This window comes from Sus scrofa, chromosome 8 (assembly GCF_000003025.6).
Source record: "Sus scrofa isolate TJ Tabasco breed Duroc chromosome 8, Sscrofa11.1, whole genome shotgun sequence".
NCBI classification, from domain to species: Eukaryota; Metazoa; Chordata; class Mammalia; order Artiodactyla; family Suidae; genus Sus; species Sus scrofa.
The window spans coordinates 11,010,626-11,073,673 of NC_010450.4; the positions used below are offsets into that span (position 1 = coordinate 11,010,626).

Sequence of the window (63,048 nt, forward strand, 5' to 3'; positions counted from 1 at the left end):
GCTGTGCCATGATGGGAACTCCAAGAAAAAAACAACCCCCCCAAAACTGTTAAAATCATTAAAAACAAAACAAAAACCTGTTAAAATCAAGTCCACTTTTCTGGAAAGTGGACTTGAGTTAGGGTGGGGCTGGACGGGAAAATGTGGGTTTGGGTTATAAACTTTAGAAAAAAAAAGGGGGGGGAGTTCCCTTGTGGCCCAGCAGGTTATGGATCCCGCACTGTCACTGCACCTGTTTGGGTGGATGCCTTGGGAACAGTCCAGTCCCTGGCCAAGGAATTTTCATGTGCAGCCAAAATGAAAAAAGGAAAAAGAGATTAAAATAACACGCTGTAGAACTCTCCCACCCTGCCTCGCATGAGCCTCCTCCTGTGTTTGTCAGATGTTTGCCAGGCACTCAGTTCAAGGGATAATGACTGCAGGAGTTGAGAACTTGGCCCTCCACGTGGAGGTGTTAATCTTCGCTCTTTACACTGATTGTCTCCAGGATCTCGGGTCCTCCGGGAGGGAGACTGTGACCTCCGGCAAGTTGCTTAACTTCCCTGAACTTACTCACCTGTAAATGGGAGTGATAAACCTAGCTCCGAGGAATGCTGTGGAAAGGAAATGAAAATTCTGCTTGCAGAGCGCTTGCCACTGCCGCAGCTCAATAATCATTAGCTCTTGGGGTTATTTTCCTGAAAACAAACACCATCCACTCGACATAGGCTAGAGAGAGAGAGGGCATCTGCGAAATCTGTCATAATTTGAAGCCTGAAAAATCTGCCTTTGGGGACCGGACTGGCCTCACCCCTTCATCCTCGCTGCTTCTTTGGGGCTCCCTTTTCGTGGACTCCGGCCATGACTGGCCAAGGGCGATAGTCCTGCCCCCGGTGAGGTCCCAACTCGGTCCCGGGGCTGAGGTAGAAAGGAGGACAGGAAGTGAGCGCGGGGGGCGGGAGGGCAAGCGGTGAGCCCAGCGTCCTCACTGGAGCCACCTTAGTGCGAGGGGAGGAAGCGGGGCCGGGAGTCGCTCCAAAAGTGGCCGCGATGGCTGCCGGGGGGTGCGCGCGATCCGGGCTGCGGCTGCCCGCGCTGCTGCTGCTGCAGATTCTGCTGCAGCCCCAGACAGGGGGCGCGGCGGGCCCTGCGGCTGCGCGGTGGAGCGGGCCGGGCACCGTCCCGCACCTGCAGAGCATCTTCCTGGGCCGCTGCGCCGAGTTCGTCGCGCTGCTGCACCCTGAGCTGCGGTGAGCGCCTCTCGGGAGCTGGGGGGGAGAGGGAGGAGGAAGGGGGGGGAACTACTGGGGAAACTGCTGGGGAGGGGTGCCCTTTGTGGGTCTGGAAATGAGGCGTGTGGGGGAGGGGAGGGAGGTGTGTTGCGAGTTTGGATGACAGCCAGCATAAGTTTAACCAAACTCTTCAGACCCAGGAACCTTATCTACAGCTGGAATTCCCGAAGCTCTCTCACGCGCTCTCTCTCACCTGCGGCATGCGGAAGTTTCCAGGCCAGGGACCCGAACCCGCATCATACCAGAGAGCCCCGCCACAGCAATGACAACTGCCGGATCCTTAACCCCCTGTGCCATCAGGGAGTGAGTCTTTCTTGCCAGCACTGTGCTGCTTCTTACTTTTTCTTCTGTTTTTACATCTTAATTTTATTTTTTATTTTGGCCATACTCTCTGCATGCTGTGGAAATTCCCACGTCAGGGGTCCAACCTGTGCCACAGCAGCTACCGGAGTCACAGCAGAGACAACACTGGATCCTTATCCTACTGCACCACAGAACTTCTGTTCCTTCTTTGGATATACTTTTTCTGTTTGCATAAAGCCCCTTTCTTGTGCTGGTTGTTTTAAGTGGACATTTTAGGCAAATAAAAAAGAGCAGAGAACACTCACGTTACTCACCACCTAGCATGAGAAATAACTCGCAAATGGGTGGGAAATGTTTGGAAAGCTAGATTGGAAATCAAGATTTGGGCTGGCTCTGAAGCACATACTTTCCACCTTAGCAGGAGGTGGAACCGCCTTTTCCACACCTGGTGCTCACTCCTGATGTTACAAGGTCCTGCCTGTCTGCCTGACCCCAGCCAGTCCCCAGCCCCGAAACGGACCTGGGTCTAAACAAAGGGGCATCAGAACTGAGTGCGTGGGGTTTACTGGAATTGTCACCTTCTAGCTCCATGCATATTCTGCTATCTTTGTGAGCATGTTCTAAGTTCTAAGATACGTGTGTAACATTTCTTTTCTTTTCTTTTCTTTTTTTTTTTTTGGTGCGGTATATGGAAGTCCCCAGGGGGTCAAAGTGGCACTGGTCACAGCAATGCCAGATCTGAGCCGAATTTTCGACCTACACTGCAGCTCAAGGCAGTGCTGGATCCTTAGCCCAATGAATGAGGCCAGGGATGGAACCCGCATTCTCAAGGATACTAGTTGGGCTCTTAACCCGCTGAGCCATAATGGGAACTCCTATGTAGCGCTTTCTGACAGACACGCCCAATATCAAACTTCTAAATCCATCAACAAAAGTATTTTTCTTCCTCTTCTGAATTGGGCTTAATGCATGAGTCAAGACAGTTTCCTGTCTTTTGTGTGTGCCTAGATCTGCAGCATTGATATTTGACAAAATCGCTCCTAAAAACCTTTGGAGGGAGAAACGGAAATGTGTCACAGTGGAATGTAGTCTTTTTTTTTTTTTTTTTTTTTTCTTTCCTTCTTTTTTAAACTTGTGCTTTTCTGCAGGGACAAGAACTGCACAGCCATCTGGGAAGCCTTTAAAGTGGTGCTGGATAAGGATCCCTGTTCTGTGCTTCCCTCAGACTATGACCTTTTTATTAACCTCTCCAGGCACTCCATTCCCAGAGACAAGGTAACTCTACCTGCCCCTCGGGTAAAACGTTGCTCCATCTCTATAGAGACGGACAGTGTTCCCGCCAAGCAACGGTCCAGCAATGAATGCACAGTGCACTCCCCCCTCCCCCCGCCCCGCCCCTGAGCTCCCTGGTGGGAAGGAGGCCCTGTCTTCAGTGGTGCCCCTGGGTCTCCTGCTAGTCTTGGGCAGAAGGAACTTTCCAAAGTTAAGAAGGCAGTGCAGGAACCACAAGAACATGGAGACATCACTACACCTTTCCCACGAGGCCTCCAAGGCCTCTGCACCTGGCCCCTTCGGAATAACCTCCATCCTAACCCACCCCAAAGGCCGGAACCTCTCTTTCCTATCCTCCCTAGAGACCAGTCTCCACTCATTGAGGGCCATTAAGGCCCCTAAAATATCTCCATTCAGGACCAGTTTTACTGGTTTACATGTCAACATGTGGTTCACATGTCTGTATTCTGTCTACACTCTGCGTCCTAATACAGTGAAGGTAAATGAGAATATCTAAGTAAATTGCTTGTTTAGAACAGTGCCTTGAGTTTAAAGAAAGTTAACTACCATTTTAATTTCTCTGACTAGTTTTTTTTTTCCCTTAAATGAAGGACATATTTGGGCTTTTTTGTTTGCCCATTTTTTGTTTTTTGCTTTTTAGGACCGCACCTGCGGCATATGGAGGTTCCCAGGCTAGGGATCGAATTAGAGCTGTAGCTGCCAGCCTACACCACAGCCAAAGCAATGTGGGGTCTTTAACCCTCTGAGCAAAGCCAGGGATTGAACGCACAGGCTCGTGGATACTAGCGGGGTTCGTAACCCACTGAGCTACAACGGGAACTCGCAGATTTGTTTTTGACATAAATTCTTGATTTTTTTTTTTTCATTGCAGTCAGGTAACATTGATGTTTACAAATGAAAACATCTCTCCTTTTTTGTAATTTTTCTTGACCACGCCCATGGCCTGAGGAAGCTCCTGGGCCAGGGACCAAACCTTTGCCACAGCAGCAATGCCAGATCCTTACCCTGCTTTGCCGCTTTCTTTCTTTCTTTCTTTCTTTCTTTCTTTCTTTCTTTCTTTCTTTCTTTCTTTCTTTCTTTCTTTCTTTCTTTCTTTCTTTCTTTCTTTCTTTCTTCCTTCCTTCCTTCCTTCCTTCCTTCCTTCCCTCCTTCCTTCCTTTCTTTCTTTCTTTCTTTCATGGTTGCTCCTGGGGTGAGGGGTCGAACCGGAGCTGCAGCTGCCCACCTACACCACAGCCACAGCAACTCAGGATCCGAGCTGTCTGCAACCTACACCATAGCTTGTGGCAGTGCTGCTTCCTTAACCACTGAGCAAAGCCAGGGATCCCCCTGAATCCTCATGATACTAGTCAGATTCTTAACTCGCTGAGCCACAACAGGAACTCCAGTGAAAACATCTCAACATTGACTTTTTTGTTTTCATTTGTCAAGGCAGGAAAATGTATCTGAGAGGTTCAAACATAAAATAGACTGAAAACATGATTTTTGCCTTTTGAACCCTGCAGCCTCTCTGTCACCAAAAAGGGGAGCCGTTAGTTTTGTTCTCCTTTCTCAGGAAATACTGAGCTACTTCCACGTACCAGGTGCTGCTTTCGGGGTTCCAGATGCAACAGGGAACAAAACAGCCTCAGCCCTCGGGGAGTGTCCAGTCTGGACAGAGACCCCTGGTGGGGATACCAAGGATCTGATGGCACAGTGGGGGGGATGTTGTTACTTGCACTATTGTTATGTGAAAAACACTATAGCGTGGAAACTCTAAGGTGTAATAAAAAGTCATGTGCTTTTGAAGCCCTTTACCCTTTAGGATTTCTTTTTGTGGTTGCATATCATCCTAACCACAGCTGCAGGAGAAGAGGGAGGGTTCATACTCCCCCTTTTGCACCTGTGGAGACTGAGCCACAGGAAGATCACATGGCTTGTTCAAGAATACAGGAGTTCCCCTCGTGGCGCAGCCAAAACGAATCCAACTAGGAACCATGAGGTTGTGGGTTCTATCCCTGGCCTCGCTCAGTGGGTTAAGGATCCGGGATTGCCATGAAGCTGTGGTGTAGGTTGCAGACACAGCTCAGATGTGGTGTTGCTGTGGCTGTGGCGTAGGCCGGCAGCTACTGCTCTGATTTGACTCCTAGCCTGGGAACCTCCATATGCCGTGGGTGTGGCCCTAAAAGGACAAAAGACAAAAAAAAAAAAAAAAAAAAAAAAAAGCACACACATTTAGTGTATGATTCGGTTCAAACCCAAGTTCCTTGATTTAAAAAAAAAAATCTATCCATAATTTTTTAAATGACTAGAACAAAATATGTATGTATCTATCTATATCTCAATGGGTGGGGGTGCTGTGCCTGTGGCATGCGGAAGTCCCCAGGCCTGGGATCGAACCCGTGCCACAGCAGTAACCCACGGAGCCACCAGGGAACTTCTCTCTCTTTGTTTTTTTACCACTGGGAAAATATTTCATTAACACCTGCATGACACCCTTAGAATAAAGGGAAGAAGTGTGCTAGCCCTCTCCAAGTGAGTAAACCAAGACACAGAAAAAGGAAGTTCAGTCCCCTTTGAGTGAGAAATGGTTTGCCTGACTTGTCTCCATGATAGTGTGCCTGAAGAAATCTGTTTTGTTTTGTTTTGTTTTCTGTCTTTTTTGAGGTCTACACCTGCGGCCTATGGAGGTTCCCAGGCTAGGGATTGAATCAGAGCTGCAGCCGCCGGCCTACACCACAGCCACAGCAACGCCAGATCCAAGCCACGTCTGTGGTCTACACCACAGCTCACAGCCACGAACCCACTGAGCGAGGCCAGGGATCGAATCTGCGTCCTCCATGGATATTAGTCCGGTTCGTTGCCGCTGAGCCACCACAGGAACTCCTGAAGAAATCTGTTTGGATTTTATTTTATGTTTTCATTTTGTGTTGGTTTTTCCTCAGTCCCTGTTCTGGGAAAACAACCACCTCCTTGTTACCAGCTACACAGAGAACGGCCGTCGCTTTGTGTCCCTGTGCGACGTTCTCTATGGCAAGGTTGGGGATTTCTTGACCTGGTGTCGACAGAAAAATGACTCTGGTAAGACTTCTGCACGAATCACAAGAAAAGTCAGAGTTCCTGTTTGCTGTGTATTTGGTGCTAAATGCTTTCATACACACTTATCTTGGTTTATCTCATCTGATCCGCCCGCCCCCGGCCCCCAAGCCTCTCAGGCCAGCCTCTGGGGCGAGTGGTCATAATTCATAATTAATAATAGCAATAACGGACAGCGAGCCTCTTTTGCTCGGTTCTGTTTGGAGCACTTTCGGTCTATTAACTCATTTAATCCCTGCAGCAGCCCCAGGGGATAGATTCAATCCTAATTCATGTTTTGACACATTTGGAAACCGAGGCACAGCAAGGTTGAGAAACTTGCTCAAGAGTGCACAGCTCTTCAGCAGCAACACTGGACAGTCTGGCTGCTGAGCCCTCGCTCCCAGCCCTGCACGCCTCTGTTCCCAAGGGTGGAAACTGAGGCTTTGGGAGGTCCAATGACTTGAAGAACCAGGGCCAGCATTCGCCCCTCTTCTGACTGATTCTGAAACCCCTCTAGGCCGCCAGCTAATATTTTGCAATTCATAGCACCGTGAAAGTTCCAGTCCCAGGGGTTGGCCTGATGGCAATGAAAACTCTCCTTACTCCTTCAGACCCCCCACTCAGGGATCATGCCTTGTTCCCTTCGTGAAGACTGGAGAAATTAAAAAAAAAAATTTTTTTTAATTATAGTTGATTTACAATGTTCTGTCAATTTCTGCTGTACAGCAAAGTGACCCAGTTTACACATATATTCATTCTTTTTTTCACATTATCCTCCCTCATGTTCCATCACAAGTGATCAGGTGAGTTGCTTGGGCTATACAGCGGAACCTCATGGCTTATCCGTTCCAAATGCAATAGTTTCCTCCCTGGGTACTGGAGTCACTTTAAAAGTTAACCTACGTTCGGAGTTCCCATCGTGGTGCTGCGGAAATGAATCCGACTAGGAACCATGAGGTTGTGGGTTTGCTCCCTGGCCTTGATCAGCGGGTTGAGGATCCGGCGTTGCTGTGAGCTGTGGTGTAGGTCGCAGACGCGGCTGGGATCTGGTGTTGCTGTGGCTCTGGCGTGGGCCGGTATCAACAGCTCTGATTAGGCCCCTGGCCTGGGAACCTCTATATGCTGCGGGTGCAGCCCTAAAAAGACAAAAGACAAAAAAAAATTAACCTACTCTCAGTTCCGTTTCCTTCCCCTTCATTCATTCATCCCTCCAGCTGAAGTTCATAGACTGCCTGCTGAGGCCAGTCCTCCGTCTGCTAGGCCCTGGGAACACGGGGAAGCATAAAACAGGAAAATAATACTTGATTCTGATATTCTAGGGGCAGAGAAAGGAGATAAGACAACAAACAGGCGAGTAACGTATACAGTCCACCGTAAGATTACAAAGGCTACAGAGAAAAATGCAAGAGAGGAAAGAGGGTAGGACATGCCAGAATGGTTTCAAGGGGAGAGGAAAGCATGGCAGTTTTACACTGGCCCGGGGAAGCCCTCCCTGAGACGCTCCTATCTGAGTGAGGACCTGAAGGTGACGAGCATCTCTTCCGTTAGAAGAGTGTTTCCTGGCAGTTCCCATTGTGGCGCAGTGGTTAACGAATCCAACTAGGAACCATGAGGTTGCGGGTTCGATCCCTGGCCTTCCTCAGTGGGTTAAGAATTGGCATTGCTGTGAGCTGTGATGTAAGTCTCAGACACGGCCGGAATCGGGTGTTGCTGTGGCTCTGGCCTAGGCTGGCAGTTGTAGCTCCAATTCAATCCCTAGCCTGGAAGCCTCCATGTGCTGTGGGTGTGGCCCTAAAAAGCAAAAAAAACCCAAAAAACACCAAGAGTGTTTCCTGACAGAGGAAACATCACGTGCAAAGGCCCTGAGGTCAGAGTGTGTGTGGCATCTTAAGGGAAGAGAAAGGCAGGCAGTAAGGGAAGAGGCGAGCAGCAGGCTGAGAAGCTGGAGGAATAAAGGAGGGCCAGATGGCACAGAACACTGAGGATGCTGGCTTTTACTCTGTGTGAGGTGGGAAGCACAGCAGGGTACGGATCCTTTGACACGACCATTCTTCCAATGGACTGTGACCATTATCCTGCAGAGGGTGGGGGAGGATGGAGGAGGGGTGTGATGGCTGGTCACCAGAAAGACGGAGGCATCACTAGGGACTTGGAACTTTCAGCCCCATCCTCTGTCCTCTGGGAAGGGGAGAGGGCCTGGAGATTGAGTTAATCACCACTAGCCAATGATTTAATCAATCATGCCTATAGTATGAAAGATCCATAAAAAGCCGTCTACGATGGGGTTCCGGGAGCCTCTGTGTTGGTGAGCACACTGAGCTGCTGGGAGGGTGGTACACCCAGATGGGGCGAGGAAGCCCCCGCCTTTCCCTTCAGGAAGTTCACATTATGCCTGCTCCATTCTCCCTGGAATGACTTGTAATGAGCACTTTCTCCTTCTTTTATAGTCAGTAGGAAGCAAATCCCATTTGTATATCTGCTGATTTTGTCCTTATAATTTTTTTTTTCTCTTTTGGGTGCCCTGCAGCATATGGAGTTTGCAGGCCAGGGATCAGATCCAAACCACAGTTTGCACTTTCGCTGTAGCTGTGGCAGTGAGGGATCCTTTAACTAATTGTGCTGGGCTGGGGATCCAACCTGTATCCTGGCACTGCAGAGCCATCCCCCCAAACCTCCCAATTGCGCCACAGCAGGAACTCCTGTTCTTACAATTTTAAAATGGAAGACATTTTAACATCTTGTGCATTTTACACGTTATAAAATTTCTCTTTGGCATTCCTTGGTGGCTAAGCAGATTAAGGATCCGGCATTGCCACCGCTATGGCTCAGGTTGCTGTCAGTGTGATCCCGGCCCAAGAACTTCTGTGTGTGGCTGGCACCACCAAAAAAATTCTCTTTTCTGGTTAAGAACTGATGCTTTGTTGTTTTGTTATTCTGTATTCATTTTTTGTTTTTTGTCTTTTTATGGCTGCACCCGAGGCATATGGAGGTTCCCAGGCTAGGGATCTAATCGGAGCTACAGCTGCTGGCCTATGCCACAGCCACAGCAACACCAGATCCAATCCGAGTCTGCAACCTACACCACAGCTCACGGCAACGCCAGATCCTTAACCCACTGAGCGAGGCCAGGGATCGAACCTGCATCCTCATGGATACTAGTCTCGTTTACCACTGAGCTACAGTGGGAACGCGTGTTCTTTTTTTTTGTATTTACTTCCAAACCTGGGCTAAGTGGTGAAGGCATTTCTCCCAATAAATCCAAAAAATTTATATACTTTTATTTGAAAATATTTCTTTCTCTACAGGAGCCCTTGGTAGAGCTGGGCTAAGCGGTGAAGGCATTTCTCCCAATAAATCCAAAAAATTTATATACTTTTACTTGAAAATATTTCTTTCTCTACAGGAGCCCTTGATAGCGCTCCTGTAGAGAAATAACTCAGCTGTTTAGTGTTCTGCCTTCCTACATTTGTACCGAGCAAAATGACAGATGTCTTTGTATTGGAGATGAGTGTTCCCGGGCCAGGCTCCTTGTGGATTCGGTGGGCCGAAGGGGAACGTTAAGCCCATGCACATTATGCTGAATGAGGTTCAATATATTTTGTGAAGCCAGCAAATATCCATCCCTGATGGAATCTTGAAACAAAACGCATTTGTTTTCCCCGTAGGACTCGACTACCAGTCCTGCCCCACATCCAACGACTGCGAAAACAATCCTGTGGATTCTTACTGGAAAAGTGCCTCCATCCAGGTAATTGTAGGACAGATGGCGGGGTGGCTGAGCTGGTGCGGGGCCTTGTGACCATGGCACAGAGGGGTTCAGAGGCTGGACCATCGGGTCATAGCTTCTTGAGTCTCACTTGCTCCTTTGCAACATTCTGATTCCCCCTCTCTGCTCCATAAAGAGGTGAGGAGCTTAATGCAATGCCTGGCACAAAGGAGACTTCCTGAATATCAGCTCCAGATGAGGCTATGAAACAGTCATTATTACGATCGCATCGTGGTGGCTGTTAGTATTTCAAATCAAGGTGATGTTGATTTGCTATGTAAAGGGGGGTGACCCCTGCTTTAATAGGAGACCTTGCAACACCTGAGATCTAGGTGCTGGGGTCAGAAAGGTCCATGAGGCTGATGTAGGTGGGAGAGGAGGTGAGAGGAGACGGGGGATAAAGTGGAGACACAGAAATGGTCCCTCAACGTAGGTCTGTTTCTCAGAGAGGATGAGAGCCATCAGTAGCTACAGAATGCCAGGGATCCCAGCCTACGTTTTCTGTCACCTGCATTAGACCAAAGATTTCGAATAAAGAGGGTGAAGTTTTCAGTTCAGTGTCTGACACAGAGCCGCCTATTAACTGGTAGCTCTATCAACGAGGAGGCGGGTGGACCTCAGAACTCCACTCACTGCCACCAAGCCCCGTTCAGGGCTATCTGTGTCTCTTTTGGTCCCCTTTCCTGCTCTGGATCCCCAGGTGTCCACTGCTAATCTGAGGAGAGGGACTTTGTCAAACCCTCCACCGCAGCTGCAGTTTGGAACTAAACAGAGCGCCCGTCTCAGAGGCAGCCCTTATTCCTGCGCCCTCCTGCCAGTCAGTGGGAGCCCCCCATCAGCACCTGCTTCTCATAGGTTCCTTTTGGGGTCCAGGCTTCCAGCCGTCAGCCGGGGAGCTGCCTGAGCCCCTCACTGAGAAGTGGGAGGCTGTGCATCTGTCATCAACTGAGCATGGGATCACAACAACAGCTCAGGGGGGATATCAACCTTCTCCATACAAAGCCCGTATCTACCCAGCAGATCTGCCTGACTTCAAAGTGTGTGCTCCAAGCCCCATGTTACACTTGCCCCAGCTCTAGCATGGGCATCTAATAATCGTGCCCACATTTTTGAGCCCTTAGAATATGTTGGGTATCTGAACCTGCGGAGATACAGTTCAGGATAGTGAGGAGGAGAGGGTCGGAGCGGCAGCAGAGGCGTGTTCAGTGAGTGGTAAGTATCACCTTACAACAATCCTATGGGGTAGGGACTCAATACCCTTGTTTGACAAATAGGAAAAATGAGGCACGGAGAGACCAAGCAACTTAGACGTGTTACAGAGCTAAGGCGTGCAGCAGGCAGAGACCAAATTTTCAACCATGACTTCATTCAGCCTCACTGGAGCGGCATACTTTTTTTTTTTTTTTTAATGAAAAAAAAAAACATTTTCAGCATCAGTGTAAAAGCTTCCCAAGATAGAGACAGGCAACTTGTAGAAAGTCTAAATAAGAAAACTAATCATCCTTATTCCGGCCACCTAAGGGCAAATCCTTTGGCACAGCAATCGTCAGACCTTGGCATTTGCAGATTTAACCGTGACTGTTTGTGTATTTGGAAGGAATCTGAGACGTGTCTGACGTGGAGCAGATGGTTGACTTTGTGGCGGCTGGTACGGGGTGTTGCTCTGCTAGAGCACAAGCCCAGCCATGTGGATCTCTGTGCTGTGTGGTCGCTCTGGCCCCAAGCTGGCCTTCACTCTAGAATGAACATTTCATCAGGGAAATTACATGCTCTAGTGGTGTCCTGAACTGGAGATTTGGGAGTTTCTCTGGACCTGTCTCTCCCTTGGAAATTCCAGGGGTTGCCTAATATTCTCAGACTTCTGCCCATTCATTTCTTTTTCTTTTTTTGCTACATCCAGGCATGTGGAAATTCCTGGGCTAGGAATCGAACCCCTGCCACAGCCAGAGACCTGAGCCACTGCGGTGATAACTCAGGATCTTTAACCCACTGCACCGCAAGGGACATCTCTGCCCCAAATTGTTAGCCCAGTAGAGGTCATGCCCCACCCACCTGGTCTCACATAGGCTTTGGCTGGAAGCACTTCCTATGCTCTTGCAAATCTTTTGTAGACTTTTTTTTTTTAAGGCCACACCTGTGGTATATGGAGGTTCCCAGGCTAGGGGCGTAATCAGAACTGTAGCTGGCGGCCTACGCCACAGCCACAGCAATGCTGGATCCAAGCCACATCTGCGACCTACACCACAGCTCATGGCAATGCCAGATCCTTAACCCACTGAGCGAGGCCAGGGATTGAACCTGAAACCTCATGGTTCCTAGTCGGATTTGTTTCCCCGCTGCACCACGGTTGGAGCTCCTTTTAGTAAAGGCTGGCTAAGATTTCAGACATGTCTGTGCCATGTTTCCTTACCCTTCCCTGCGGTTGACTGTCGTCGATTGGTTTCAGACTGTGCTGCTCTGTATGGTTCTGTGCGCATCTCCGTGCACCGGCTGATGCTTTGTGCTGTTTACCAAGTATTTCTGGCTCATCTTCTGAGCATGTGTTTTGCACTCTCATTGTCTCTCGAGGTTACTTCTGTGTGACTGACACTGGCCCATAAGATGTGAGTAGGGGTGACCGTGTGACTTCCGGGTGGAAGCCTTTAAGAACTGCTCTGTGGATTTGCCCCTTTCTTCTCCCTTCACTTGATAACCAGTGAGTCTGCAGACGTGGACACTTTGTCGGCTGGGAGGACAAAATGGAGCAAACCCTTACGCCCCAAAGACAAAACCCTATGACGAATATGTAGTGTGTGCATGAAATACATCTTTCTTGTTAAAACCACTGTGCGCTTTTTTTTTTGACATGGACGTTCCCAGGCTAGGGGTCCAATGGGACCTGCAGCTGCTGGCCTATGCCACAGCCACAGCAATGCAGGATCCGAGCCATGTCTGCAACCCACACCACAGCCCAAGGCAACGCCAGCTCCCCAACCCACTGAGCAAGGCCAGGGAACGAACCTGTACCCTCGTGGGTACCAGTTGGGTTTGTTACTACTGAGCCACAGGGAACTCCAAAGCCACTGTGCTTTTGAGGTGGTTTGTCATGGCAGCTTATGTCAGTGTGTACCAGCTGATACAGCGTATTTTGGGGTAGTAGATTCCCAGACATAGAATTACGGAGTCGATGAGTTTGTGACATTTCAAAGCAATTTCCTTTTCGAGATATACTCATTTGCATCCCTTCAACTCTATGAGATGCTAAATTTATCACATCCTTGCCAGTACTGAGAGTTAAGAAAAAAAAAAAAAAAAAGACCATTTCATAGCCGAAAAATTGTCTTAGATTACTCAAAAGACCTGTTTGTTTTTGCAGTATGCAAAAGAGAGTTCTGGGGTGATCTACGTCATGCTGAACGGTTCAGAGCCCACAGGAGCGTATCCCGTAAAAGGGTAAGAATGTAAACAGCAACATAAACGACAAAGAGGCCAAAATGTGGTTTTTGTTGTTTTGCATGGAGGCTTCAGAGAATCCTCCTAAGGCTCGCTTTTGTACGTTTGTTCAGCTGGAGCAAAACAATTGAATCACCTGAGATCAGAGCCCGTCTATGTCTTTATACCTCTAACTGCAGATGAGTGCATGAAAGAAATAAGCAACCTAAATATTAAAGCTAAAAAGCAACCCCCTGAAGTTTTAAAACAAAAGTGATATGTAAATCAACTAAAAATGATAGGGGAACAGTATCGTATGGCTTTTGGACTTTAAGAAATGTCTTTCCTGTTTCTCAGGTTTTTTGCAGATTTTGAAGTTCCCAACTTACAGAAGGATAAAGTCACACGAATCGAGATCTGGGTTATGCATGAAATCGGGGGACCCAAATTGTAAGTTACGGTGCTACTGGTGATGCTCATGGCACAACACGCTTTTCTTGGCTGCAATATGATCCAGTCTGATTTACGTACATTTTCATTTCTGGGGAAACAGGGGTCTTCTGGGTTTCCTTTTTTTTTTCCTTTTAAGGGCCACACCTGTGGCATATGGAAGTTCCTAGGCTGGGGGTCAAATCGGAGCTGCAGCTGCCAGCCTTACACCACAGCCAGAGCCACATGGGATCTGAGCTCCATCTGTGACCTACACCACAGCTTGTGGCAATGCCGGATACTTAACACACTGAGCGAGGCCAGGGTTCGAACCCACATTCTCATGGATACTAGTCGGGTTTTTAACCTGCTGAGCCACAACGGGAACTCTAAGTCTTCTGTCTTTCTAGTGGAGTCAGCAGAGAAAGGCAAAGGTTTAACTTGCTGGAAATGCCCCTAGCCAGTTCTGAGCCCATCTCCGTCTTTCTGAGTGATGGGGGCAGCTCTGGATGGGGTAGGCTGATGCATTTGTGTGGGTCAAAGCTAGTTCCTCTCTCTGGTCCCCTGAAACCCAAAACCTCACCAGGAGTTCTCAGAATGGAGCCATGGACATGTAACGAAGAGGTTCTTCTCAGAGAACAACCATTTTCACAATTGGGTCTCAGATAACTGGCCAAGAAACTTTCAAGATCCATATTTTTCTGGGAAACCACTAACTCATAGCTGGTTATATCAGCTCCAGATATAAATTCAGACTTGAGCTTATCCTTCTCATCAACAAAGGGCATCGTGGGCAATACTAAATATAAAAGACCTAAACGCAGGAGTTCCCGCTGTGGTGCAAGGGATCGGCAGCGTCTTGGGAGTGCTGGGACGCGGGTTCGATCCCCTCCCCGGCACAGTGGGTTAAGGATCTGCCGTTGCTGCAGCTGCGGCTTAGGTCAGGACTGCAGCTCAGGTCTTGATCCCTGGCCCGGTAACTCCATATGACATGGGGGTGGTAAAAATGAAAAGCGAAACAAAACAAAACCTTAACCCAGCTGGTCAGAGACAAGGCTAAGCCTGGTTAAAGCCAGGAGCTGTGATGGTGCTTCAGAAGCAGCTGGAGCTCCTTCCTTCCAAGCACTGAAGCCACATGGGGGAAAGCAGTGAGTGGACATGTTATCGAAAGTATATTCTGGGAGAATCTTAGCAGATTCCCCATTTCAGGCCCCCAGGCCCCCTTCAGACTCATCATATAATGAGTGATATTTTTGGAGGTCCCGTTGTGGTGCAGCAGAAACAAATCTGACTAGGAACCATGAGGTTTGGGTTCAATCCCTGGCCTCACTTAGTGGGTTAAGGATCTGGTGTTGCCAGGAGCGTGGTGTAGGTCGCAGACGTGGCTCTGATCTGGCGTGCTGTGGCTCTGGCGTAGGTGGCAGCTGTAGCTCCAATTAGACCCCTAGTCTGGGAACCTCCATGTGCTGCAGGTGTGGCTCTAAAAAGACAAAGACAGGAAAAAAAAAGTGATTTTTTTTTCCCTGTCTCTTGGGCAGTAGATTAAATGTTCCAATGACTTACTACATAAGTCATGCCATAATCTGCTTTTCTCTTCCCAGAAGACAAATTATACTTATTATTGCATGAAAAATAATGTGTATTGTTTTTCTTTTTCTGTGAGAAGTTGCTTTCTGTCTAGAAATAATGCTTGTTGTTTTAATGTGTCTGTCAGAGAAAGCTTGTCCATTGAATCTATTTTTAATGAGATAAGGAAATTGCAATTCATTGTCATTTCAGCCTATCATTTCTGCTGCAGGAGACATGATAAAGGAGTCGAAACACACACTTGTGTGTATTTGTGGCCAGAATGGAGGAGCGAAGAAAGTGGGGATCCCAAATTGCTTAGATTTTAGGGGGAAAATCAGAGAGGGCTAAAAACACCACAGCTGATAACCGATTGTGTTCAGTACCTCTTTGGTTGCCTTTATTTAAAAAAAAAAAGTATCAGGATGTAGTCTTTAAGGCATTAGCCTGCTTTGACCCCCTTTGCCTGGCAAAGCAATGAAGCTTTTTCTCCTTTACCCACCCCCCTCCCAAAAATAAGTATGGAGGTCTTTTTGTGGCTCAGCAGGTTAAGAACACACATAGTGTCCATGAGGATGTGGGTTCGATCCCTGGCCTCACTCAGTGGGTTAAAGATCTGGCATTGCCACAAGCTGCAGCATAGGTTACTGATGTGGCTCAGATCCCGAGTTGCTGTGGCTGTGGTGTAGGCCGGCAGCTGCAGCTCGGATTCGACCCCTAGCCTGGGAACTTCCATATGCCACAGGTGCCACCTTAAAAAGAAAAAAAATGTATGGAGTTTCCTGGTGGCACCCAGGTTAAGGATCCAGCATTGTCAAGGCTATATGGTTCAGGTTGCTGTTGTGGCGTGGGTTCAAGCCCTGGCCTGGGAACTTCTGCATGCCATGGTCACAGCCCCTTCCCCTCCAACAAAGTAAAATAACCCATTGACTTAGCTCTGTGTCTAGGTATACATGTCATTGCTTACCAAAAAATTCTAAGTGGTGAGTTTGGCCCAGAGAAGGGCATCATCCCAGATTTTGGCAAGGTTCTAAAACAAGATGTGGATTCCCTTCATGGCTCAGTGGTTAACAAACCTGACTAGGATCCATGAGGATGTGGGTTTGATCCCTGGCCTTGCTCAGTGCCTTAAGGATCTGGGGTTGCTGTGAGCTGCGGTGTAGGTCGCAGATGAGGCTCGGATCCAGCGTTGCTGTGTCTGTGGCGTAGGGCAGCAGCTATAGCTCTGATTAGACCCCTAGCCTGGGAACCTCCATATGCCGCAGGTGCAGCCCTAAAAAGCAAAAAATTCAATGTAATAAAAAATAATAAAATATGATGACACTCATTTCCGTAGTGCCTGGCATTCCACTTCTGTGCAAACTTCCTCCAGCGGCTCATTTCTTCCCTGTACACTCCCGCTCTGTTAATTTTATGGTGGGGATGTTGTTTACCTTTCCATTCCAGCTAAGCTGAGGCTGAGCCCTGTCTGAAATATGAATACCAGGCCTACTCACCGCAGCTGGCAGTGTTGTACCAGCCCTGTTTGCCTTTATAAATTCCCCTGCTTGACGACTGTTGCTGAAACTCAGCCTCTGTACACTGGCACTGAATTGAATCATGGAGTCAGAATTTGGGATGAAATAGAAAAAAATAGCTTTACCGCTTTGCCAAGCAAAGGCTGCCACAGCAGGCTAGTGCCCTCAGAACTGCATCCCGCTCTAGAGGGGGGGTGAGGAGTCTTACTGGGAGTGTTTGAGGAGCAGGGCGTGGTCAGCTCGTGAACAGTCTTCTGATTGGTTGGTGGTGAGGTAATTGGGAGGCAGCAGCATCAACCTTCTGGTTCCAACCAGTCTGGGGTCTACCTGCTTGTGGGCAGCAGACAGTTAACTTCTTCCACGGGTGGGGGTTTCAGTATCTGCAAAACAGCTCAGAGACAGGGCTCAGAATATTATCTATAGTCCTTGAGGAAGAACGAAAGACCCTGGACTTTTTTGAACCGCTGAAGTTTTATTATTTTGTCTTAACTGTTGTCCTATCTTTCTTCATTTTCTTACTTCTCTGATTAAATTTATTCATTTGCGTCTGTGTGTGCGTGTTGTTCATTTGTTTCCCTGCCCCCCCCCCAGGATCTTAACCAATACATGAAAAATTTATTCTTTGGCCAAAGTTTTTCTCCAGACAAAAGGCAGACGGAGGACAAGGGTGGGAGTCTGTTCGGGAAAGCCCCATGGGTCTTTTTTTTTTTCTTTTTAGGGCCGCACCAGCAGCATATGGGGGTTCCCAGGTTGAACTGGAGCTGTAGCTGCTGCCCGAAGCCACAGCAACGCGGGATCTGAGCCATACCTACCACCTACACCACAGCTCACACCACCTCTCTCAGCTTAACCCACTGACGAGGTCAGGTATTGAACTGTGTCCTCATGGATGTTAGATTCGTTTCCGCTGAGCCAAGATGGGAACTCTCCCATAGGGTCTTGTTCTGTTACACCATGACCTTCTGGAGGGCAAGGATCCTTATTGCTGAGAATGTGGGGAGATGGATGTCTTATGCTCTGTAGGGGTGGTCAGCATGGGGTTCAAGGTTGCTGGTACCTCTCAAGAGTCTTAAAATGCCCTCAAAACCTTGGTGCCAGAAAACCTACTTTCAGGAATTTATGCTAAGGAAACAAATAAGCATATATATGAAAATGAAGCTTCAACAAAATTTGCTTTAGTATCACTGAGATTGAAATACAGGAGTGAACCTTACCTTAGTCTTTAGCAAGAGGGGACTGCTTTTATGAATTATGTTCTGATTTATTTGTAAGAGAGACCAAGCAGGAAGTAAAAATAAAGCAGAGAGGTGTACACACACACACACACACACACACACACACACAGATGTGGGGCAAACACAGATTACAAAATGTATCCGGCAGTAGAATTGCATTGTTATAATTTAAAAGACTCTAGGGAATCAATATATTGAAAAAGTCTAGAATGATGCACACCAAAATATTAGCAGCAGTTATCTCTAGTGATTTGAGATTTGAGGTCCCCTCCTTATTTATTTGCATTTTCTAATAGATTTTGATTTGCAGCTTTGTTTCCACTTACAGCGTCACTTAACACACAGCGGGTTGAACACACTGACAGTCAGTTTGGGACAGCCCACGTGCCCAGCCCAGGGTTGGGTTGATGGGCAGGGTGGCACGCCTCCTGTGGCACAGTGCGCTTGGCTCGCAGACTTCATCAGGTGAAGGCTCAGAGCATCCCTTCCTGGAGAGCGGGGAGTTAACTGCTGGCAGCGATTTGGGGTCCCGAGAATTTCCCTCATATTTCTCCAAAGAGGAGACTGTCTTGGGAGCCCACGGTCAAAGCGATTTTTAAATGACACAGAAAGTTTCTTCCATCCTTTTCTCCTCTTATTTTTATATGTCTTTATGTTTCAGGGAATCCTGTGGAGAAGGCAGTGTGAAAATCCTGGAAGAGAGACTGGAGAAAATGGGTTTTCAGTACAGCTGTATTGATGATTACCAGTAGGTGGCTTTCTGTAATCAGTGCAGATGATCGAAGAAGGAGCCTTGATTTTGGAGGGCAGGGGGCTGTTGAAAGTGTTTTTCAGAGATCAGCTCTAAAGGCCGTGGAGCTGTCCCTTCAGGGTCGTCACTGTGTGTGGGGACAGGGAGTGACTTCTGGCTGGAGTTCTGCCTGGCCCTCACCCACTTCTGTCCAGTGTCCTTTTTGATGGGCAGACAGCAGCCCTTCATCATTTGCATGTGTCTAGTATCCTTCTCTCTTGCTAATCACATGGGGGGTGACCTGAGAAAAGGGACTGTGGTCCCTGCATCTCTGGATGCCACACTGCCCATGATGCACGCTAAGGTGGAGTTTTGAGATGCTTAGACACAGATGCATGGTGACTCTGGACCACGAGGAAAATAGTCAAAGCTATCATTTATTGAGCGCATCATGGGCCAGGCACTTTATGTACTTATTATAAGAGAGCACTTGAAGGCGTTTCTGATTCTTGGAAATGTGAATAAGTTTGGCTTGAACCCTGGGACAGTTGGAAGCCCTTCCCTGGACTGGGAATTCCTCACTTTGCTGCTTCCTGCTTCTCTGTGTGTCTGTACCTGAGTCTGCAGGCTGCTTGTCTCTGGAGGGACTGGAGTGCAATGCTCCAAGGACTTAGTGACTTTCCCCAATGTTTGTGAGTCTGGCAGGGTGCAAATTACATCTGCAGTCTTTGCCAGCACCCGTGACCATCCAGTGGCTCTGCCTTCTCAGAAGTGCCCTGGACCTGACAACCTTCCTACTTGAGCACAGCCCCTGAAGTAGGACCCCAGCTCCTCCCTCGCCAGGAGAACAAGCCCCTCAAAACTTTGCCCACGGCTTGAAGCTGTGCCATTTAACTCATCTATTATTGCTAATGCTCTCAGGAAACTTGAAAGTTAGATGTTGTTATCACCCTCTTTTAAAAACAAAGCAAAGAGTTCCCGTAGCGGCTCAGTGGTTAACGAATCTGACTAGGAACCATGAGGTTGCGGGTTTGATCCCTGGCCTTGCTCAGTGGGTTAAGGATCCAGCATTGCCATGAGCTGTGGTGTAGGTTACAGACACAGCTCGGATCCCGCATTGCTATGGCTCTGGTGTAGGCCAGTGGCTACAGCTCCTATTAGACCCCTAGCCTGGGAACCTCCATATGCTGCAGGAGCGGCCCAAGAAATGGCAAAAAGACAAAAAAAAAAAAAAAACAAAGCAAACAAAAAACAAAGCACATACTCTTTCTTTTTAGAAATATAACCTAATACACAAAAATGCAGAAACTGGAGTTTCCGTTGTGGCTCAGTGGGTTCGGACCCAAGTTGTCTCTGTGAGGATTCAGGTTCAAACTCTGGCCTCACTCAGTAGGTTAACGATCTGGCGTTGTCACAAGCCACGGTGTAGGTTGTAGACATGGCTCGGATCCTGTGTTGCCATGACTGTGACATAGGCTGCAGCTGTAGCTCTGATTCGACCTCTAGCCTGGGAACTTCCATATGCTGCAGGTGTGGCCATAAAAGGAAAAAAAAAATGCAGAAACCTTAAGTGTGCTCTGGCGTGAGTTTCCACATGTTCCACATACATATGTACCCAGCAAGCAGATCAAGAAACAGAGCATAACCAGCATCCCCGCCTCCCCTTGGCCTCCCTTTTTCAGGCTCCCTGTCTGCCCACAGTAGTGACCACTCTGTAGGCTGGTAAGATCATAGATTAGTTTGTCTGTTTTTAAGCTTTATTTATTTATTTATTGAAAAAATTTTTTTGTATGTCTAACGCATACAAAATTTCCTGGGCTAAGGATTGAACCCAAGCCCCGACAGTGATAATGTGGGAGCCTTAACTGCTAGGCCACCAGGAAACTCCTGCTATTTATTTATTTATTTATTATGGCCACACCAGAGGCATATGGAGGTTCCTGGGCCAGGGACTGAATCCAAGCTGCAGCTGGGGTCTACACTGCAGCTGCAGCAATGCCGGATCCTTTAACCCACTGCGCCCCCCTGAGGATGGAACCTGCACCTCCTCGGTGACTCGAGCTGCTGCAGCTTGATCCTGAACCCACTGAGCTACAGCAGAAACTCTGGAACTCCTGTTTTTAAGCTTTATGTGACTAGCCCTTTTTAGGGATGGGTAAATTAAGTGTCCCAGAGGTTAAACAAGTGTCGCTAGGTCACCGTTCAGTGACAGAGCTGAGCTTTGAAGCCAGTGCTGTGTGGTTCTGAAGCTCACTCTTTTCTTTCTACTTTGGGACTCTCCTTTCTTAGTCAAAGCGCCAGATTTCAGCAAATCAAATAAAAGCTAAGTCTTGTCTAAGAGAACTCAATGGTAGAGAAAATCGTGGCTAAGAGTTATGATCCTAGTTATGAACAGCATGTTTGGGTCCAGGAACCCCCTGATTCTTTTTGTAAGTCATCAGGCTGAATGTGGGGCCCAGCCAGAGCCCAGGGTCTCCCTCCCAGCTCACAGCGGTGAGTCTCAGGTCTTGGCCAGCTTTTACTGGTTCATGTTGCCCCCACCTAAGTCGGCGTCATGGGTCCTCCCTTGCATGCCTGGCTCAGCCCCCTGGGCTCCCATTTCTATACCGCTCATGGGCTCTCTGTGTTCAGGTGGGGTTTCGTTTGGGTCCTTTTTTTCTTTTGTCTTTTTCGGGCTGTACCCACAGCATATGGAGGTTCCCAGGCTAGGGGTTGAATCCGAATCGAAGCTGCCGGCCTATACCACAGCCACAGCAACGCCAGATCTGAGCCATGTCTGCAACCTATACCACAGCTCATGGCAATGTCAGATCCCCAACCCACTGAGTGAGGCCAGGGATCAAACCCGAATCCTCATGGATACTAGCCAGGTTGCTTACCACAGAGCCACAGTGGGAACTCCCAGAGTTTTGTATTGCTCCCGGGAGCCCAGAGGAACTTAACATGGGAGAGAAACAAAGGGTTATAAATTAAACAACAAGGCAGATGTAAGTGAAAACCCCCTGCCTGTCAAAAATTCAGGTGACACTGACCTCGGTCCCATGGTAGCTGAAAGCTCTCCGCCAAGATTCTTCCAACTTTTGGCGAGGTCTTTTTCATAGCCTTTTGCTTCTGAGTTGTTTTCTGCTTAGTGCTGTTTTCACCCAGACTCAGTGAAACTCAGTGTGTCTTTTGGGGAGCATCACACAGCAATAACAAACTACTCTTGTAAAAAATGTCTGAGTGGTGGGAGTTCCCATTGTGGCAGGTTACCAACACGACTAGTATCCATGAGGATGCAGTTCGATCCCTGGCCTCACTCAGTGGATTAAGGATAGGGTGTTGCTAGCTGTGGTGTAGGTCAAGGACATGGCTTGGATCCTGCGTTGCTGTGGCTGTGGCATAGGCTGGCAGTGGCAGCTCCAATTCAACTCCTAGCCTGGGAACTTCCATATGCCAAGGGTGAGGCCCTAAAAAAGCAGAAAAAAAAAAAAGAAAGAAAGAAAAAGAAGATGTCTGAGCAGTGTAGACTGAAAGGTGTAGACTGGGGAGTTCCCTGGTGGTCTAGTGGTTAGGATTCTGCACTTCCACTGCTGCAGACTAGGTTCCATCCCTGGTCTGGGACCTGACATCCCACATTAAGCGACTGCATGCTGCAACAGCAACAACAACAACGAAATAGTGTAGACTGAAAAGTATGTGAGTCCTAGGGAGGGGTCGCTTAGCATGCCGTAGACCGAACAGCCTGTTTTCTGTTCTCCCCAAGTCCCCTTGGTCACCCTGCCTCCAGAGATCCTCCTTGGCCTGCCTCCCGCTGTTACCTGGCTGTCCTCTTCACTCTGCTTTCCTTTCGGTCCTGTCTTGGCTGAGCTGGAAACCCCCCCCCCCAAGCAATTCAGCTTTCTTCACTGAGGTCTGGGCATCAGCCGTCACCGTGTGCTTTGAGCCCAACCCGCTGCCCAAAGTTCTTGTCAAGAGGTTTTTCCAAACAAAATCCTACATCTGTAAGAAGTAGTTCCACCGCTTAGGCTCTGGAGCAGAGGTTCAAGTTCAGCTCCATGACTCACCACTGTGAAAACTTGGGCAAGTTCCTTTGGGCAGCTTCCTCAACTGCAAATTGGAGATGATAATAGTACCTGCTTTGTTTGGCTGTTGTGAGGATGGAATAACATAATCTACATAAAGTATGTAATCATACTGCTTAGGACATACTCAATAATGTTAGCTAGTATTTTAAAAAAGAAACAGTTCTTCGAGGTCAGAGACTTTGTATCCACAGTACCTTGTGGGCACCCCATAACTGTCTATTAAATGAAAGTCATTTCGATAATCCCTTAAATAGTTCTTCTTTTCATTTTATAGACCCGTGAAGCTCTTAAATGCGTGGAACACAGCAGCCATCCTGACTGTGCCTTAAATTCGTAAGTAAACGTCTTAACCCAACTTCCTTGCTTCCAGGAGATAACCAGTCCCTACTATTTACAGAACCCTGGTGAATTGCAACATCATTTTCCACCCACCCCCTAAAATGCCCGGCTGCAGAGTAAGGCTGGTACATCTGCACTCCACTTCTCTCCATCTCTGAGTTGCTGGGTGCAGATTTGAACATCTGCACAGCTGAGTAAAACCCCTGCCACGCACCTTAGCACAGAGGCTGCCTGGATGCAGCCCTCCGCTCCGGCTGCAGCAGCTTTAGCACAAAGTGTGTGAGTTGCGTGGCAGGAGGACCCTTTAACATTTATTTCTACTGACCTTAGAAAGTTATCTTAGCAGCAAAAAATGAGTTTATTTGGGAATAGCAGAGGAACTGTGGTTCGGGACAAGCAAGCTATAGCAAAAGCCATAGGCGAGTCCAACACAGGAGAAGAACATTATTTTATAGAGAAAAAGGAGGAAGTTGGGAAGGGGTGTTTTGCGGGTTTTTTTTTTTTTTTTTTTTTTTTGTCTTTTAGGGCCGCAACCCGTGGCATATGGAGGTTCCTGGGCTAGGGGTCCAATTGGAGCTGTCACCGCCTTCCAAGGCCACAGCCAAAGCAACGCCATATACGAGCCATGTTTGTGACCTACAGCACAGCTCATGGCAACGCCGGATCCTTAACCCACTGAGCAAGGCCAGGAACCAAACCCGTGTCCTCATGGATGCCAGTCAGGTTTGCTAACCACTGAGCCACGACAGGAACTCCAGGGAAGGGGTATTTTGAATGCAAGGCCATCAGAGAAAAGTGGGAGTTCTGGGTGATGATGGCTTCTCATTAGCCGAGTTGCTGGGTCGCTAGTTTCTGATGGAATGCATGTGCATCTTTCCTCTTGTGGCCTGTGATTGGTGACCTGTGATTGGTGACTCCTTCCTGTTGATAACTCTTCTGTTGGGGTCTGTGATGACAATTCTTCCTGCAGCTGACATGCGTGGCCCTGCAGGAGAGCTCCCTCTTCTGGCCTCCTGACTCCATTTCAGTAGGGAGGTTTCCCCTCACTGAGGTTCACATTTCTCGATCCTAGTGTATTTTTAAATCATATTACAATTTTGGAAAAGATTATACATGTGCATGGGATGAAACTCAGAGTTATAAAAGGGTAGAGAAAATGATTTTTTTTTTCTTCCTCTTTCTAGTGACTCAATTTTCTTATCCAGGGGCGTCTACTGTTTCTAGTTCTTGTGTATCCTTCTAGAATATTCTGTGTCTGTTACCCACCCACCCCCCCCACACACACACACAGAGGCATATTTTTCTGATGCCATTCATACAAATGATAATATACATAGGATTCTGCAGCTGGCTTTTTTCACATAATAGTGTCCTGGTGCTGTTTCACTGTCTGTAATATTCTGTTGTATGGACATATCATGATTTATTTAACCCATTGCCCACAGGTGGACACTTAGATTGTCTCCGATATTTAGCTGTTATCCACAGTAAGATGATTTCTTTTCCCTCTACTCCCATTTCTTCAAAGTAACTTATTCCAACATTTTGGTCTATCTCCTCCCATACATCCCGGGACACACGCATGTGCATATATTCCCAGACACAGAGGCAAGTTTGTTCACTGTTTGCCTTTGGTTTGGTCTTATTTTCATCTATTTATTTCACTTCGTTTTTGTACAAAAATCGGCCATGCCAAACAGCCTGTTCTGCTGTGGGCTTTTCTTTCTTTTTTTTTTTTTTTCCTGTCTTTTTAGGGCCGCACCTGTTGCACATGGAGGTTCCCAGGCTAGGCGTCTAATCGGAGCTGCAGCTGCTGGCCTACACCACAGCCACAGCAATGTGGGATCTGAGCTGCATCTGCGACCCACACCACAGCTCACGGCAACGCCACCATCCTTAACCCACTGAGCGAGTCCAGGGATCAAATCCACAACCTCGTGGTTACTAGTCAGGTTTGTTAACTGAGCCACGATGGGAACTGGAGGTCATTCTTTTCAGTCGGTTCATAGCTTTTTGGCTCAGTCTTTTCGTGGCTGCAGAATACTTTGTGGGATGGCCACTCACCATTCATTTAACCATTTTCCAGTCTTAGGTTGACTTAGTTGTAGGCTGTGGTCATAGGTGTTTTGTTTTTATAAACAACGCTGAAATTTAATCCTTGATTCCATACCTTGAGCTCTTGTGCAGGGGTCTGTGTAGAAGAGATTACCAGAAAGGGAGCTGCTGGGTCACAGGATGTGGGTAGTTTGACTTTTGATGTTTTAAAAAAGCTGCTGCAGGAGTTCCCATAGTGGCTCAGTGAATTAAGAACCTGGTATAGTATCCGTGAGAATTCAGGTTTGATCCCTGGCCTTGCTCATTGGGTTAAGGATCCAGTGTTGCCAAAAGCTTCAGCACAGGTCACAGATGCGGCTTGGATCCAGTGTTGCTGTGGCTGTGGTGTAAGGCCGGCAGCTGCAGTTCTGATTAGACCCCTAGCCTGGGAACTTCCCTATGCAATGGGTGAGGCTGTAAAAAGAAAAAAAAAAGCTGCCCCAGTGTGAGCTTCCACCAGGGTGGGTGCTGGCTGCCCCTTCTTCCCTGCATCACCAACCCTGGGTATTACCTGCATCTGTGTCTGAACCTGTATCAGTTTCTGTCCTTGAGCCTACATCTGTATCTAATTTCACTCAGTCTGGTGGGTAAACCACGACGCTTTATTGTTGCTTTGATTTGTGTTGGCAGGAAGATTTCCGATGCTGCCTGAGTTCCCTTCCCTTCCTTTCTATCTGCTAAAAGCCTATGTCCCCTCGAGGACCCAGCTCCTGATGTCTCTTGGTCTGTAAGACTTTCCTGATTCTGCGGAGGCCATGAGGACCCCTCCTCTGTGCTCCACGGACTCTGTGCACAACCTACTTCCCCTCCCGGCCAGGGGGTGACTGCCTCACCACTGGTCTCCCTCACGCACTTGGAGATTTGCATCAGCGTCCTCTTGGAGGGGCTCATCCCAGTTGCACATAGGAGGTGCTCCCTAGGTGTCGGTAGGGCCCGCTCTTCCATCTAGAAGGAGCAGAGGACTCATCAGGGCTGGAATCATCTGTATGCAGACACTGCACTGTGTGTTACATACAAGATTTTGTTTCTCTTTCTCACTAGCTCATTAGACAGATGGGAGGGTGAGGAGGAGAGAGGGAGAAAGGGAGGCTGCTCATCCTCTCCTGCAGCTCTTCTTCCCTTCATTTTTTTTTTTCTTTAGGGCTGCACCTGCAGCGTATGGAAGTTCCCAGGCTAGGGGTCAAATCAGAGCTGCAGCTGCTGGCCTATGGCACAGCCATAGCAATGCAGGATCCGAGCTATGACTTACACTGCTTGTGGCAAAGGTGGATCCTTAAGCCACTGAGCGAGGAGGTCAGGGAACGAACCTGCATCCTCGCAGAGGCAGTGTCAGGTTCTTAACCCCCTGAGCCACACGGGAACTCCTTCTTCCCCTCTTCATTTGGTAATAGAACCCCTGAGTGTCAGTTGGGGTCAGGGCTTCCAGGAATACCAAGTGTACTTCCAGCTTCCCTTTCCTCGGTGGCTGAGGCTGGGAGCACTCAGGGGCATCTGCCATTTTAATCCACTGTGCTCACTGCTGTACCCGGATGTGGTACATCCGGTTGGCAGAGCTTTGGTTACATTTATGCTCTGAACAGCCCAGGAGGTTGGGAAATCAAATCTATGCTTTGAAGCCAGTCTCACAGTTTCAAATCTCTATCTGCTGGCTGACTCCAAAATGAGTATTTCTGGTCCAGGCTCTCTACTGAATGCCACACTTGGGTATCCAGCAGTTTACTCTAATGACTGATAGATATTTCAAAGGCAGCACATCCCAAACCAGCCTCCTGAATTTACCTTCTGTGGTAGGCTGAGTCATGGCATCCGGAGATATGCAGTTCCTGGGAGTTCCCGGTGTGGCTTAGTGAGTTAAGAACCTGACTAGTATCCATGAGGATGTGGGTTTGATCCCTGGCCCCTCTCAGTGGGTTAAGGATCCAGTGTTGCCGTGAGCTGTGGTGTAGGTTGCAGATGCAGCTTGGATCTGCCGTGGCTGTGGCTGTGCTGTAGGCCAGCAGCTGCAGGTCTGATTCAACCCCGAGCTGGGAACCTCCATGTGCCGTGGGTGTGGCCCTAAAAAAAAGACAAAAAAAAAAAAAAAAAAAAAAAAAAGAAAGAAACAGAATCCAACCATGGCTCACATAGGTGGGGAAAGGGGCAATAAAGTGGTTGGGAGACTTTAAAATGAGACTCTCATGAGTGGGGGTGGGGGATGCTCATAAGGCCCAGAGAGATGCGTGTCTTTAGTGTTACTATGTAACTTACGTCTTTCTGGTTTTACTTTTTATCTCCTTAGACTGTGAACTTTATGCAGATAGAGATGGTGTAAAATTCCATCCTGTAAAGCCCGTTGCGCCCCCCACTGCCTTTCCTGAAACAAGCACTCTTGCCTCGGCTGACCTCCCTCCCGCAGGCTGCCTAAGGTCAATGAGGGCAGCTCTCCTCCCCTGTCTTCAGGCCTTTCTGAGCACTTTGCATGGTCAGGCTGCCAGCCTGACACGCTGGCGTCATCATCTCATTTCATTCGGACCACCTTCCTGGGAGGGGGCAGTTCGATCGCCGTCAGTGATGCTGAGGTTCAGAGAGGTCAAGCAACCCCTTAAAGTCACTCAGGACTGGCTGGAGGCAGAAGTGGTACCCAGGTCTGTCCATGTGTCAGATCCTTGTTCCTCCCACTGAATCACACTGCCTGAAAATGCACCGGGGTTCACACCGCAGCAGAGAAACAGGGGCTTTATAGTTCCTGACCTGTTCTTTCCTTTCTTTGCCAGTCTTTCAGCGATTGTTGAATGGATTTATTTATGACCGTTCTTTCCTGTCCACTGAATGTCAAAAGTAAAACCCTCTTTCACCCTTTGCCAAGTTTTTCTCACTTTCTTTGCCCTGGAAGAAATTTTACCAATCTCTTTTTAAAACAATCTAGCGAAGAATACTGGTAGATAATTTACAAAAGAGAAACCACCAGTGCCAAATATGAAACATGATTTCATAGCTCTAATAATAATGAAATACACATTTAAAACAGGGCAATTTCCATCTCAACTTCTTTGACATCCCCCCAAAAAAAGAGCTGAAACCTATTTTAAAGGTGTTATTCAATGCTTGATGGCATTGTAAATTGGTAAATGCTTTGAGAGAACAATTTAACAATATGTTTCAAGAATTATGACAATATTCATAATCTTTGACCCAAGTGAGACCTTAGGGCACTTCTGGTACCTACCTATTCTGAAGGCATGGTTCAAAATATAACTCACAGATGGAGTTCCCGTTATGGCTCAGTGGGTTAAGAATGTGACTAGTATCCATGAGGATTTGGGTTCAGTCCCTGGCCAGTTCAGTAGGTTAAGGATCCGGCACTGATGCAAGCTATGGTGTAGGTTGCAGATGCAGCTTAGATCCCATGTTGCTGTGGCTGTGGCTGTTGCTGGCAGCTGTGGCTCTGACTTGCCCCCTAGCCTGGGAACTTCCATAAGCCCCAGGTGTGGCCGTAAAAAGCAAAAAAAAAATACATGTTGCAGATGTTCACCAAAGCATCTTTTTAAAAATGCAGAATGAGGAGTGCAAACATTGGGAGCTGGACCTAAATAGTCAATGATAAGGGGATGGTTACATCAAGAGGTTGCACTTGCTCCATGAATGTAACCATTAAGAACAATGGTAGAGGCTATATGTCAATTACATCTCCATAAAGCTGGGGGAGGGGTGGGAGGAAACAATAGATAATCATGCAGCATCATGGAAAAGTTCTCACCAACAATTAAAGTGAAAACTCTGTAGAAAACCACCCTATATGCTTGTAAGTTTAATATTGACCAAAAATTCAGATGGAGAATCTATAGGATTGAGGAGGATGCGAGGAAATAGACATACTCGTGTTCCTGAAATAAGGGCTTGCTGGTCAGTTAAGGTCAAGGGAAAACATCAGATTTCTCATCTTGGCCTGAATTCTCTGTCCGAAATGTGTTCTTTGACTCTTCCTGGCCCTACTACAGCAATGGAGTGCCAGATTTCCCTTGCTTAGGAATAGTGGACTAAAGAACTTTGAATCTGCAAAGGTTTAGAATCCAGTGAGCAGTCGTTGATATAATTCCAGCTCACTTTATTAATAGTTTTGTAGTAAGTTTAGGAACAATGCGTATTTTGTTTTTTTTGGTATTTAATTTATTTGCAACATTTTAGAGAATTTAGCAGGTAAAAATAGCTTTTGGAAGAGTTTCCTTGTGGTGCAGCAGATTAAGGACCCGGTGTTGTCACTGCAACAGCTCAGGTCACTGCTGTAGTGCGGCTTTGATCCCTGGCTCAGGGAATTTCCACATACTTCAGACGTATAAAAATAAATAAATAAATAAGTAAGTAAGAGTTCCTGTCGTGGCACAGCAGAAACGAATCTGATTAGGAACCACGAGTTTCCTAGAGTAATAGTTTCCTGTAATAATTTGAATATTCAGTTATTCAAATTCTCTCATTATTTTAAACCCAAGTTATTTTAGGTTAAATTGGTTTTGAAGTTGTTTTAAAATATTGCATTTTACTATTAGAATAACAATAATAGAATAACTGTGAAGCCCCCTTAAAAGTCATTATCAGAGTTCATTAGGCCTTTAAATTAGAACAATACTCTTCATAAATTAAATGGAAAAGTGTATGGGAGAGTCAAGCCTTTGAATGTATAAACTTAAGAGCTAGAATTAATTTTTAAAACTAAAGTAAATGCAAATAATGTTTTTTTCTCTGCATAAAATCTGCCCTCAGACTTCACGTTATGGCTCAGGGCAAACAAATCAGACTAGTATCCATGAGGACGCAGGTTCAATCCCTGGCCTCACTTAGTGGGTCAAGGATCTGGTCTTGCTTTGAGCTGTGGTATAGGTCGCAGATGCAGCTCAGATCCCACGTTGCTGTGGCTGTGGTGTAGGCCAGCGGCTGCAGCTCTGATTCAGCCCCTAGCCTGGGGACCTTTACATGCCCCAGGCACGGGCCTTAAAAAGAAAAAAAAAAATCTGCTAAGACAATATCACATCTACATGAAAACCTTAAGCTAAAATGTGACAAACCAATGCACAGAATGTGGACCCAGGCACCTAAAGCCAACGAAAACGGAACTGTGTTTCTATTTGTGCATGATATTGGATGTAAGTAACATCAACTGCAAGTTGCTAACTTCTAGGAAAGGGAGTGAGAACTGGGAAAAGATGAAGTGAGACTCCTAATTACTGTGTTTAGTTCTGTATTTTCTTTCTTTCTTTTTTTTTTTTTGTCTTTTTAGGGCTACACTCATTGCATATGGAGGTTCCCAGGCTAGGGGTCTAATAGAGCTGTTACTGCCTGCCTGTGCCACAGCCACAGGCAATGCCAGATCCGAGCCGCGTCTGCGACCTACACCACAGCTCACAGCAATGCCGGATCCTTAATCCACTGAGCGAGGCCAGGAATTGAACCCACAACCTCATGGTTCCTAGTCGGATTCGTTTCCACTGTACCAAGACAGGAACTCCTAGTTCTGTATTTTCTTAAAAAATGAAAGTAGGAGTTCCCGGGTGGCACAGTGGTTTAAGGATCTGGCATTGTCACCAATGTGGCTTCCGTCACTGCTCAGGTGAGGCCAAAAAAAAATGTAAAATAAAAAAGCAAAAAAAGAGGAAGTGTGTCCTTGGATTAATTAATTATTTAAAAATGAAAATGAGAAATTAATTTTGAATGAACTAGGTCTGTTAAGTCTGGAACATTAACTGAATCAGAAGTGCAGTTGTAGAATATGTCCAGCAGGCGGAGCCCTAGTACAAATTTGTGGGCTGCTGGAGATTCCTTTCTCAAAAAAGGGATGGCCAGCAACTGGCGTTACTCAATTGGAATAAGCAACTTTCAAACCCCAGTCAAGGGTTGGGACCAGGGGATAAAAACTTCAGATGGTTTCATAATTTCAATTTTTATCACAATTTAAAATGTATCTTTTGTTTCGAAGAATTCAGTAATTTCTGTTTTTAAAAATCTGGTGGTCTGGAGTTCCTATTGCAGCACAGCAGAATCAAATCCAGCTAGTATACATGAGGTTGGGGGTTCGATCCCTGGCCTCACTTAGTGGGTTAAGGATCCGGCGTTGCCGTGAGCTGTGATGTAGGTCACAGACTCAGCTTGGATCCTGCGTTGATGTGGCTGTGGCATAGGCTGGCAGCTGTAGTTCTGATAAGAACCCTAGCCTAGGAACCTCCATGTGCTGCAGGCCCTGAAAAGCAAAAACAAAAACAAAATAATCTGGTCAGATTCTGTTTGTTATGACCAGAGGCCCTGTTTTGGCCTGATCCTCTCTTGGTGTCTTTATGTCACAACGGTTTTTCCCTCACCAATTAGACTCTGGTGATGTAACGTCCATCAGTAGGGAGCCTGGCTACCCATTTGGTACCTCCATACAATCAGAATTCATCCATGAAGGAGAATGTGTAAACTCCATATGTACCAGTATGGAACATGTCCAAGATGCAGTGTTGAGTGAAAAACAAGTTGTAGATTCCATTTGTGGTTAGATAAAAGTGTACGTGAGCACGTGTGTGCACGTGCACTTGCTTTGGGGGAACGTGTATCCCATTCCTGGGAGGACGACGAAAACTAACAAGGATGATTCTCTATGGACAGGTGGAATGGGGCAGCCAAGGAGCTTTTACTCTGTCACTTTCTGTAGTATTTGCTTTTTCTGCAAGGCTCATGTTTGTTTTCGAAAGTAGGTACTGGAGCTCCTGTCGTGGCTCAGTGGTTAACAAACCTGACTAGTATCCATGAGGACGCAGGTTGGATCCCTGGCCTCGCTCAGTGGGTTAAGCATCTGACATTGCTCTAAGCTTTGGTGTGGGTTGCAGATGCAGCTTGGATCTGATGTTGCTGTGGCTGTGGTGTAGGCTGGCAGCCTTAGCTCTGATTCAACCCCCTATTCTGGAAACTTCCATATGCCGTGGGTGCAGCCGTAAGGAAAAAAAGAAAAGAAAGTAGGTGCTCTCCATCGATACTGACATTTTTTCCTCTTTCCTTTTAATTTGCAGGGCGGTGGCATCTGTGCAAAGAGAAGTCCTGTCCCTTTACACAGAACAAAGTATCAGCTTTATCTTTCCTCTCTTAGTGGCTTTGGCTTCAGTTGCTCAGATGTAACGAGAAACTCAGCTATGCTGCCCTAAGCAGCCTGCAGACCTCAGACCCGCTTTTGCAGGTCATCTGTCTGTTTCTGTGTACACCACGTGACTCCCGTGTCTAAGGAAGCTCCCTGCTGGAAAAAAATAGTGTCCTGAAATGGGTTTTTAATGATATACACACTTAGGATTTCAGAAGTTAATCTAGTTCTATTTCACCAGTTAAAACTACTGCATTAGAATTAAAGCTAGTTACTATTTTCTTATTTTCATAATGATACAATACACTGAGACCTATACTGTTTGTTATATAATCAGACATTTTAAGAAAATTCTAGAACTCTCTCTCTATATATATTTTATATTTCCTTATACCACCAGCAGGACACACTGCATGTTTGTGGATAGCTTCAAACATATGTGTCCAATATCAGTGCATATATACATGTTTGGTAGGTGAGTTATGTATAAAGATATTCTAGGAGTTTCCATTTGGCTCAGTGAGTGGGTTAAGAATCCAGTGATGTCTCTGCAGTGGCTCAGGTTGCTGCTGTGGAACAGGTTCGATCCTGGATTCAGTTCACGTGCTGCAGGTATGGCCAAAAAAAAGTTCTGAGGGGGAACTAAAAATTTTAATACTAGGGAACTCTGTGCATATGGCTTGGTATATCTGTAGGTTGGAGTATCATTCAAATAGGAAAAGTCACATTTACCAACGCAAATGTCCTTCAACTGGTGAATGGATGAAGTAATTTGTAAGCTTATACAGTGGAATACAACTCAGCAATAAAAAATACCCAGCTATGGATAAATTCAGCAGCATGGATGAGACTCAAAGGTGTTGTGCCAAGTGAAAGAAGCCAGACCAAAAGTCTACATATGACTGGATGATTCTGTTTACAGGACATTCTGGAAAAGGCAACACTGTAGGAATGGAGAACTGCCCCATCTCTGGGCTGAGACCAGTGGGAGGGAGTTCCTGCTGCGGTGCAGAGGAAACGAATCTGACTAGTAACCATGAGGTTGCCGGTTCGATCCTGGCCTTGTTCGGGGGTTAAGGATCTGGCGTTGCCGTGAGCTGTGGTGTAGGTCGAAGACTCGGCTCAGATCCCGAGTTGCTGTGGCTCTGGCGTAGACCGGCAGCTGTATCTCTGATGAGACCCCTAGCCTGGGAACTTCCATATGCCACAGATGTGGCTGTTGAAAAAAACAGCAACAACATTGCATATGAAACATATTACAGTTCAACCCCCTGTGTGCGGCCATCACCTCAGATGCTGCCCTGGGTAGACTCAGTCTCGCACTGGAAGTGAGGCACAGGTGTCCTAACCAGCTCCCTGGACCCCCCACCCCACCCCCGATCCTTTCTCTCCTGGCTCCCACTCACCTCCCACCACGACCCCTCTCTGTGGGATCTACATGCCCATCGGTCGCCTCCACCTCGTGGTGTTAGTTCCAGGGCTAAGGAGAGACCAGGTCCTTGACCTGTGATGAGTTGGGAGTTGTGACATGTCCTGCTTCCTCACTCCTTGGGCTCTGATTTCCCTTCCTGTCCTGCCATCCATTTGTCACATCTTTTTTTTTTTTTTTTCTTTTTAGGGTCACACCTGCAGCATGTGGAAGTTCCCAGGCTAAAGGTCAAAATGGAGCTGCAGCTGCCAGCCTCCACCACAGCCACAGCATCGCAGGATCGGAGCTGCGTCTGTGACCTACACCACAGTTCATGGTAACGCCAGATCCTTAAGCCACTAAGCAAGGCCAGGGATGGAACCTGCGTCCCCAAGTCCTCAAGGATACTATTTGGATTCTTAACCCACTGAGCCACAACAGGAACTCCCATTCGTCAGGTTTTTAAGGCCCACTTTAAGCATCACCCAGCAGGAGAGCAAAATATTCAACCCAACTATCTCTTTGGCATGTGGATTATTTCAAACCCCAAACAATCAAGGACCAGAAGATTCAGCCAGAAACTTTGACCTTCTTCTTAACTGCCTGAAAGAATTTAGCTAGAGGGCCTGTTGCTAGGATAGAGCGGTCACCGGAGACAGCTACTAAGGCTGTGCAGTCCGTGTAGGGGCCGAGATCAGATCCACTCTGTCCTGCTGTTTCTGCCTGGCCCAGCAAACATTTATTTACCAAACATTTGCTTTTCCTTTTTTTCCTTTTGCTGTTTTCTTAGGACTGCACCTGCCCATATAGAAGTTCCCAGGGTAGGGATGGAATCAGGGCTGCAGCTGCCCTTCTAAACCACAGCCCCAGCAATACAGGATCTGAGCTTCATCTGTGACCTACACCACAGCTCAGGGCAACACAAGATCCTTAACCCACTGAGTGGGGCCAGGGATTGAACCCTTGTCCTCATGGATACTAGTTGGGTTCATTACTGCTGAGCCACAACGGGAACTCCTAGCTTTTCTATCTTCATATGAATTGCACCCCCCCAGACCCCCACCAAGTCCTCAGCCACTACCCCAACCCTCTTTCATCTTTAGCTGAAGATGGTATTTATCGTGAAGACTTCAGCATGTTGGTGAATTAGTCCATTTATCCGGTTTCTCCCATGTACATGTTATTAAACATCTGCTTGGTTTTCTCCTGTTAATCACGCTGATGCCAGTTTAATTCGCAGACCAGGCAGAAGCACCTAGAAGGGTAGAGGGGAATTTCCTCCTCCCTGAGGACGGACGACCTCCCGAGCCCTCTGGTACCTCCTCTGCCAGAACCCTGGTGGTTCTTTGCTCATTGCTGCCCCAGCCCCTGTGAATTCCCCTAACACGGTCCGTCTCCACAGTCTTGTTGTTGGGACTGTGGCTTTTTTCTTTCTCTTTTTGGCCTTTTGTCTTTTACCCGTGGCGTATGGAGGTTCCCAGGCTAGGGGTTCAATCAGAGCTGTAGCTGCATTCCTAAGCCAGAGCTCATGGCAACACCAGATCTTTAACCCACTAAGTGAAGCCAGGGATCAAACCTGCAACCTCATGGTTCTTAATCGGATCCGTTTCTGCTGCGCTGCGCCGTGACAGGAACTCCCAGGCCTTGTTTTTTCTCCATTCTAGAGATAATCACTTGGGACTGGCTTCTTTGAAGACGTACCCCTTGTGGCCTCCCTGGTCCAGCCTTGCCTGGAGAAAGGACTTTCCCTGGGTGGCTTTGATGAGAGAATGGCCATGTGAATAAACTGGGTTTCAAAGAGGAAAACACAGGGTGGGTGTCTCTTGAATTTTCTTTAATATAAGTTTTGTCAGAGGAGCTCAGGGATGGTACGAGGGATGATTAAAATCATCGTGAGTCGCCCTTTTCTGTACTGATGCTGTACATGAAATGCGGGATATATGCTAGCGTGGGTGCGGGGCGCGGGGAAGCAGGATGGCAAGTGGCATCGGAGCCTGGGCTTCCTGGAAAAGAGAAGGGCCCCTACTGACTTCCAATGCACAGTGTGTCTCAGGGCCAGCAGCTCCTCAGACGGATCCCACGGAAGCCCCAGCCAAGGGCACCTCTTAGGCCAGTCTTGGAGAACACAGTGTCCCCTGCCTTTGCGTTGCCTGGGTTACTGATGGATTTACACAGTCACTCACAGCACCCCGGGCTGTGACTTAATTAGATGCTGTCGTTTAGAGCGCCAGGGAAAAGAAAGGGTTTTATTTACCTATTTAGGCCATCCCCTTGACATATGGAATTCCCGGGCCAGGAATCAAACCCATGGCACAGCAGGGACCCAAGCTGCTGTAGGGACAATCCCGGATCCTTAACCCACTGCACCACAGGAGAAATGCTTTCTTATTATTTTTAAAAATAATTTTACTTTTTTTCTGACTCTAAAAGCAATGACATGTGCTCGCTTGAAAAACTTAAAACCATACAGAAAAATTAGGAGAAAGGCAATGACTCCCCTCAGTCACTGTATATGCACCATAGCAAACCTTTCTCCATGTGTATTCACACGCTTCCTGCTGTTGTTGAAGCCAAGGGGCTCTGTCTGACATGAGAATACAACTGAGAGCAGAATCATTCAACTGCATGTTCTAGGTGTTTTACATGTTTAGGGTCTTTTTTAAAATTTTGTTTGGTTTTTGTTTGGTTTTTGCTTTTTAGGGCCACACCCACGGCACATGGAAGTTCCCAGGTGAGGGGCCAAATCAGAGCTACAGCTGCCGGCCTACCCCGCAGCCACAGCAACGCGGGATCCGAGCCACATCTACAGGCTACACCACAGCTCACGGAAACACCAGATCGTTAACCCACTGAGCGAGGCCAGGGATCGAACCCGCAACCTCATGATTACTAGTCAGATTTGTTTTGGCTGCGCCACATCCGGAACTCCAAGGCTTTTTACATGTTAAAATGCCAATTTCTGATCCATTTCCTGTCCAGCCTCTCCTGCAACACCCCAGAGCAAGCATCCCAATCGAGGGTCCTGATTGCACAATCCCCTCTTTCAAATTCCTTGGCACAACTTAAAATCCATTTGTAAAAATCCAGCATTCAGGATCTTTCCACTCTGCCCCCAAACTGCCTTTCTCACCTCCTGTCCCCAGAGACCCTCTGAAGCTGCCTTCTCTCAGTTCCCCCTTCTCGATGGAAGCCTCTCTATTCAGTCCCTTTGTTTGCCTTCTCCTTGAAGCGTCACCTTGTCCCACTTTCAGATGCATTTGTTTTTATGTCTCTCGGGAGGACAGTGAGGGTTTCTCAGGGCTACCTGAGATGCTGTCTCCCGGTAGGTCTTCATTTGGCCCCAAATAAACTTTAACTCTCAAGTTGCAGGCTGTGCATTTTTTTAAAGTGGACAAGCTATAGATCAGAGGTTCCCACAACCTCAGCTCTGCGTTCCATTAATTTGCTAAAGTGGCTCACAGAACTCAGGAAACCCATTTGCTCACTAGATTCCCACTTGATACCCAGGATATAACTTAGGAAAAGCCAGATAGAAGAGATCCGGAGGACAAGGTATGGAGAAGGGGCCCAAAGCCTCCTTACCTTCCCAAGCAAGCATCACTTCTCCCACACCTCCAAGGGTTCACCAACCTGGACAGCATGAGTGATGAAATCACTGGCCATTCACCAATGAACTCAAACTCCAGCCCCTCCCCCACCCCCAGAAGTCAGGGGGGCTGAAAGTTTCAATCCTCTAATCAAGTGATATTTCCTCTGGCAACCAGCCACCTTTCTTACGGGGCGGGACGGGGGGGGGGGGAGCTGGTGGTCCAAAAATCACTCATTAACATAACAGAAGACAAGTTTACTGCTCATCTCACTTAGGAAATTTCAAGGGTCTTAGGGGCTCTGTACCAGGAACAAGAACGAAGAGCAAATACATATCTCTCATTATAAATCACAATATGAATCTTTGGGCTTCAAGGCCACTTCATGGAGATTGAAGTCAAAGCCTCCCGCCAAGACAAGAACTACCAGACCCTTATCATCCCGCAACATGGTAATGCCCCCTCTTCTACCCTGAGCAACTTGACCTACTCCTTCCCACCCCTACTAGGGAAGGCATGTGGCCCCTTTCTCAACCACCCCTATAGGGGCCTTGTATGACCCCAACGAACCAGTAAGTGTATCATAAGACCCCTCTTTCCCCAACCAATCATCAGGTCAGCAGGTGTATTGTGAGACCTCTTCTCTCCCTGGGTTATAAAAACAGACATGAAGGAATTCCCATCATGGCTCAGTGGTAATGAACGCAACTAGCATCCATGAGGATGCAGGTTCAATCCCTGGCCTTGCTCAGTGGCTTAAGGATTCAGCGTTGCCGTGAACTATGGCGTAGGTTGCAGATGTATCTCAGATTCTTCGTTGCTGTGCCAGTGGCAAAGGCTGGCAGCTGCAGCTCTGATTTGACCCCTAGCCTGGGAACGTCCATATGCTGCAAGTGCAGCCCTAAAAAGACAAAAAAAAAAAAAAAAAGCCAGACATGATCACATGCTCACTATCAGCTCTCCCTGATTATTAGGAAGTCACCCTGCTGTGCCAGCAGCATTTCTTTTTTTTTTTTTTTTTCTGTCTTTTGTCTTTTTGTTGTTGTTATTGTTGTTGTTGCTATTTCTTGGGCCGCTCCCGCGGCATATGGAGGTTCCCAGGCTAGGGGTTGAATCGGAGCTGTAGCCACCGGCCTACACCAGAGCCACAGCAACGCGGGATCCGAGCCGCGTCTGCAACCTGCACCACAGCTCACGGCAACGCCGGATCCTTAACCCACTGAGCAAGGGCAGGGACCGAACCCGCAACCTCATGGTTCCTAGTAGGATTCGTTAACCACTGTGCCACGACGGGAACTCCCGCCAGCAGCATTTCTATTACCAATAAATTCTTCTTGCTTTTCACCCCAATGCGAGTCCAGAAATTCTTCTTCTGATCCGCGTGCACAGACCTCGCACGACAGAAACCAAGTGGGGTTGCAGCCCAACATTGTGGCTAACAGCAGATTCTGTTAGATGTGAATGAATGACATTTCTGCCGCATCAGTTAACAAAGGACATTGCAGCCATCAAGCCATCACATTACTGCCACCAAAAGTGATCCCTGAAGGAACAGAAGATGGACAAAGGATGTCCACCATCTAGCAGTCAGCCACTGCAACACACACACACACACACACCCACACCTGCCTCAAAGATGCACCTTGGGGTGGGTCAGAATGAGAAAGCACAGGATGCTGGCCCCAGAGAGCTGAGGTGCTTATCATGGGAAAGATTTCAGTGAGTCTAGGCTCTTGCATCTACGCATACATAGAAAAGCGCTAAATTCCCTAATTTGAGATGTCTAGTTTCCTTTAATTAATAGTCATCTTTGGATGTTCCAACTCTTTGGTCTTTTTTGCAGAAACTCCTACAGATCCTGGCTCCTCCGTCACCTCTTCAGGTTAGTCCCTCAGAGCCACCCGAGAGGCTGTGTCCTGGCTTACATCCCCAGGAAGTCCTCTAGATAAAACAGAACTCTCAACTTTTAGGGTGTGCATTTCCTTCAGTTGACAGACATCCGGCCCCTTCTGCCTCTATCCCTTGCTGCAGGGCCCTGGGCAGATCACACAGGTTTCTGAGTTGCACTGCTTTGTTGTAAGTAGGGATTACAAGTACGCAGAATAAGTAAATCCATGTACATAAAGAACCAGAACAATGCCTGGTATGTGGTGAGTAAGTGCTAGTTGCTAGTATTGTTATTACTGCTGGAGGTGTTTGATAATTATCTAGACACCAGTATAGTACTTTCTAGTGCAGGTCCAGAGATTACTGTGCAGCAGGCACTGTGCCCAGTACTTTCACAGACTTCCTTTTCCAGCCTCACCCACCCCATCAGGTCAGTTCTACTACATCCTGTTCTGCAGAGAAGTCATAGACGTAGAGAGCTTTTGTTACATGGGTAAGATCACACAACTGCAGCATCTCTGAGAGTTCCTCCTGTCTGGGCAGGGTGGCAGAAAGCCTTAGCAAAAGCAGCGACACACCAACTCTACTTCTTCATGAACTGACATATCCAGCGCCAGCACCATGCCTGGCACTCAGTGGGTACCTTATGCATATGCACTGAGTGAGTGAATGAGTGATAGGAATTTGACCCCAAGGGGAATGCTCATGAGAGGCCCCAGAGCACAAGAGAGGGAACCGGACCAGCACCTGGAGGAATTGAGTTCCAGTCTTTCCTGTTCTGTTCTCAGTCTCCACGATAACCACCCTAAAATTTGGTCATTTGCCCCCTAGCACAGCACACTTGATAGCCAGGGCGTTTTGGAACCTGAGGAGGGAATGGGAGAACCGTGACGGTGAAGACAGTTGACTTAACCCAGTAAAACACCTCGTTATTTTCCCAGCAAAATGGGTTTATTTAGGAGCAGCACAGAATTGGAATTCGGGACATGCAACAATGGCAACAACACACAAGTTGGGTAAAACAAAGGAGTGGAAACTCTTTTTTAGAGGAGAAGGGGCAATTGGGAGGGACTGTGATAAACAGAATGTCCATTGGAGGAAACTGGGAGTTCGAAGTATAGCAGCTTTCCATTGGCTGAGTGGGGATTGTCTTTCATTGGCTGAAGTGTTGCCAGGCAAGGAGAAAATTTTTCTTCCTCCTGCTGGAGGTAGTAAAGCAGTGTCATTTCCTGTGGGAGATGTGCGGTTCACCTCTTCCTGTTGGCATCTCTATGGACCTACAGGGGTACCTGTGTGAGAAGTCCCACTTCAGGCATCCGGACTCCATTTGAGTGGAGTTTCCCTTTATTAATTTTTGCAAGACACAGACACTCGGCAAGTCTGAAGGCACACACGCTTTTGATACTTCAAAGGAAGCTAGCATCTTCAGGGGCCCCGGTTGAGTCTGATTCATGCCAGTCTTCCTCCCCCCCGATCCCCAAATTTTCAGAAAAAACAAGACAAAATAGAAGCGCCATTTGAAGAGGAATTTCAGACCTTTGAGAAAAAGCATAATGTCCTTCCTTGCTCAGATGCTAGAGACATCTGTGTGGTGGACACGCTAACGCAGTGGAGGACAAAAAAATAGATCAGAGAATGAGAAGTTAAAAGGAAGGACCTGGAATGATGCTGGTAAATAAAAAAGGAGAAAAAGAATGAGAAAAAAAAATCTTTAAAACATTCTGAATATTGGTTGATTCAACAAATATATTGGGGGAGATCCTGTCGTGGCTCAGTGGTCAACGAATCTGACTAGTATCCATGAGGACACGGCTTTGATCCCGGGCCTTGTCAGTGGGTTAAGGATCCAGTGTTGCCGTGAGCTGTGGTGTAGGACACAGATGCAGTTCAGATACCGAGTTGCTGTGGCTCCAGTGTAGGCCAGCGGCTACAGCTCCGGTTGGACCCCTAGCCTGGGAACCTCCATATGCCACAGGAGCGGCCCTAAAAAGACAAAAGACCAAAAAAACAAACAAACAAATATTGGGAAGCACCAGACTTTGATAAAACAACATGGTGACCCTCTTCTGATGATGCTCAAAGACATGGAGCGGGCGGGATCACATCTCGGCCGGCTGATGGGTTGCATGTCTGAACTTCCCCTTGGCCATAAATGTTACGGACTAAATTGGGTTCCTCCCCAATTCATGGTTTGTTACGGCAACCCCAGCAAAACCACACAACAACGAGCATTTCATCAGCAAGGTGTGGCGTGGAGGCAGACACGTGCTGAAGTGAAAACCAGTTTTCTCCATTCCTTCCTCCCTGGGGTGTGGAGGTCCTGCTGTAGCCCAGTGGGATCGGTGGCATCTCTGCAGAGCTGGCACACAGGTTTGATCCCTGGCCTGGCACAGTGGGTTAAGGATCTAGCATTGCTGCAGCTGTAGCGTAGGTTGCAAGTGTAGCTCGGATCGGATCCCTGGCCCGGGGACCTCTGTGTGCCTTGGGGCAGCCAAAAAAAAAAAAAAAAAAGTGAGGTTTGCAAGGAGGCTAAATGGACATGGGTGAATAGAGTGTCAGAGGGTCTCCTAGAGACGTATTCACAGATTTCCCGTCATGGCGTAGTGGTTACTGAATCCGACTAGGAACCATGAGGTTGTCACTCGGATCCCGAGTTGCTGTGGCTCTGGCATAGACCGGTGGCTACAGCTCCGATCGGCCCCCTAGCCTGGGAACCTCCATATGCCGCGGGAAGCAAAAAAGACTAAAAATAAAAAAATAATAAAATTAAAAAAAAAAAAAAAAGAGAGAGAGAAATATTCACGTCCCCATTGCTGTTCTTCCACTGATTTAGTCTTTCCAAAATGCCTCAGTGCTCGCAAGTGGGACTCATGAAAATGAAATGTCACTGAAGAACTTGCTGTTGCTGGAACTTAATGAACAGGCTTTTGAAACACAGAGCTCGAGGCTTTACACTTCATAGGAGGGTTCTGGCACCAAAGAAAAGGACAAACTCCAACTGTACTGGCGAGCAGAGCTCAGCTCTTGGGAAGACGGGGAAGCTGCCTTTTCAGGACCTGGCCAGGGTTCTGAATATCCACTTTAATAACCAAGGAAGCAGGGGGCAGAATCTGCACTGTGCGAATTTCAGCACAACTCTTCATTACTGACAGCCGTTTATTGTTGTGGGGTTTTTTTGGGTAGCGTCTATCTCAAAATACATCGCAATAATAAAAAATTGGGTATGGAGTTCCCGTTGTAACTCAGTGGTTAACGAGCCCAACTAGTATCCATGAGGATGCACCTTTGATCCCTGGCCTTGCTCAGTGGGTTGAGGATCCCGTGTTGCCATGGCTGTGGTGTAGGCCAGCAGCTGTAGCTCCAACTGGACCCTAGTCTGGGAACCTCCATATGCTGTGGATATGGCCCTAAAAAGACAATAAAAATAAAAATAATGAAAAATTGTGTATGTATTAAATCACTTTACTTAGCATTTTAGGAATGTGGGTCCCCCCTCCATCGCCCAGGATGTGGATTGAAGACAGGTTCTCAAAAGCGCATTTATTCATGGTTAGCTTACTTTGGTCCTCTCATACTCCCGTTGTCATGCAGCTGCTAAAGGGTAGCTGTCAAAATTACCCAAACACTTCACCGAAATGACTTATTTACGAGAGGAGAATATACACTGAAAAGCCAGTCCAAGTGGTGTTTCTGCCCTGGGAAAAAATAGAAAGGGCCTGATTGTACTGGGGGCACCTGCATGATTTTGTAAAAGAAACGTGACATGACAGCTCTAAGACGGTACCTATACAACTTTGCTATTTGGGAATAGCTGGCCCACAGTTTAAAGCTCTTCGAAGAACACGTTAAACTTGTTTGGCTCCTGTGTGATGCAGTGATCTGCCCAGAATTACAATCAGCATGAAGTTCTTGTTTACCAGCCTTAATAGAATTTAGAAGAGATGGAGGTGGGGGAGGGGTGGGGGTGAAACTCTCTCGACCCTGTTAATGAAACAAGGAATTGCTCTCTATTTGGGCTGCGTGTGTGAGGGAGACCCACTGGGTTTGGGATTTCAGCGTCAGGACCCTAACTCAGTGTAGCATCAGGGAAGGAAGATTTTCTGGAGGAAGTGAGCTGTAAGTTGAGGCAAGAAGGATAAGGGCTATTGAGCCAGATGAGCGGGCAAGGCGTGAAGAGGGGATGGAGAGGGAGGAGGGTTTGGGATGCGGTTTCCCAGGCAGGGAAAGATGAGGTCCAGTCCAACCGGTGAGGTTCACGTATTATGTTCTTAACTCAATGAGCCCATCTTATATCTTTGCACTCTGTTTAGTTAACACATTTATACTATCCAGCGAATCACTACTGGTTATGTTGATTAGAAATCCTGGGAGAAGGAGTGATGGTTTCAGGTGTCGTATCCAAGGACCCAGGACTGTGTGAACCTGGCACCCCGCTCCCCTCTCCTCCAATGGAGTGCCAGTGCTGTGGACAAGCCAGCCCAAGCACGGATTGGAAGCTGGCAGTTACTATTTAACCGCTAGATCATCAGGCTTCTTGTTAGGGCCGACCCTGGCTATGCTGGCGGGGAGGGGGGTGCTTCAGAGGATACCACCTGGTGACATGGTGACCTCACCCAACAGTAAACATGGCCCAGGAATCGCTGGCTCCCAGCAATCTCTCAGGATCTGTTCCTTTCTGAAAGGAGATGACAAGTCTTAGGAGGTGGAAAGAGGTGGGGCTAAGAAGACAAAAGAGAGCAGAGCTGAAACTTCTGTCGCTCCCTCAATAACTTTCATGAAATATCGCAGTGGGAGCTCCCTGGTGGTGCAGCGGGTCAAGGATCTGGCAGTCTTGCTGTGTGGTTCCAGTTGTTCCTTGGCGTGGGAACTTCCAGATGCCGTGGGTGTGGCCAAAAAAAGAAAGAAAAGAAAGAAAAGAAAAATCACAGGGATAGAAGCCAGAAGCTCTCAAATTTCAACATACTGGGGGAGGATGGAGTGACAGTTGACAGCCTTGTGTGACAGTATGTGTGTCAATGGCCACACAAATGCGAGGCCTCATCTGACCCGTCACTTGCTTTTGTACAACCCCAAATCTACCAGGGCTTTTTGTTTTGGTTTTGGTTTTGCATTTCTACATAGTTGAAAAAAAGCAAAAGAACACTATTTCATGACAGGTGGAAGTAACGTGAAGTTCAAATTTCAACGTCTGTTAGCAGAGATTTGTCGGAACCCAGCCATTCTCATTCGTTTAGGTGTTGCCTGCAGCTGCTTCTGAGTAAGGATGGCAGGATGGAGTAGTTGCAGCGGAGATGGTATGACCAGCAAAGTTCGAACCCTTTACAGAAAATTGTCGCTGACCTATGACCTCAAAGTCTGCAGGAAGTCAGTGGTTCCTGCCCCAGAGGCTACACCGGGGGAAGCGTGGCTAATCTGGTGCGTGCGTGGTGGTTCCACACTCTCCTTCCATGAGACACAAGATACAAAAAAATAATATCACATTTCCTTCCAACATCCTCAGCGCGGCCGTCGCAGCTGTGACCAGCAGGTGACAAGCAGTTTCTCCAGGAGGAGAGGTCCTTTCTTTCCCAGGCTTTTCTTGAGCTGTTTTCCCCTGAGAATCTGAAAATCAAGGACTTCCTTTTCTTCCATGTGCCAGATGAGGTTGTCGACTGACTTAACTTCCTCTGAAGTTGTTCCGACTTTCCTCAAAAGCAGAGCCGGTGACAGAAAAGAAACAAGTCCAGGTTATGTTGCAAATCGGTTTGTGAGGTGCTCCCAGGAATGGCTGGTGAAGGGGTGGGCAGTGAGACTGGAAGGGGCCCAGAAGCCAATCCAGGGTTATGGGGGGGGAGGGGGAGTGCAACTGGATTTTAATCCTGCAGACAGTGTAGACCACACTTCAGAGGGCTTGCACGCGAGACAGGAGGAGGCAGAGGTATTTTTCTACCCACTGGTCATGGGTCGAGGACTGGTTCCATTGTTACAGGAAGGGGGACCCCTGCCAGGGCCCACGATAGGCTCTTGCCTAACACTTGGAAATGAATTGTCTGAGGAGACACATGTGCTGACAAAGCAAGACTTTATGGGGAAGGGGCGCCCAGGCGAAGAGCAGCAGGGTAAGGGAGCCCAGGAGAATGGCTCTGCCACGTGGCTCGACGTCTCGGGTATTGTGGGAATGGGGTTAGCTTCGGGTTGTCTCTGGCTAGTCATCTCTCTCGCCTCATACTTGGTCTGGCCCAGGGTCCTTCTTGGTGGAGATCACATCTCTCAGCCAAGAGGGATTCCAGGAAGTTCCCATTGTGGCTCAGCAGTAACAAGCCCAACTAGTATCCATGAGGACGCGGGTTCAATCCCTGGCCTTGCTCAGTGGGTTAAGGATCCGGCATTGCTACAAGCTGCAGTGTAAGGTGCAGATGCAGGTTGGCTTTCGAGTTGCTGTGGATGTGGCTTCAGCCAGCAGCTGCAGCTCCAATTCGAATCCTAGCCTGGGAACTTCCATATGCCTTGGGTGCAACCCTAAAAAAAAAAACAAAAAGAGAGACGTATTCCAGCGCCAAGGATCCTGGAGGTTGCTTGTCTCCTCCTCCTATTGGCCCCTCCCAGATTCCCCAGTTAGTCTTCAGGGCAGCACCCTGATCCTTATCAGGGGTCCCTGCTGTAAGACCACTCATGCAAGCTGCTATTGTCTGGCTTGGTCAAGGAGGGCAGTGTCAGTCAGTGGTCCCCTTATGCCATGAGGCTGTCTGACCTGCACTGTAGTGACAACTGGAAGCAGAGATGGGGTGGCGATGGCAGCAAGGGGATGCCACATGTTCTTGCTTTGTTCCCGAGCCTGTGCTTATGGCATCTGCACAAAGAGTAACTCTCTGGCCTGAGATCTGTGACCTACATCCCCAGCAGTAAGCGATACTGATAAGAGTAGGCTGGTCACCCAGGTGGATATAGACACCCCAGGTGGGACATCTCTCCCCATAGATAGAGAGGGAAACTTAGGGAAATTTGGGAGACCACTGTAAGTCAATGATTGCTCAAGAAAGCCACCAGAATGTTTTGGAACGAAGCGGGCTTGCTTAACTATAAAACCACAAATAAAAGCACAAGATATGCCTCAGGTCTTTAACTGAAAGATAAAACGAGGCCTGTATTCAAGTGCAGTAAGATAATGATCTTAGGGCCAAGGACAGGAATTTAAGGGAAAGATGGTTTCCAAAGAATGAGACCCTTATTATATGGAAAACTGAGATGATGCAACATATTTTAGCATCTGCTACCGCCCTTCTGCTGATTTGAGAACCAGACAAATATCCATGAGGACACAGGTTTGCTCCCTGGCTCCGCTCGGTGGGTTAAGGATCCCATGTTGCTGTAGCTGTGGGGTGAGCCAGCAGCTGCAGCTCTGATTTGACCCCTGGCCTGTGAACTTCCATATGCTGCAAAAAGACAAAAAAAACAACAACAACAACAAAAAAAAACAGAAAAAAATGATAGGTTCACATGGTTTCACATGAACCAGTTGTTAACAAGGAACTGTTTTAAAGTCAGTTTTTCCTTGAACAGTGAAAGAATGGCTAAAGAAACACTTAAACTGCGAAGCCACTTCTCTATATCAGAGGAAATATCAAAATGCTATTTCATAATTTGACACCTAAAACCAAACTCAGACTTACACAGAACTGACTTGTGTGAAGAGTTCAATCTTTGTAGAAAACCTGTCCTGCAAATCATCAGTTCTCCATGTACTAAAATTTATATTATGAAATAATTTATCATATTTATTCCATTGCTATCAAAGCCTATAAAATACATTTCAGCTCCAGGAACAGTGATGTCAGCAGAAAATCCTTCTCAAAACTTAATATTATCAAAAATTATTTGTGGATCTCCCTGGTGGCCCAGCGGGTTAAGGATCTAGAGGAGTCACTGATGTGGCCTGGTCTGGACCCTTGGTCCAGGGAAAGGCCACATGCCCCAGGCGAGGCCCTCCCCCACCCAAAAATTATTCGTGATCTAGAATGTGCCAAGAGTGATTGACAAGCTTCAATTACATTGACTGAAAAATGAAGTTGCTAAAAGTATGAACTTTGATGCCCTAACTCTGAATTTGCAGAAATGTGAACTAGAAAAATAGTATGATCAATCAAGGTATCACATTAATAATTGTATAATATTAATAATAATATTGTACAATTCAGTATTGTTATTTACTACATCGTACAATATTTTATAAATTATATAAAATTGTGTACTATATAAAATTGTGGTAGATAATATTATATAAAACTGTGACATCAAAATATTATACTCTTGTGGAGTTCCAATCGTGGCTCAGCGGTTAGCAAGCCCCACTAGTATCCATGAGGATGAGGGTTCGATCCCTGGCCTCACTTAACAGGTTAAGGATCCAGTGTCTCCATGGGCAGATGTGGCTTGGATCCCAAGTTGTTGTGGCTGTGGCATAGGCCGGCAGCTGTAGCTCTGATTTGACCCCTAGCCTGGGAACTTCCATATACTGCACCTTTGGCCCTAAAAAGCAAAAAAAAAAAAAAAAAAAAAAAATCAAGCCTTCTGAATCAATCAAGACCATATTCCCAAGGATGGTTTGTGCAGTCTTCAAAATCCACTAATGTTTTCAAGGGCCACACTGCTTTCATAGCAGTGGGAGACATAAGATGTGAAACGTGTCCTTTATTTTGGAGGGGATGCCTTGGAATGTCCCAGACCCCTGACTCACTCTAACTTTACTCCTGAAGCTTTGTAGGATCGGCTCATGGCCCACATTCTAGCCAGCGTGTTTTACCAGGGCCTCCAGGAGACTTGCTACAACATGGCTACTCGTTTTAACAGACATGTATAAACATAAGGGGCCAGGCTGATTTATTTTGAATATTTAGACAATCAAGGTCCTTTTGCTCAGGGATCAAGAGTAGTAGAACTACCATAGCCCTCGGGCAAGGTGGTGACTCAGCTGCCTGTTCCAGGATACTGTGAACTGCTTCTGATCCTTCTTCCCAAAGGAGACTGTAAATAAGGCATTCAAAGCAGCCCAAGTGCCCAAATCTGTGGTAATTTATTGCAATAATGATACCACCATCTGGGAGTTCCCATCATGGCACAGTGGAAATGAACCATGAAGTTTCGGGTTCCAACCCTGGCCTCGCTCAGTGGGTTAAGTATCTGGCGTGGTGAGCTGTGGTGTAGATCACAGATGTAGCTCAGATCAGAAGTGGCTGTGGTTGTGGTGTAGGCCAGCAGCTGCAGCTCCAGTTAGACCTGGGAACCTCCATATACCTCAGGTGCAGCCCTAAAAAGCAAAAAAAAAAAAAAAAAAAAAAAAAAAAATTGCAATAGTCTACTGCCAGCACCTACTGTTTCTTTTTTGCAGGGGCTAGACTCAACTAGATGAGACTGTGATGGAATAATCCCCACTGCCTTTGTGTGGGGATAGGTGTGTCTTTGAGGGTGGTGACGAGCGCCTGCCTTGCACTTGGATGTTGTCCTGCTTCTGGAATGGGGGGACCAGTTTCAGAGGTGTCTGCTTGGTCTTTCTTAATATAGTAGCACTTACTCTACAGGACAAGGAACCAATGTGAAAAGGACCAGGAAATGACCATTGGTTGGGTTCCTGGACCCAGTGTGATAAACTTTGGTCAGGAATCCATCTGTCTCCTGGCCCCAGTAAGCCCTTACTTAACTAAGGGGGCCATCACGGTGCTTTGGGTCTTATAGTAGTGACACCTCCCATTCTGTATTCAAAAGTCAGCAGATCTGAGTATTTCCATTTCTCTAATGTGCAGTCACTCAGATAAATGGCTGTAGGTCCTTTGGGGTAAAGTTGAGGAATCACGTTTTATATGCTTGCTGTGGCATGGCAGGACACTTCCTCCCCATTAAATGATTGGATCTGGGTCTGAGGTCCGATACAGGTCTGGGAACTCGGGGAGGGCTTGGGATCCTCCACTGTAGTAGCTGACAGCAGACTTTAGCCACAAGCTCTTCATCATTTTTGACTGTCAAGGTTAAGCACATCTTCACTCTTTTTTTTTTGGCCGCACCTGCAGCATGCCAAAGTTCTTGGACCAGGGATCAAACCAGCACCACAACAGTGACAACGCCAGATCCTGGACTGCTAAGTGCCCAGGGAACTCCTGCACCCTCATTTTTGCCTGTATCTATCTTGCTCTACGGAGCTATAAGGTCTATTAGCATCTCTCTCTCTGATTCCTGCCTGTCAGGCCCCCACTCACCACGTCAACCTCATTGCCATTGGGGCAGTCATTCCACCTTGCTGGTGTCAGTTAAGTTTCAACTCACAGTCTCCACTGGCCTCGGATCCTGTTGTTCCTCTCGGTGCTAAGGAAGCCCAGTCCCATGGCACCATCACTGCCATCGTCCCTGCCCTTCGGAACACAGCCACTTTTTTTTTTGCTTTTTTAGGGCTGCACCCACGGCATGTGGAAGTTCCCAGGCTAGGGGTCTAATCGGAGCTACAGCAACGCCAGATACAAGCCACGTCTGTGACCTACACCACAGCTCATGGCATGCCGGATCCTTAACCCTCTGAGCGAGTCCAGGGATCAAACCCACAACCTTATGGTTCCTAGTTGGATTGTTTCCACTGCGCCATGATGGGAACTCCAATACAGCCACTTCTGAACTTCTTCGGGAGGCCAGCACCCCCATCACTAGCACGTTTTTGCTGTTTTAATGAAGAGCATCTTCCTGGGGAACACAGTCAACCAGGTCTGTTATATTCTTTCCAGAAATCCCATCTCTCTGGGCCCTTAACCCCTTTCTTACTACTCTACCAAAGTAGAGTAAAAAATGAAATTTTTTTTTTTTTTTTTTTTTTTTTTTTTGCTTTTGAGGGCCACACTCAGCCATATGGAAGTTCCTGGGCTAGGGGTTGAATCAGAGCTACAGCTGCCCGCCTACACCACAGCCACAACAATGCAGGATCTGAGCCACATCTGTGACCTACACCACGGCTCACGGCAACGCCAGATCCCTGACCCAGTGAGCGAGGCCAAGGATCGAACCCGCATCCTCATGGATACTAGCTGGGTTTGTTTCTGCTGCACCACAACGGGAGCTCCAGATGCGGCTCTCTCTAGCAAAGGTCAGTAAAGATTATTTAGCAATCCATTCCTACCCCTTCAGGTGGAAGAATTTTAATATGTGTCTCTGCTCAAAACTAGAGAACTGTTCACTAATTGCATGTAAAAGAGAACAGGATGAATAAGACACAGATCATAACCTCAAGGAACCACTATTCAGAGCTGCGCTGTCTAACAATGGTACAAGCCACTTGTGGTCTCTGAGCATCTGCTATATGACTGGTCCCCACTGAGATGTGCTATAAATATAAACACTACATGTCAAAAACTTAGCACACACCCAAAAGGTAGAATGTAAAAAACCCACATGAATAATTTTTATATCCATTGTATGTTGAACTGATGTTCTGGATAGCTGGAGTGAAATAAAATATATTACTAAAATTAAGTATACTGGTTCCTTTTTGCTTTTTTTTTTTTTTTAATGTGGCTACCGGAAAAATTAAAATTACCTCTATGGCTCACATAATATTTCTACTGGTTAATGCTTTGATCTAGAAAGAATTATCACGTGGTCCATCATGAACTAATATGTGAGTCAAAAAGTCCACAAAAGCTCTCAGGACAGGTAAGCTCTTTCTGAATTCTTGAAAAGGGAGTGATTAATTAAACATGAAACCATTGTTTACGTCTAAGCAGTTTACTTGTCCCAGCAAATTATTTGATTCACCAAGCAGGGCAAGTCACGTAGTCTCATCAAGTCTGTTTCTAATTGAATGGGAACAAAATCCAGTGTTAGAGACTGGTGACTGGAGTTCCCGTTGTGGCTCAGTGGTTAATGAATCCGACTAGGGACGATGAGGTTGTGGGTTTGATCCCTGGCCTTGCTCAGTGGGTTAAGGATCTGGCGTTGCCCTGAGCTGTGGTGTAGGTTGCAGACACGGCTCAGATCCCAAGTTGCTGTGGCTCTAGCGTAGGCTGGAGGCTACGGCTCTGATTCGACTCCTAGCCTGGGAACCTCCCAGCGGCTCAAGAAATGGCAAAAAAAAAAAAAAAAAAAAAAAAAAAGACTGGTGACATGTTGACAACTGTTTAAGCCAAGGCAGATGGAAGGTGCACGGGGGTTCATTCCTGGTGTCTAGCCTCTGTGTGTTTGAAAGCTAATTAAAACCTAAAAAGAAGCAAAACAAAAAAACCTCCAAATTCCAAACCCAACAAAAAAACCAAACACCAAAACAAAATGACACAACATGAAACCCAGTTGGTATCAATTATGGTCCTAAGATCTCAGTTCATTGCTATAAAAATTCTAGCCTATATTCTCCTTGAGGTCTTGTGAATAAACTAAAAGACAGCAATAACTCAACAATATTAGCTGACAATAATGGGGGCTTTGCTCTGTGTCTGGAGCCGTTCTAAGTGTTTTCGATGCAGTACCTTATTTGAGCCTAGCACTACAATTGATAGGTTTTGGGGTTTTTTTCCCCTTTTTTGGGGGGGCTGCACCTGCAGCATATGGAGGTTCCTAGGCTAGGGGTCGAATCAGAGCTACAGCTGCCGGCCTACACCACAGCCACAGCAATGCGGGATCTGAGCTGCATCTTCGAACTACACCACAGCTGACAGCAGTGCTGTGGCCAGGGATTGAACCCGCAACCTCATGGTTACTAGTCAGATTCGTTTCCACCGCACCATGAGGGGAACTTCTACAATATATAGTTAATAGTATCCTACCCTCGTTTTCAAGTAAGAAAACTCGAGTGCAGAGCAGGAAAATAATCACCAAGGTACCACACGTAGGAAATTATAGAGCCAGGACTCGAACTAGGAGAAGCTACTATAGGACTGTTACAACTCTCAGCACTAAGGGCCTGAACTGACCTTAGCCAGAACCCAGATTGGGACTTGAACCCATGTTTTTGTTGTTGTTGTTGTTGTTGTCTTTTTGCCTTTTCTAGGGCCACTTCCCAAGGCATATGGAAGTTCCCAGACTAGGGGTCAAATCGGAGCTGTAGTCGCAGCAACTCAGGATCCAAGCCGCATCTGAGACCTACACCACAGCTCATGACAACGCCGAATCCTTAACCCACTGAGCAAGGCCAGGGATCGAACCTGCAACTCAAGTTTCCTAGTCGGATTCATTAACCACCGCCACGACAGGAACCCCAACCCATGTTTTAAATTAGGATCACTCACCTGATGTCTGGACTCACTGAGATTCAGGTTCTTCATGCTTCCATGCAGAAGGAATTCAGCAAGAGACAGAGGGATAGGCAAGAAAGAGATTTATTAAGATAGGACACTTGTGAGAGGTGCAGGCAGGCAGACACGGAAGCTCTGCCCCAATGATCCCGCGGGCTACAGTTTTATCATCCAAGGGGAGTGGGGGTCAGAAAAGATTCCTCTTCCTCTTTCTTTGAAAGGTAGGTCCGCCTTAGTATCTGGCAAAGTGTGTGTTCAAATCAGCAGAAGGGCAGTCCTCAAACTCCTGCCCTTGGTCTGAACTTGAATGCAGGCCTCACCCCATCCCGCACCCAATGACCTGAGGCCATTCTCAGGCCTCCACTAGTCAAGCAAGGCTGCTTGGGCTGATGGCTTTCTTGAGCAATTTATTAACTTACAGGGATCTCCCAAAGTCTCCTAAGTTTCCCTCTTTGTCTATGGTCCCTTACTGGGACCTCTACAACTACCTGTGCCTACTCCATCCCTATCAGAACTAGACTCTAGAAATTTTAACAACTGGGCTGGATCATTCATGTAGTTTATTATCTGCCAGAAACATCATCAGCAACATCTTCTAATGTAAGCTCTAATTCATGTACTTCCTTTTCTTTCTTTTTTTTTTTTTTTTTTTTTTTTTTTTTTTTTTTTTTTTTTTTGCTTTTTAAGGCTGCACCTGCGGCATATGAAAGCTCCCAGGCTAGGGGTCAAAGCAGAGCTATGTCACAGCCACGGCAACATGCGATCTGAGACTCATCTGCGACTTACACCATGGCTCACAGCAACGCTGGATCCTTAACCCACAGAGCGAGGCCAGGGATCAAACCTGCATCCTCATGGATACTAGTCAGATTTGTTTCTGCTTCGCTGCAATGGGAACTCCTAATGTATTTCTTTAACTACAAAACAATCAAGAAAAGTATTAAGTAAAAGTATCTTTGTCAGATTTCATTCTCTAGCAATAACTAGTTTGAGTGTGGTGGATATTTTTCCAAACTTTTTTCTTTTTCTTTTTTTGGCCGCTCCTGTGGCATATGGAAGTTCCTGGGCTAGGGGTCGAATCAGAGCTGCAGCTGCCAGCCTATGCCACAGCCACAGCAATGCCAGCTCTGAGCCACATCTGTGATCCACGCTGCAGCGTGAGGTAAACCGGATCTTTAACCCACTGCACGAGGCGGGGATCAAACCCACATCTTCACAGACACTATTTCAGTTCTTAACCTGCTGAGCCACAATGGAATTCCGCAAAAGTTTTTTCTATTTACCCGTAATTTATATTGGAGTGCTTACACGGTGCCAGGCACAGTTCGAAATGCTTTACATGTGTTAACTCACTGAATCCCCATCAACATGTTAGTTCTAGGGTTGAAGATCTAAGACTTCCAGAACTGACCAGTCAGCTTGAATCCTGGCTGGAAACTTCCAAAAACCTGTACTGGGGTTCAAATACTGCCCCCCGCCATCTGCTCCCTTTTGGTGTGGACTCCCAGGGGTGGGCTGGGACCAGGGAGAATAGACCCAGAATCTTGCATCCCCTCAGAGCCCCTGAGAGACCAAGTAGCCCTGTGTCCTTGGCCTCAGGCCCTGATTTCAGAAGCTTCTTTCAACCGTGAGACTGGGTTAAACCGGTCAGTAACCAGTCTGTGAAACCACACGGCTTATTTCTTCCTACTGACCCTGACCAGAGACTTGGGGAGACTTGGGGAGAAGCTTCTGACCAGGGACAAAGACTCTTCACCCGCCGTGGTCAGGCTCCTCTAAACCCTCAAGACCCGGACGGAGGGTCCAGTCCTTGACCTGGTTCATGTCCAGTCTTAGCAAAGATTCCTGCCAAAGCAGAATCCTGCTGGGCCAGTTTAGCCAACGCCCACTTTTGATTGGATGACAAAGTTCCTCAGCCCCCACTCTTAGTATTTTATCCCCCTGTGAAGGGGAGCAGCATGTCACCCCAAAATATGTCTCTTTGGCATAAGAATAACACTGAGCCTATTTTGGGGAGTGTGTGTGGCTGTGCCCGGGGCATGTGGAATTTCCTGGGCCAGGGATTAATCTGTGTCACAGCAGCGCCTGAGTCCTTAACCTGCTGTGCCACAAGGGAACTCCAAGCAGATTTTTTTTTTTTTTTTTTTTTTCAGGGCCGCACCTGCAGCTTATGGAGGTTTCCAGTCTAGGGATTAATCGGAGCTTAATCCCAGCTGCAGCAATGAAGGATCCGAGCCACCTCTTGACTTATACTACAGCTCACAGCAACACCAGATCCTTAACCCACTGAGTGAAGCCGTGAAGCCAGGGATTGATCCTGCATCCTGATGGTTACTAGTCGGATTCATTTCCACTGCTCCACAACAGGAACTCCCAGATTATTTTTAAAGAAACAGCAGATACAGGAGAAGCTCTGAAAACTGAGGATTATTTGGCCTCTGGTAAGGGAAATTTACATTTATAAAGGACATCTCCATTTGTTTGGGTGGCTGTGTCTCTGTACCAGGAAGAGGATAGGCATACCTTTGATTTAAGAGAAACAGGATTCATTTTTTAAAGGGATTTAATACCACCAGGAATATTTACTATTTGTCTCAGCTGAAATCTGATATTTGAAGATATTTGAAAGGATTTCTTTTAAGAGCGCTAGTGTCAGAAGCTGGCCACATTGGAAACGGATATGCAGAGGCTGGTAGGAACTTTTTTTTTTTTTTTTTTTTAAAGGTGTCTCTGTTTCATCTTTTTGATTTGATCCTGCCCCTCCCATGGGAACTTCTCAGTCGACAGAAACTCCTTCTCAAACTCCTGCTGACTCCACACTCTGCAAATTCTATCCACCTCCTTGTGGGCACGATTTTGCTGAGGATAATCTGTAAGTTCTTTGGTTTCTCTGGGAAGTGAAAGAGCTCGCCAAAGTGGCTCTGAAACAAAAGGGAAGGGGGCAGGGCACAAAGTATGAAAAAAATGACACGGCGGTGGAGGACAAGACAAAAACTGGTTTGAACGAATTTGGTCCAAGATGGCAAAGATTCCAAGGGACCTTGAGCCTCATTATATCTGCTCATTGTGGTAAAATAGCATCTAAGTGATGTGCCCACAGGTGCCATGGCTGGCCCAAGGCCAACCTTAAAAGGCCAAAAAGTGGGTGATGGCCTAATTCCTGGAAATCTCCGCCCCTTTCCCTGAATAGTTGGAATAATCCACCCACTCATTAGCCTATGAAACTACCCAGTCTTAGGCGGAAACTGAATAACCCAAACCAGCCATAAATGTGTCATCACTGGAGTTCCCATCGTGGGACTCCCATCGTGATGCATCGGAAATGAATCTGACTAGGAACTATGAGGTACTGGGTTCGATTCCTGGCCTTGTTCAGTGTGTTAAATAAGGATCTGGTGTTGCTGTGAGCTGTGGTGTAGGTCGCAGATGCGGCTAGGATCCTGTGTTATTGTGGCTGTGGTTGTGGCTGGCAGATGTAGCTCCAACTGGACTCCTAGCCTGGGAACCTAGCAGGTGCAGCCCTAAAAAGCAAAAAAAAAAAAAAAAAAAAAAAAGAGTTCCCATGATAGGTACTTGCCACCCCCTCAGAACATTATTGGATATTTCTGCCTGTTTAAACTCCGGCCAGCTAAAAATTAAAACTCTCCCTGGACCCGACCCCAACCACCATTCCGATGACTACGTGACTCAACACACAACTCTGCCCCTTAAAACCTGCCTCTCCCTAACTTGGGTGGGGGGCCTGGTGCTTTCGCAGTGCTCCTGGCCTTCTCTCTGGTCAATAAAACTCGCCTGCGGCCTCACTGCTCCAATGGACTGTCTTGTCTTCTTTCCTGTGTGCTAACACCCACCCCATTAAAGACTCACCATCCCATTTCAGGGACCCTCACCTTCTGAGGTGGCCCACACTTTGTCTATCTCTCACAATAAATCTACTTCTTGCCTATCACGTTGCCTCTGTGACAGCAGGCAGATAGTTAAGTAAGAGCAGAGAAGGGGCACATGGGCCAGAGGGCAGGAAACCCCACATCATACAAACAGCAGGGCCCATGGATGGATAAAGAAAAGCTGGAACCTCCAGACGGATAGGAAACTGCACTTTGGAGGCAGACAAAGAAAGGTGGAGAAGAGAGAGACTCTCCAGTTCCAGATGGAACCTGTTGCCCAGGATGCCCTCATTATAATAAAATTATAATAAAATGAACTATGCAGATAAGAAGTACCCATCGTACACCGATACCATGACACTTTGGATAAAACTAAGTAAGGACAAAAATGCCTCCTCCCTTTGGGAAGGTGGAGGCTGACTGAAATTAAGGAATACCACCCCCAAACCCCACCTTCCCAGTAAATATCCCGCTCATACAGTTAGATGCCATATAACTGGTGTGGGAAAAAATGCAGGGCAGCTGCTCACATTTCTGCCCGTCTCTCTTTAAGAGGTGTATTTCTCACTTAAATAAATCCTCAGTTTTCCTTCTCAATTTCCATTGTATTTCTGAATTCTTTTTGCGACGAGACAAGAACCTAATCTTCGGGAACACCTCTTGCTGAATAATTCCCTCTGCACTGAGACGTAAAGAACGTGAACTTTGGGAAGCCCTGAGACCAGGTGTGTGTGTTTAACAACAAACCGGTGGGTTCAAGTCCCATTCTGAGTGGCGGGGTTTCAGCTCCTCTGAGCCTCCTTCCCCCTCATGCCACCTTCATCTTCGGCCAGTTCAGCTCCTTTGAATCCTTCGATAGGTGTCCGTTCAATCTGCTCCATCCTTCTGTCCATGCCCTTCTCCAGCCCTTGGCTCCCAGTCATTTGAACTTTGGGTCCGTATCCTCTGCTGGGAGCTTTCCAAGGATTCATGTACCCCCCAAAGCAACTGCCTGAGGCTGAAAAGGAAAAATGATCTCTTTGGAAACAAGGCAAATGAAACATCTTGTTACGACAGCTGCCCAGCAGCCATGTGGCCGCAGTGCCTCAGCTCTAGCGACAGCCCTGTGGGTGGAGGGTATCAGCTCCAGTATCCAGCTCCAGCGACAGCCCTGTGGCTGTGGCGTACCAGCTCCAGCAGCTCTGTGGCTGCCGGGATCAGCTCTTTTACCTGGCCAGAAACCAAGTGAGCACTCAGAGAGTTAGAGAACTCAGGTTTATTATGCCGGCGGGCTCAGGGAGATGGCTCTCCAGAGTCTGAGCCCCAAAGAAGGCTTTTATGGGCTACCTCTTCCAGGTCCATGCTTGGCTGGTCGGACCGTTGTGAGGTCAGGCAACGTAGTAGATGCAGATGCCTAAGCAAGTTTATAGAAGCAGATGCATGGGGAGGGGTGGTTGGGGCAGTTGGCTGGACTTTGCTTAGTCATCACGGCCATGGTCTCTCCTTTCTACCTTTTTATCGGGACATTTTCTCCTACAGCACTGCTTGGGGAAGTGACACAGAGAAGGGAAGGCAGCCAAGCAAGGCATTATTACCAAGGCAGCACGATGGAGGGCGGTGGAGCTTAATTTCATTGGGCAAATGAGAGTCATTGCAGATATCCATCACAGAGGTTTCCCACCAAAGGGTGAGGGGGCTGGGTATTTATACACCTGTTCCCATCAGTGGTCGTGAAACCAAGCAAGGCTACGAGGGGCTCCCAGGCACAAGTTTTCTGCATCCCCCACTTCTTGTTTTTAGGGAATGAGCCTCAGCCTCCATGACCTTCCCTGAGCTCCAAAGGGCAGCTGCTCATCAGGGCAGGGAGGGGATGCAGAGACCAGGGAGGAGCCGTCAAGAGACAATGGTGCAGCCTTGGGGCAGGGTCCCGGTTCTTCTGCAAGGAATATACATAATAGTATGTTGGAGCCCTTATGCGGAACTAAAACCCCCAACAAATGGAAGCACTCCTTGGAGCAGTCTTCATTCTGGGAAGAAGGAGGACCACCAGAACCAGTCCTGGGCCACTAAACATCAGCTTTGAAAGACAAGGCAAGCTTGCCTCTACCCCATCTTTATCCATGGCCCACCGCTCCCCAAACTATAAAACCACCTCCTAATCTCTCCCATAGGGGACACATTCTTTCTGGCATTAACCTACTGTGGAACCCTCTTCTCCTGGTAAAGCAATAAAGCTATCTTTTTTATCCTTCACCCAAAAATTTGTCTCTGGATTTCTATTTGGCAACGGCAGACAGAAGGAAATTGGCTTCATTTAGTCTCCATGACCTTCCCTGAGTTCCAAAGGGCGGGTTCAAGGTTACTAACCAGGGCGGAAGGGGATGCAGAGACAAGGGAGGAGCCGTAGAGAAGCAATAATGCAGCCTTGGGGCAGGGTCCTCAAGGGATACACACAGCAATATCTTTGAGCCCTTCTGCAGAACTGACCCCCCCCCCCACCAAATGGAAGATGTTAGGTCCTTCATGAAGCATTCCTTTATTCCAGAAAGAAGGTGAAATAGCCTCAAGGACCCCCAGAACCAGTCCAGGACCCAAGGACCACCAGCTTTTTTTTTTTTTTTTTTTTTTTTTTTTGGTCTTTTTGCCATTTCTTGGGCCCCTCCTGCGACGTATGGAGGTTCCCAGGCTAGGGGTCAAATCGGAGCCGTAGCCTCCAGCCTATGCCAGAGCCACAGCAACGAGGGATCCAAGCCGCGTCTGTGACCCACACCACAGCTCACGGCAACACCGGATCCTTAACCCACTGAGCAAGGCCAGGGATTGACCCCGCAACCTCATGGTTCCTAGTCGGATTTGTTAACCGCTGTGCCACAACGGGAACTCCAAGGACCACTAGCCTTGAAGAAGAATGTACACCTGCCTCTACCCTGGTCCTTAGCTGTGGTCCTATTCTCCACTCCCAAACGGTAAGGCCCCTTCCTGTTCTCTCCCAAAGGGCACTGTCTTTAGGGCATTAGCCTGCTGTGGCCTCCTTTGCCTGGCAAAGCAATATAAGCTACTCTTTTCTATTTCACCCGAAACTATGTCTCTGCATTTTTTATTCAGGGCACCGGTGAGCAGAGGCAGCGTTTCAACAACCCAGCTTGGCTTAGCTGGCCCACCTTACCTGAGAAAAAGGGATCTGGAGTCTTAGAAAGAAACTCCTGACGTCCTAGCCAATCACGTCCTGTTTCCTTGTCACCTCTTCTCACTTGTAAAACTTGCTTTTGCCCAGAATGTCAAGAGTGCGCCACGGCTCGTGAGGCACCTCTGTAAGGACATCACGCTCCTTCCTAAAGGGAATTTTTGTCACTTGACAAAATCTTCTGCACAAATATTAGTGAAAAGCTTTGGCCGTCTAAGCAGGTAACCTAAGCACAGTCCATCTACTAGAAACACAAATTGGATCCCGCTGTTCTTTTATCAACCAGGGACTTTTGTATTATCTTACCTGCCTCCTGGCCAAAATATGAAAATGAAAGCTGTAAGATCTCTGCATCTGTCTATAGGTTTTTCTATGTCTTTATACATGTAGTATCGACGTGTGTTTTTCTAACTTCAGAGGGTGTTGCGGGTTCTTTATGGTTTTGTTTTCCAGATTTAGGGAAATTTTTTTCCCCTTTTCTCTTTAAACTGTCTGTAATTTATGTTAACTTGATGAACCATGGCTCTGTAAAAAGAAACAGAAAGTAGAAAAGTGCCAGGGGCTGGGGGAGGGGGTAAGAGGAAGAGGTTGGAAGAGGCCACAAATTTTCAGTCGTGACTGTGGTTGAGTTCCCATTGTGGTTCGGGGGTTAAGAACCTGACTAGTATCCTTAAGGATGCAGGTTCCATCCCTGGTCTCGCACAGTGGGTTAAGGATCTGACATTGTCGTGAACTATGGTGTAGGTTGCAGACATGCCTCGGATCTGGCGTTGCTGGGGCTATGGTATAGGCTGGCTGCTGCGGCTCTGATTCAACCTCTAGCCTCGGAACTTCCATATGCCACAGGTATAGTCTTAAAAAGACCAAAAAAAAAAAAAAAAGAGAGAGAGAGAGAGTGTGTGCAGAACTTAAATGGTGCCTTTCGGGAGGACAACTCATGAAGTGACGGGTGAGTTAATTACCTTGATGGGAGTCCCTTTGCAGTATATGGGTACAACTCCTTGGTTGTATACGTTAGCAGTTTCTCATTTATACCTCAATATAGCTGAAAACAAATTCCCAAGAAAGACTGATCAATGGAGAAAGCACTGACTTAAATCAGCACCACAAACCAGGCCCTCGCTTACCATGATTTTTCCTCCCAAAACTCTCTCCCCCACTCCCCCTTCCCTGTTAAGGTGGCATTTAATTCTCAAACTCTGTACCAGACCCTTAATCTTTGTGTTTTGAAGTCAAAGGCCTTTCCTTTAGCCTCCCAGGCCTCCCCTCAGTCTCAAAAGGCTGACTCAAGAGTCAATGATTAGTAACTGTAAACTAGTTAAAACACTCTCCACGATGTTCTTCTGCCCTGCCTGGGCCACTAACTTATTACTAATGGTTACTTCCTAGTTAGCGTTCTATTACTGCTAGTGTCTGGCTTTTCACAAATGATCTCTTCCCTGTTTAATCACTTTCTTTTACTCATGGTTACTTTCCAGGTAGAGTCCTGGTGCACCTCGTGTTTTCTCTTGTAACTGAAACACTGCCTGACACCCCCTGCCTGTGAGCAGTCTTTATTCCAGAGAGCAGGTCAAGGAAGGAGAACCCTGAAGACAACCAGAAACCATCACGGCCTGGACGACTCTGAAACGGTCTGTGGGTGAAGAGTAACACAGACACCTTAACCAGCCACCCCGTCTTCTGAGCTGTACCTGTAACACCCCTTGCCATCCCCTCTCAAGTCAGGGCATACTTTTGAGGTGCTAGCCTGCTGCGTCCTCCTCTGCCTGGCAGAGCAATAAAGCTGTTCTTTCTCTTCCTCAAAACTATTTCTTTTTTTTTTTTTTTTTGCTTTTTTTTTTTTTTTTTGCCTTTTCTAGGGCCGCTCCTGCGGCATATGGAGGTTCCCAGGCTAGGGGTCGAATTGGAGCTGTAGCTGCTGGCCTACGCCAGAGCCACAGCAACGAGGGATCTGAGCCGCGTCTGCCACCTACACCACAGCTCACGGCAACGCTGGATCTTTAACCCACTGAGCAAGGCCAGGGATCGAACCCGCAACCTCATGGTTTCTAGTCAGATTCGTTAGCCACTGTGCCACGACGGGAACTCCCTCAAAACTATTTCTAAGACTGAATTGGTGCCAATGTACAGAGGCCACATTTTCAGCCACAAATCTTTTAATTTTGTTTTTTTTTTGTCTTTTTGTCGTATTATGGCTGCACCCACGGCATATGGAGGCTCCCGGGCTAGGGGTCGAATCAGAGCTGTAGCCGCCGGCCTAGGCCAGAGCCACAGCAGCACAGCATCTGAGCTGCGTCTGTGACCTACACCACAGCTCATGGCGAGGCCAGATCCTTAACCCATGGAGCGAGGCCAGGGTTGGACCCGCAACCCCATGGTTCCTAGTTGGATTCGTTTCCGCTGCGCCACAACGGGACCTCCTCGGCCACAAATCAAAGTCACCTCTGGGTGTTACGCATTTGTCCCTGGCATCTCCTGTGAATAAATGAGGGAGACACGTTAATAAATCTGTTTGTTTTTCTCTGTCTTTTGTTGCAGGGATCTCGGCCAAGAACTTCAGGGATGGAGGGAAAATGCTTTTTCCTCCTCTGTACTGGCCTTTAGCAAAACCCTAAATTTAGTCAGGTTGGCCAGAATCCCCCTTATTCTGGATGTTTCCTGGTGGTGATTTTCCATGCCCTGCCCCTCACCCTATGCCTTTGGCTGTAACCCCTCCCGCATCCATATCTATTTGGACCAGAGCCAGCTCTACACCAAGGGCTCTCTTTCCCCCATGGTAATTGTTCTGGAAGAAAATTTGCCAGCACCGTTTTAACTTCTGATTCGGTTTTCTTTGAATCCAGCAGCATCTGGAAGCACCTCTTTCCTTCTCCCCAAGATCCACGGACCATTGCTATTTTTCTCCTGAATTCACTCATTTAAACTTTTTTAATTCCAGATATGATGCTTTCCCTCAGTCAGCACAGCTTTTCTACTCAGAAGAAGCAGGTCTTGGGGTTCCTGCTGCGGTGCAGGGGTTCGTCATCTGGCTTGTGTCGGTGGGTTAAGGATCGGGCGTGGCCACAGCTGTGGCATAGGTGGCAGAGGTGGCTTGGATTCGATCCCTGGCCTGGGAATTTCCATGTGAAGCAAGTCTTCGGAAGAGAGGGAGGGATGCTGAGCAGACTAAATGACACACAGACGGGACACCCAGCATTGCCTTAGTCATGGTATATTTAAGTCCTTTCTTTTCCTTTCTCATCACAACCCAGAAAACCAAGAATTTCTCATTTTTCATGTCATACTGGTTCCTCTTTTAGAACAACTCATGGCAGTGGGGGAAGGTGGCTTGTGTAAGACCAGAGAGTTAATTGCTACCAGTGTATAAATATACAAAAAATTTTGGGTTTTTTTTTTTTTTTTTTTGGCTGTGTCTGTGGCATATACAAGTTCCCGGGCCAGGGGCTGAACCCACACCACATCGGTGACCTGAGTACAGCAGTGACAGCACTGGATCCTTAACTGAACCACTGAACCACTAGGGAATGCCTAAAAAGTTTTAGTTTTGTCCTTAGAGCAAGAGGAAACTTTTTTTTTTTTATTTTGGTCTTTTTAGGGTTGCACCAGCAGCAATGGAAGTTCCCAGGCCAGGGGTCAAAGCAGAGCTGCAGTTGCTGGCCTACACCACAGCCACAGCAACTCAGGATCCAACTCAAGTCTGTAACCTACACCACAGCTCA

At 47.3% G+C, this 63,048-nt stretch overlaps 1 protein-coding gene across 1 annotated transcript; it reads left to right on the forward strand.

Annotated features, from left to right (window-relative positions):
• Nucleotides 506–32,997, forward strand: BST1 (bone marrow stromal cell antigen 1). The gene is given in 10 exon segments (XM_003356861.5): nucleotides 506–1,229; nucleotides 2,723–2,849; nucleotides 5,792–5,927; nucleotides 9,590–9,672; nucleotides 13,046–13,122; nucleotides 13,459–13,551; nucleotides 18,510–18,596; nucleotides 22,920–22,933; nucleotides 22,936–22,978; nucleotides 32,095–32,997. Coding segments are annotated over 10 exon segments (966 nt in total). The 5' UTR covers nucleotides 506–1,029; the 3' UTR covers nucleotides 32,201–32,997.